Genomic DNA, 72,089 nt, shown 5'->3' on the forward strand with positions numbered 1-72,089 from the left:
AAGATGTCACAACACATCATGATTGCGTCTTGTTGAATTTCCAAGAAAAATAGTACTTTATGTGTTCCACACACAACTTTTTTGACTTTTCAAACTTTGAAGCTCGATAACTTCGGCAAATGAGGACCAAATTTGTTAAACAAAGTGTCCAATTAATCAGCTCGACGAGATTTTGAAGATGTCACAACACATCATGATTGCGTCTTGTTGAATTTCCAAGAAAAATAGTACTTTATGTGTTCCACACACAACTTTTTTGACTTTTCAAACTTTGAAGCTCGATAACTTTGGCAAATGAGTACCAAATTTGTTAAAGAAAGTGTCCAATTAATCAGCTCGACGAGATTTTGAAGATGTCACAACACATCATGATTGCATCTTGATGAATTTCCAAGAAAAATAGAACTTTATGTGTTCAACACACAACTTTTTTGACTTTTCAAACTTTGAAGCTCGATAACTTTGGCAAATGTGTATCAAATTTGTTAAAGAAAGTGTCCAATTAATCGACGAGATTTTGAAGATGTCACAACACATCATGATTGCATCTTGATGAATTTCCAAGAAAAATAGTACTTTATGTGTTCAACACACAACTTTTTTGACTTTTCAAACATTGAACCTCGATAACTTCGGCAAATGTGTATCAAATTTGTTAAAGAAAGTGTCCAATTAATCAGCTCGACGAGATTTTGAAGATGTCACAACACATCATGATTGCATCTTGATGAATTTCCAAGAAAAATAGTACTTTATGTGTTCAACACACAACTTTTTTGACTTTTCAAACTTTGAACCTCGATAACTTTGGCAAATGTGTATCAAATTTGTTAAAGAAAGTGTCCAATTAATCAGCTCGACGAGATTTTGAAGATGTCACAACACATCATGATTGCATCTTGATGAATTTCCAAGAAAAATAGTACTTTATGTGTTCCACACACAACTTTTTTGACTTTTCAAACTTTGAAGCTCGATAACTTTGGCAAATGAGTACCAAATTTGTTAAAGAAAGTGTCCAATTAATCAGCTCGACGAGATTTTGAAGATGTCACAACACATCATGATTGCATCTTGATGAATTTCCAAGAAAAATAGAACTTTATGTGTTCAACACACAACTTTTTTGACTTTTCAAACTTTGAAGCTCGATAACTTTGGCAAATGTGTATCAAATTTGTTAAAGAAAGTGTCCAATTAATCGACGAGATTTTGAAGATGTCACAACACATCATGATTGCATCTTGATGAATTTCCAAGAAAAATAGTACTTTATGTGTTCAACACACAACTTTTTTGACTTTTCAAACATTGAACCTCGATAACTTCGGCAAATGTGTATCAAATTTGTTAAAGAAAGTGTCCAATTAATCAGCTCGACGAGATTTTGAAGATGTCACAACACATCATGATTGCGTCTTGTTGAATTTCCAAGAAAAATAGTACTTTATGTGTTCCACACACAACTTTTTTGACTTTTCAAACTTTGAAGCTCGATAACTTCGGCAAATGACGACCAAATTTGTTAAAGAAAGTGTCCAATTAATCAGCTCGACGAGATTTTGAAGATGTCACACACATTATGATTGCATTTTGTTGAATTTCCAAGAAAAATAGTACTTTAGGTGCTCAAAGACACAACTTTTTTGACTTTTCAAATTTTGAAGCTCGATGAGTTCGGCAAATGAGGACCAAATTTGATAAACAAAGTGTCCAATTAATCAGCTCGACGAGATTTTGAAGATGTCACAACACATCATGATTGCATCTTGATGAATTTCCAAGAAAAATAGTACTTTATGTGTTCAACAAACAACTTTTTTGACTTTTCAGATTTGGAAGCTCTATAACTTCGGCAAATGTGTATCAAATTTGTTAAAGAAAGTGTCCAATTAATCAGCTCGACGAGATTTTGAAGATGTCACAACACATCATGATTGCGTCTTGTTGAATTTCCAAGAAAAATAGTACTTTATGTGTTCCACACACAACTTTTTTGACTTTTCAAACTTTGAACCTCGATAACTTCGGCAAATGTGTATCATATTTGTTAAAGAAAGTGTCCAATTAATCGACGAGATTTTGAAGATGTCACAACACATCATGATTGCATCTTGATGAATTTCCAAGAAAAATAGTACTTTATGTGTTCAACACACAACTTTTTTGACTTTTCAAACTTTGAACCTCGATAACTTTGGCAAATGTGTATCAAATTTGTTAAAGAAAGTGTCCAATTAATCAGCTCGACGAGATTTTGAAGATGTCACAACACATCATGATTGCGTCTTGTTGAATTTCCAAGAAAAATAGTACTTTATGTGTTCCACACACAACTTTTTTGACTTTTCAAACTTTGAAGCTCGATAACTTCGGCAAATGAGGACCAAATTTGTTAAAGAAAGTGTCCAATTAATCAGCTCGACGAGATTTTGAAGATGTCACAACACATCATGATTGCGTCTTGTTGAATTTCCAAGAAAAATAGTACTTTATGTGTTCCACACACAACTTTTTTGACTTTTCAAACTTTGAAGCTCGATAACTTCGGCAAATGAGGACCAAATTTGTTAAACAAAGTGTCCAATTAATCAGCTCGACGAGATCATTAAAATGTCACAACAAATCATCATTGCATCTTGTTGAATTTCCAAGAAAAATAGTACTTTATGTGTTCCACAAACAACTTTTTTGACTTTTCAAACTTTGAACCTCGATAACTTCGGCAAATGTGTATCAAATTTGATAAACAAAGTGTCCAATTAATCAGCTCGACGAGATTTTGAAGATGTCACAACACATCATGATTGCATCTTGTTGAATTTCCAAGAAAAATAGTACTTTATGTGTTCCACACACAACTTTTTTGACTTTTCAAACTTTGAAACTCGATTACTTCGGCATATGAGTATCAAATTTGTTAAAGAAAGTGTCCAATTAATCAGCTCGACGAGATTTTGAAGATGTCACAACACATCATGATTGCGTCTTGTTGAATTTCCAAGAAAAATAGTACTTTATGTGTTCAACACACAACTTTTTTGACTTTTCAAACTTTGAAGCTCGATAACTTCGGCAAATGAGGACCAAATTTGTTAAAGAAAGTGTCCAATTAATCAGCTCGACGAGATTTTGAAGATGTCACAACACATCAAGATTGGGTCTTGTTGAATTTCCAAGAAAAATAGTACTTTATGTGTTCCACACACAACATTTTTGACTTTTCAAACTTTGAAACTCGATTACTTCGGCATATGAGTATCAAATTTGTTAAAGAAAGTGTCCAATTAATCAGCTCGACGAGATTTTGAAGATGTCACAACACATCATGATTGCGTCTTGTTGAATTTCCAAGAAAAATAGTACTTTATGTGTTCAACACACAACTTTTTTGACTTTTCAAACTTTGAAGCTCGATAACTTCGGCAAATGAGGACCAAATTTGTTAAAGAAAGTGTCCAATTAATCAGCTCGACGAGATTTTGAAGATGTCACAACACATCATGATTGCGTCTTGTTGAATTTCCAAGAAAAATAGTACTTTATGTGTTCCACACACAACTTTTTTGACTTTTCAAACTTTGAAGCTCGATAACTTCGGCAAATGAGGACCAAATTTGTTAAAGAAAGTGTCCAATTAATCAGCTCGACGAGATTTTGAAGATGTCACAACACATCATGATTGCGTCTTGTTGAATTTCCAAGAAAAATAGTACTTTATGTGTTCCACACACAACTTTTTTGACTTTTCAAACTTTGAACCTTGATAACTTCGGCAAATGTGTATCATATTTGTTAAAGAAAATGTCCAATTAATCAGCTCGACGAGATTTTGAAGATGTCACAACACATCATGATTGCGTCTTGTTGAATTTCCAAGAAAAATAGTACTTTATGTGTTCAACACACAACTTTTTTGACTTTTCAAACATTGAACCTCGATAACTTCGGCCAATGTGTATCAAATTTGTTAAAGAAAGTGTTCAATTAATCGACGAGATTTTGAAGATGTCACAACACATCATGATTGCATCTTGATGAATTTCCAAGAAAAATAGTACTTTATGTGTTCAACACACAACTTTTTTGACTTTTCAAACTTTGAACCTCGATAACTTTGGCAAATGTGTATCAAATTTGTTAAAGAAAGTGTCCAATTAATCAGCTCGACGAGATTTTGAAGATGTCACAACACATCATGATTGCGTCTTGTTGAATTTCCAAGAAAAATAGTACTTTATGTGTTCCACACACAACTTTTTTGACTTTTCAAATTTTGAAGCTCGATAACTTCGGCAAATGAGGACCAAATTTGTTAAACAAAGTGTCCAATTAATCAGCTCGACGAGATTTTGAAGATGTCACAACACATCATGATTGCATCTTGATGAATTTCCAAGAAAAATAGTACTTTATGTGTTCAACACACAACTTTTTTGACTTTTCAAACTTTGAAGCTCGATAACTTTGGCAAATGTGTATCAAATTTGTTAAAGAAAGTGTCCAATTAATCGACGAGATTTTGAAGATGTCACAACACATCATGATTGCATCTTGATGAATTTCCAAGAAAAATAGTACTTTATGTGTTCAACACACAACTTTTTTGACTTTTCAAACTTTGAACCTCGATAACTTTGGCAAATGTGTATCAAATTTGTTAAAGAAAGTGTCCAATTAATCAGCTCGACGAGATTTTGAAGATGTCACAACACATCATGATTGCGTCTTGTTGAATTTCCAAGAAAAATAGTACTTTATGTGTTCCACACACAACTTTTTTGACTTTTCAAACTTTGAAGCTCGATAACTTCGGCAAATGAGGACCAAATTTGTTAAAGAAAGTGTCCAATTAATCAGCTCGACGAGATTTTGAAGATGTCACAACACATCATGATTGCGTCTTGTTGAATTTCCAAGAAAAATAGTACTTTATGTGTTCCACACACAACTTTTTTGACTTTTCAAACTTTGAAGCTCGATAACTTCGGCAAATGAGGACCAAATTTGTTAAACAAAGTGTCCAATTAATCAGCTCGACGAGATCATTAAAATGTCACAACAAATCATCATTGCATCTTGTTGAATTTCCAAGAAAAATAGTACTTTATGTGTTCCACAAACAACTTTTTTGACTTTTCAAACTTTGAACCTCGATAACTTCGGCAAATGTGTATCAAATTTGATAAACAAAGTGTCCAATTAATCAGCTCGACGAGATTTTGAAGATGTCACAACACATCATGATTGCATCTTGTTGAATTTCCAAGAAAAATAGTACTTTATGTGTTCCACACACAACTTTTTTGACTTTTCAAACTATGAACCTCGATAACTTCTGCAAATGTGTATCAAATTTGTTAAAGAAAGTGTCCAATTAATCGACGAGATTTTGAAGATGTCACAACACATCATGATTGCATCTTGATGAATTTCCAAGAAAAATAGTACTTTATGTGTTCAACACACAACTTTTTTGACTTTTCAAACATTGAACCTCGATAACTTCGGCAAATGTGTATCAAATTTGTTAAAGAAAGTGTCCAATTAATCAGCTCGACGAGATTTTGAAGATGTCACAACACATCATGATTGCATCTTGATGAATTTCCAAGAAAAATAGTACTTTATGTGTTCAACACACAAATTTTTTGACTTTTCAAACTTTGAAACTCGATTACTTCGGCAAATGAGTTTCAAATTTGTTAAAGAAAGTGTCCAATTAATCAGCTCGACGAGATTTTGAAGATGTCACAACACATCATGATTGCGTCTTGTTGAATTTCCAAGAAAAATAGTACTTTATATGTTCAACACACAACTTTTTTGACTTTTCAAACTTTGAAGCTCGATAACTTTGGCAAATGTGTATCAAATTTGTTAAAGAAAGTGTCCAATTAACCAACTCGACGAGATTTTGAAGATGTCACAACACATCATGATTGCATCTTGTTGAATTTCCAAGAAAAATAGTACTTTATGTGTTCCACACACAACTTTTTTGACTTTTCAAACTATGAACCTCGATAACTTCTGCAAATGTGTATCAAATTTGTTAAAGAAAGTGTCCAATTAATCGACGAGATTTTGAAGATGTCACAACACATCATGATTGCATCTTGATGAATTTCCAAGAAAAATAGTACTTTATGTGTTCAACACACAACTTTTTTGACTTTTCAAACATTGAACCTCGATAACTTCGGCAAATGTGTATCAAATTTGTTAAAGAAAGTGTCCAATTAATCAGCTCGACGAGATTTTGAAGATGTCACAACACATCATGATTGCATCTTGATGAATTTCCAAGAAAAATAGTACTTTATGTGTTCAACACACAAATTTTTTGACTTTTCAAACTTTGAAACTCGATTACTTCGGCAAATGAGTATCAAATTTGTTAAAGAAAGTGTCCAATTAATCAGCTCGACGAGATTTTGAAGATGTCACAACACATCATGATTGCGTCTTGTTGAATTTCCAAGAAAAATAGTACTTTATGTGTTCAACACACAACTTTTTTGACTTTTCAAACTTTGAAGCTCGATAACTTTGGCAAATGAGGACCAAATTTGTTAAACAAAGTGTCCAATTAATCAGCTCGACGAGATTTTGAAGATGTCACAACACATCATGATTGCATCTTGATGAATTTCCAAGAAAAATAGTACTTTATGTGTTCAACACACAACTTTTTTGACTTTTCAAACTTTGAAGCTCGATAACTTTGGCAAATGTGTATCAAATTTGTTAAAGAAAGTGTCCAATTAATCGACGAGATTTTGAAGATGTCACAACACATCATGATTGCATCTTGATGAATTTCCAAGAAAAATAGTACTTTATGTGTTCAACACACAACTTTTTTGACTTTTCAAACTTTGAACCTCGATAACTTTGGCAAATGTGTATCAAATTTGTTAAAGAAAGTGTCCAATTAATCAGCTCGACGAGATTTTGAAGATGTCACAACACATCATGATTGCGTCTTGTTGAATTTCCAAGAAAAATAGTACTTTATGTGTTCCACACACAACTTTTTTGACTTTTCAAACTTTGAAGCTCGATAACTTCGGCAAATGAGGACCAAATTTGTTAAACAAAGTGTCCAATTAATCAGCTCGACGAGATTTTGAAGATGTCACAACACATCATGATTGCGTCTTGTTGAATTTCCAAGAAAAATAGTACTTTATGTGTTCCACACACAACTTTTTTGACTTTTCAAACTTTGAAGCTCGATAACTTCGGCAAATGAGGACCAAATTTGTTAAACAAAGTGTCCAATTAATCAGCTCGACGAGATTTTGAAGATGTCACAACACATCATGATTGCGTCTTGTTGAATTTCCAAGAAAAATAGTACTTTATATGTTCAACACACAACTTTTTTGACTTTTCAAACTTTGAAGCTCGATAACTTTGGCAAATGTGTATCAAATTTGTTAAAGAAAGTGTCCAATTAACCAGCTCGACGAGATTTTGAAGATGTCACAACACATCATGATTGCATCTTGTTGAATTTCCAAGAAAAATAGTACTTTATGTGTTCCACACACAACTTTTTTGACTTTTCAAACTATGAACCTCGATAACTTCTGCAAATGTGTATCAAATTTGTTAAAGAAAGTGTCCAATTAATCGACGAGATTTTGAAGATGTCACAACACATCATGATTGCATCTTGATGAATTTCCAAGAAAAATAGTACTTTATGTGTTCAACACACAACTTTTTTGACTTTTCAAACATTGAACCTCGATAACTTCGGCAAATGTGTATCAAATTTGTTAAAGAAAGTGTCCAATTAATCAGCTCGACGAGATTTTGAAGATGTCACAACACATCATGATTGCATCTTGATGAATTTCCAAGAAAAATAGTACTTTATGTGTTCAACACACAAATTTTTTGACTTTTCAAACTTTGAAACTCGATTACTTCGGCAAATGAGTATCAAATTTGTTAAAGAAAGTGTCCAATTAATCAGCTCGACGAGATTTTGAAGATGTCACAACACATCATGATTGCGTCTTGTTGAATTTCCAAGAAAAATAGTACTTTATGTGTTCAACACACAACTTTTTTGACTTTTCAAACTTTGAAGCTCGATAACTTTGGCAAATGAGGACCAAATTTGTTAAACAAAGTGTCCAATTAATCAGCTCGACGAGATTTTGAAGATGTCACAACACATCATGATTGCATCTTGATGAATTTCCAAGAAAAATAGTACTTTATGTGTTCAACACACAACTTTTTTGACTTTTCGAACTTTGAAGCTCGATAACTTTGGCAAATGTGTATCAAATTTGTTAAAGAAAGTGTCCAATTAATCGACGAGATTTTGAAGATGTCACAACACATCATGATTGCATCTTGATGAATTTCCAAGAAAAATAGTACTTTATGTGTTCAACACACAACTTTTTTGACTTTTCAAACTTTGAACCTCGATAACTTTGGCAAATGTGTATCAAATTTGTTAAAGAAAGTGTCCAATTAATCAGCTCGACGAGATTTTGAAGATGTCACAACACATCATGATTGCGTCTTGTTGAATTTCCAAGAAAAATAGTACTTTATGTGTTCCACACACAACTTTTTTGACTTTTCAAACTTTGAAGCTCGATAACTTCGGCAAATGAGGACCAAATTTGTTAAACAAAGTGTCCAATTAATCAGCTCGACGAGATTTTGAAGATGTCACAACACATCATGATTGCGTCTTGTTGAATTTCCAAGAAAAATAGTACTTTATGTGTTCCACACACAACTTTTTTGACTTTTCAAACTTTGAAGCTCGATAACTTCGGCAAATGAGGACCAAATTTGTTAAACAAAGTGTCCAATTAATCAGCTCGACGAGATCATTAAAATGTCACAACAAATCATCATTGCATCTTGTTGAATTTCCAAGAAAAATAGTACTTTATGTGTTCCACAAACAACTTTTTTGACTTTTCAAACTTTGAACCTCGATAACTTCGGCAAATGTGTATCAAATTTGATAAACAAAGTGTCCAATTAATCAGCTCGACGAGATTTTGAAGATGTCACAACACATCATGATTGCATCTTGTTGAATTTCCAAGAAAAATAGTACTTTATGTGTTCCACACACAACTTTTTTGACTTTTCAAACTATGAACCTCGATAACTTCTGCAAATGTGTATCAAATTTGTTAAAGAAAGTGTCCAATTAATCGACGAGATTTTGAAGATGTCACAACACATCATGATTGCATCTTGATGAATTTCCAAGAAAAATAGTACTTTATGTGTTCAACACACAACTTTTTTGACTTTTCAAACATTGAACCTCGATAACTTCGGCAAATGTGTATCAAATTTGTTAAAGAAAGTGTCCAATTAATCAGCTCGACGAGATTTTGAAGATGTCACAACACATCATGATTGCGTCTTGTTGAATTTCCAAGAAAAATAGTACTTTATGTGTTCAACACACAACTTTTTTGACTTTTCAAACTTTGAAGCTCGATAACTTTGGCAAATGTGTATCAAATTTGTTAAAGAAAGTGTCCAATTAACCAGCTCGACGAGATTTTGAAGATGTCACAACACATCATGATTGCGTCTTGTTGAATTTCCAAGAAAAATAGTACTTTATGTGTTCCACACACAACTTTTTTGACTTTTCAAACTTTGAAGCTCGATAACTTCGGCAAATGAGGACCAAATTTGTTAAACAAAGTGTCCAATTAATCAGCTCGACGAGATCATTAAAATGTCACAACAAATCATCATTGCATCTTGTTGAATTTCCAAGAAAAATAGTACTTTATGTTTTCCACAAACAAATTTTTTGACTTTTCAAACTTTGAACCTCGATAACTTCGGCAAATGAGGACCAAATTTGTTAAAGAAAGTGTCCCATTAATCAGCTCGACGAGATTTTGAAGATGTCACAACACATCATGATTGCGTCTTGTTGAATTTCCAAGAAAAATAGTACTTTATGTGTTCCACAAACAACTTTTTTGACTTTTCAAACTTTGAAGCTCGATAACTTCGGCAAATGAGGACCAAATTTGTTAAAGAAAGTGTCCAATTAATCAGCTCGACGAGATTTTGAAGATGTCACAACACATCATGATTGGGTCTTGTTGAATTTCCAAGAAAAATAGTACTTTATGTGTTCCACACACAACTTTTTTGACTTTTCAAACTTTGAAACTCGATTACTTCGGCAAATGAGTATCAAATTTGTTAAAGAAAGTGTCCAATTAATCAGCTCGACGAGATTTTGAAGATGTCACAACACATCATGATTGCGTCTTGTTGAATTTCCAAGAAAAATAGTACTTTATGTGTTCAACACACAACTTTTTTGACTTTTCAAACTTTGAAGCTCGATAACTTCGGCAAATGAGGACCAAATTTGTTAAAGAAAGTGTCCAATTAATCAGCTCGACGAGATTTTGAAGATGTCGCAACACATCATGATTGCGTCTTGTTGAATTTCCAAGAAAAATAGTACTTTATGTGTTCCACACACAACTTTTTTGACTTTTCAAACTTTGAAGCTCGATAACTTCGGCAAATGAGGACCAAATTTGTTAAAGAAAGTGTCCAATTAATCAGCTCGACGAGATTTTGAAGATGTCACAACACATCATGATTGCGTCTTGTTGAATTTCCAAGAAAAATAGTACTTTATGTGTTCCACACACAACTTTTTTGACTTTTCAAACTTTGAAGCTCGATAACTTCGGCAAATGAGGACCAAATTTGTTAAAGAAAGTGTCCAATTAATCAGCTCGACGAGATTTTGAAGATGTCACAACACATCATGATTGCGTCTTGTTGAATTTCCAAGAAAAATAGTACTTTATGTGTTCCACACACAACTTTTTTGACTTTTCAAACTTTGAAGCTCGATAACTTCGGCAAATGAGGACCAAATTTGTTAAACAAAGTGTCCAATTAATCAGCTCGACGAGATTTTGAAGATGTCACAACACATCATGATTGCGTCTTGTTGAATTTCCAAGAAAAATAGTACTTTATGTGTTCCACACACAACTTTTTTGACTTTTCAAACTTTGAAGCTCGATAACTTTGGCAAATGAGTACCAAATTTGTTAAAGAAAGTGTCCAATTAATCAGCTCGACGAGATTTTGAAGATGTCACAACACATCATGATTGCATCTTGATGAATTTCCAAGAAAAATAGAACTTTATGTGTTCAACACACAACTTTTTTGACTTTTCAAACTTTGAAGCTCGATAACTTTGGCAAATGTGTATCAAATTTGTTAAAGAAAGTGTCCAATTAATCGACGAGATTTTGAAGATGTCACAACACATCATGATTGCATCTTGATGAATTTCCAAGAAAAATAGTACTTTATGTGTTCAACACACAACTTTTTTGACTTTTCAAACATTGAACCTCGATAACTTCGGCAAATGTGTATCAAATTTGTTAAAGAAAGTGTCCAATTAATCAGCTCGACGAGATTTTGAAGATGTCACAACACATCATGATTGCATCTTGATGAATTTCCAAGAAAAATAGTACTTTATGTGTTCAACACACAACTTTTTTGACTTTTCAAACTTTGAACCTCGATAACTTTGGCAAATGTGTATCAAATTTGTTAAAGAAAGTGTCCAATTAATCAGCTCGACGAGATTTTGAAGATGTCACAACACATCATGATTGCATCTTGATGAATTTCCAAGAAAAATAGTACTTTATGTGTTCCACACACAACTTTTTTGACTTTTCAAACTTTGAAGCTCGATAACTTTGGCAAATGAGTACCAAATTTGTTAAAGAAAGTGTCCAATTAATCAGATCGACGAGATTTTGAAGATGTCACAACACATCATGATTGCATCTTGATGAATTTCCAAGAAAAATAGAACTTTATGTGTTCAACACACAACTTTTTTGACTTTTCAAACTTTGAAGCTCGATAACTTTGGCAAATGTGTATCAAATTTGTTAAAGAAAGTGTCCAATTAATCGACGAGATTTTGAAGATGTCACAACACATCATGATTGCGTCTTGTTGAATTTCCAAGAAAAATAGTACTTTATGTGTTCCACACACAACTTTTTTGACTTTTCAAACTTTGAAGCTCGATAACTTCGGCAAATGAGGACCAAATTTGTTAAAGAAAGTGTCCAATTAATCAGCTCGACGAGATTTTGAAGATGTCACAACACATCATGATTGCGTCTTGTTGAATTTCCAAGAAAAATAGTACTTTATGTGTTCCACACACAACTTTTTTGACTTTTCAAACTTTGAAGCTCGATAACTTCGGCAAATGAGGACCAAATTTGTTAAACAAAGTGTCCAATTAATCAGCTCGACGAGATTTTGAAGATGTCACAACACATCATGATTGCGTCTTGTTGAATTTCCAAGAAAAATAGTACTTTATGTGTTCCACACACAACTTTTTTGACTTTTCAAACTTTGAAGCTCGATAACTTTGGCAAATGAGTACCAAATTTGTTAAAGAAAGTGTCCAATTAATCAGCTCGACGAGATTTTGAAGATGTCACAACACATCATGATTGCATCTTGATGAATTTCCAAGAAAAATAGAACTTTATGTGTTCAACACACAACTTTTTTGACTTTTCAAACTTTGAAGCTCGATAACTTTGGCAAATGTGTATCAAATTTGTTAAAGAAAGTGTCCAATTAATCGACGAGATTTTGAAGATGTCACAACACATCATGATTGCATCTTGATGAATTTCCAAGAAAAATAGTACTTTATGTGTTCAACACACAACTTTTTTGACTTTTCAAACATTGAACCTCGATAACTTCGGCAAATGTGTATCAAATTTGTTAAAGAAAGTGTCCAATTAATCAGCTCGACGAGATTTTGAAGATGTCACAACACATCATGATTGCGTCTTGTTGAATTTCCAAGAAAAATAGTACTTTATGTGTTCCACACACAACTTTTTTGACTTTTCAAACTTTGAAGCTCGATAACTTCGGCAAATGACGACCAAATTTGTTAAAGAAAGTGTCCAATTAATCAGCTCGACGAGATTTTGAAGATGTCACAACACATCATGATTGCGTCTTGTTGAATTTCCAAGAAAAATAGTACTTTATGTGTTCCACACACAACTTTTTTGACTTTTCAAACTTTGAAGCTCGATAACTTCGGCAAATGAGGACCAAATTTGTTAAACAAAGTGTCCAATTAATCAGCTCGACGAGATTTTGAAGATGTCACAACACATCATGATTGCGTCTTGTTGAATTTCCAAGAAAAATAGTACTTTATGTGTTCCACACACAACTTTTTTGACTTTTCAAACTTTGAAGCTCGATAACTTTGGCAAATGAGTACCAAATTTGTTAAAGAAAGTGTCCAATTAATCAGCTCGACGAGATTTTGAAGATGTCACAACACATCATGATTGCATCTTGATGAATTTCCAAGAAAAATAGAACTTTATGTGTTCAACACACAACTTTTTTGACTTTTCAAACTTTGAAGCTCGATAACTTTGGCAAATGTGTATCAAATTTGTTAAAGAAAGTGTCCAATTAATCGACGAGATTTTGAAGATGTCACAACACATCATGATTGCATCTTGATGAATTTCCAAGAAAAATAGTACTTTATGTGTTCCACACACAACTTTTTTGACTTTTCAAACTTTGAACCTCGATAACTTCGGCAAATGTGTATCAAATTTGTTAAAGAAAGTGTCCAAATAATCAGCTCGACGAGATTTTGAAGATGTCACAACACATCATGATTGCATCTTGTTGAATTTCCAAGAAAAATAGTACTTTATGTGTTCAACACACAACTTTTTTGACTTTTCAAACTTTGAAGCTCGATAACTTTGGCAAATGAGTACCAAATTTGTTAAAGAAAGTGTCCAATTAATCAGCTCGACGAGATTTTGAAGATGTCACAACACATCATGATTGCGTCTTGTTGAATTTCCAAGAAAAATAGTACTTTATGTGTTCAACACACAACTTTTTTGACTTTTCAAACTTTGAACCTCGATAACTTTGGCAAATGTGTATCAAATTTGTTAAAGAAAGTGTCCAATTAATCAGCTCGACGAGATTTTGAAGATGTCACAACACATCATGATTGCGTCTTGTTGAATTTCCAAGAAAAATAGTACTTTATGTGTTCCACACACAACTTTTTTGACTTTTCAAACTTTGAAGCTCGATAACTTCGGCAAATGAGGACCAAATTTGTTAAACAAAGTGTCCAATTAATCAGCTCGACGAGATTTTGAAGATGTCACAACAAATCATGATTGCGTCTTGTTGAATTTCCAAGAAAAATAGTACTTTATGTGTTCCACACACAACTTTTTTGACTTTTCAAACTTTGAAGCTCGATAACTTTGGCAAATGAGTACCAAATTTGTTAAAGAAAGTGTCCAATTAATCAGCTCGACGAGATTTTGAAGATGTCACAACACATCATGATTGCATCTTGATGAATTTCCAAGAAAAATAGAACTTTATGTGTTCAACACACAACTTTTTTGACTTTTCAAACTTTGAAGCTCGATAACTTTGGCAAATGTGTATCAAATTTGTTAAAGAAAGTGTCCAATTAATCGACGAGATTTTGAAGATGTCACAACACATCATGATTGCATCTTGATGAATTTCCAAGAAAAATAGTACTTTATGTGTTCAACACACAACTTTTTTGACTTTTCAAACATTGAACCTCGATAACTTCGGCAAATGTGTATCAAATTTGTTAAAGAAAGTGTCCAATTAATCAGCTCGACGAGATTTTGAAGATGTCACAACACATCATGATTGCATCTTGATGAATTTCCAAGAAAAATAGTACTTTATGTGTTCAACACACAACTTTTTTGACTTTTCAAACTTTGAACCTCGATAACTTTGGCAAATGTGTATCAAATTTGTTAAAGAAAGTGTCCAATTAATCAGCTCGACGAGATTTTGAAGATGTCACAACACATCATGATTGCATCTTGATGAATTTCCAAAAAAATAGTACTTTATGTGTTCCACACACAACTTTTTTGACTTTTCAAACTTTGAAGCTCGATAACTTTGGCAAATGAGTACCAAATTTGTTAAAGAAAGTGTCCAATTAATCAGCTCGACGAGATTTTGAAGATGTCACAACACATCATGATTGCATCTTGATGAATTTCCAAGAAAAATAGAACTTTATGTGTTCAACACACAACTTTTTTGACTTTTCAAACTTTGAAGCTCGATAACTTTGGCAAATGTGTATCAAATTTGTTAAAGAAAGTGTCCAATTAATCGACGAGATTTTGAAGATGTCACAACACATCATGATTGCATCTTGATGAATTTCCAAGAAAAATAGTACTTTATGTGTTCAACACACAACTTTTTTGACTTTTCAAACATTGAACCTCGATAACTTCGGCAAATGTGTATCAAATTTGTTAAAGAAAGTGTCCAATTAATCAGCTCGACGAGATTTTGAAGATGTCACAACACATCATGATTGCGTCTTGTTGAATTTCCAAGAAAAATAGTACTTTATGTGTTCCACACACAACTTTTTTGACTTTTCAAACTTTGAAGCTCGATAACTTCGGCAAATGACGACCAAATTTGTTAAAGAAAGTGTCCAATTAATCAGCTCGACGAGATTTTGAAGATGTCACAACACATCATGATTGCGTCTTGTTGAATTTCCAAGAAAAATAGTACTTTATGTGTTCCACACACAACTTTTTTGACTTTTCAAACTTTGAAGCTCGATAACTTCGGCAAATGAGGACCAAATTTGTTAAACAAAGTGTCCAATTAATCAGCTCGACGAGATTTTGAAGATGTCACAACACATCATGATTGGGTCTTGTTGAATTTCCAAGAAAAATAGTACTTTATGTGTTCCACACACAACTTTTTTGACTTTTCAAACTTTGAACCTCGATAACTTCGGCAAATGTGTATCAAATTTGTTAAAGAAAGTGTCCAAATAATCAGCTCGACGAGATTTTGAAGATGTCACAACACATCATGATTGCATCTTGTTGAATTTCCAAGAAAAATAGTACTTTATGTGTTCAACACACAACTTTTTTGACTTTTCAAACTTTGAAGCTCGATAACTTTGGCAAATGAGTACCAAATTTGTTAAAGAAAGTGTCCAATTAATCAGCTCGACGAGATTTTGAAGATGTCACAACACATCATGATTGCGTCTTGTTGAATTTCCAAGAAAAATAGTACTTTATGTGTTCAACACACAACTTTTTTGACTTTTCAAACTTTGAACCTCGATAACTTTGGCAAATGTGTATCAAATTTGTTAAAGAAAGTGTCCAATTAATCAGCTCGACGAGATTTTGAAGATGTCACAACACATCATGATTGCGTCTTGTTGAATTTCCAAGAAAAATAGTACTTTATGTGTTCCACACACAACTTTTTTGACTTTTCAAACTTTGAAGCTCGATAACTTCGGCAAATGAGGACCAAATTTGTTAAACAAAGTGTCCAATTAATCAGCTCGACGAGATTTTGAAGATGTCACAACACATCATGATTGCGTCTTGTTGAATTTCCAAGAAAAATAGTACTTTATGTGTTCCACACACAACTTTTTTGACTTTTCAAACTTTGAAGCTCGATAACTTCGGCAAATGAGGACCAAATTTGTTAAACAAAGTGTCCAATTAATCAGCTCGACGAGATCATTAAAATGTCACAACAAATCATCATTGCATCTTGTTGAATTTCCAAGAAAAATAGTACTTTATGTGTTCCACAAACAACTTTTTTGACTTTTCAAACTTTGAACCTCGATAACTTCGGCAAATGTGTATCAAATTTGATAAACAAAGTGTCCAATTAATCAGCTCGACGAGATTTTGAAGATGTCACAACACATCATGATTGCATCTTGATGAATTTCCAAGAAAAATAGTACTTTATGTGTTCAACACACAACTTTTTTGACTTTTCAAACATTGAACCTCGATAACTTCGGCAAATGTGTATCAAATTTGTTAAAGAAAGTGTCCAATTAATCAGCTCGACGAGATTTTGAAGATGTCACAACACATCATGATTGCATCTTGATGAATTTCCAAGAAAAATAGTACTTTATGTGTTCCACACACAACTTTTTTGACTTTTCAAACTTTGAAGCTCGATAACTTCGGCAAATGAGGACCAAATTTGTTAAACAAAGTGTCCAATTAATCAGCTCGACGAGATCATTAAAATGTCACAACAAATCATCATTGCATCTTGTTGAATTTCCAAGAAAAATAGTACTTTATGTGTTCCACAAACAACTTTTTGACTTTTCAAACTTTGAACCTCGATAACTTCGGCAAATGTGTATCAAATTTGTTAAAGAAAGTGTCCAATTAATCAGCTCGATGAGATTTTGAAGATGTCACAACACATCATGATTGCATCTTGATGAATTTCCAAGAAAAATAGTACTTTATGTGTTCAACAAACAACTTTTTTGACTTTTCAGATTTGGAAGTTCGATAAGTTCGGCAAATGAGGACCAAATTTGTTAAACAAAGTGCCCAATTAATCAGCTCGACGAGATTTTGAAGATGTCACACACATGATGATTGCATTTTGTTGAATTTCCAAGAAAAATAGTACTTTAGGTGCTCAAAGACACAACTTTTTTGACTTTTCAAATTTTGAAGCTCGATGAGTTCGGCAAATGAGGACCAAATTTGATAAACAATGTGTCCAATTAATCAGCTCGACGAGATTTTGAAGATGTCACAACACATCATGATTGCGTCTTGTTGAATTTCCAAGAAAAATAGTACTTTAAGTGCTCAAACACACAACTTTTGAGACTTTTAAAAATTTGAAGCTCTATAACTTCGGCAAATGAGTATCAAATTTGTTAAAGAAAGTGTCCAATTAATCAGCTCGACGAGATTTTGAAGATGTCACAACACATCATGATTGCGTCTTGTTGAATTTCCAAGAAAAATAGTACTTTATGTGTTCCACACACAACTTTTTTGACTTTTCAAACTTTGAAGCTCGATAACTTCGGCAAATGACGACCAAATTTGTTAAAGAAAGTGTCCAATTAATCAGCTCGACGAGATTTTGAAGATGTCACAACACATCATGATTGCGTCTTGTTGAATTTCCAAGAAAAATAGTACTTTAAGTGCTCAAACACACAACTTTTGAGACTTTTAAAAATTTGATGCTCTATAACTTCGGCAAATGAGTATCAAATTTGTTAAAGAAAGTGTCCAATTAATCAGCTCGACGAGATTTTGAAGATGTCACAACACATCATGATTGCGTCTTGTTGAATTTCCAAGAAAAATAGTACTTTATGTGTTCCACACACAACTTTTTTGACTTTTCAAACTTTGAAGCTCGATAACTTCGGCAAATGACGACCAAATTTGTTAAAGAAAGTGTCCAATTAATCAGCTCGACGAGATTTTGAAGATGTCACAACACATCATGATTGCGTCTTGTTGAATTTCCAAGAAAAATAGTACTTTATGTGTTCCACACACAACTTTTTTGACTTTTCAAACTTTGAAGCTCGATAACTTCGGCAAATGAGGACCAAATTTGTTAAACAAAGTGTCCAATTAATCAGCTCGACGAGATTTTGAAGATGTCACAACACATCATGATTGGGTCTTGTTGAATTTCCAAGAAAAATAGTACTTTATGTGTTCCACACACAACTTTTTTGACTTTTCAAACTTTGAAGCTCGATAACTTCGGCAAATGAGGACCAAATTTGTTAAACAAAGTGTCCAATTAATCAGCTCGACGAGATTTTGAAGATGTCACAACACATCATGATTGCATCTTGTTGAATTTCCAAGAAAAATAGTACTTTATGTGTTCCACACACAACTTTTTTGACTTTTCAAACTTTGAACCTCGATAACTTCGGCAAATGTGTATCAAATTTGTTAAAGAAAGTGTCCAATTAATCGACGAGATTTTGAAGATGTCACAACACATCATGATTGCATCTTGTTGAATTTCCAAGAAAAATAGTACTTTATGTGTTCAACACACAACTTTTTTGACTTTTCAAACATTGAACCTCGATAACTTCGGCAAATGTGTATCAAATTTGTTAAAGAAAGTGTCCAATTAATCAGCTCGACGAGATTTTGAAGATGTCACAACACATCATGATTGCGTCTTGTTGAATTTCCAAGAAAAATAGTACTTTATGTGTTCAACACACAAAGTTTTTGACTTTTCAAACTTTGAAGCTCGATAACTTCGGCAAATGAGGAACAAATTTGTTAAAGAAAGTGTCCAATTAATCAGCTCGACGAGATTTTGAAGATGTCACAACACATCATGATTGCGACTTGTTGAATTTCCAAGAAAAATAGTACTTTATGTGTTCAACACACAACTTTTTTGACTTTTCAAACTTTGAACCTCGATAACTTCGGCAAATGAGTATCAAATTTGTTAAGGAAAGTGTCCAATTAATCAGCTCGACGAGATTTTGAAGATGTTACAACACATCATGATTGCATCTTGATGAATTTCCAAGAAAAATAGTACTTTACGTGCTCAACAAAGAACTTTTTTGACTTTTCAAACTTTGAAACTCGATTACTTCGGCAAATGAGTATCAAATTTGTTAAAGAAAGTGTCCAATTAATCAGCTCGACGAGATTTTGAAGATGTCACAACACATCATGATTGCATCTTGATGAATTCCCAAGAAAAATAGTACTTTACGTGCTCAACAAAGAACTTTTTTGACTTTTCAAACTTTGAAACTCGATTACTTCGGCAAATGAGTATCAAATTTGTTAAAGAAAGTGTCCAATTAATCAGCTCGACGAGATTTTGAAGATGTCACAACACATCATGATTGCATCTTGTTGAATTTCCAAGAAAAATAGTACTTTACGTGCTCAACACACAACTATTTTGACTTTTCAAACTTTGAACCTCGATAACTTCGGCAAATGAGTATCAAATTTGTTAAGGAAAGTGTCCAATTAATCAGCTCGACGAGATTTTGAAGATGTTACAACACATCATGATTGCATCTTGATGAATTTCCAAGAAAAATAGTACTTTACGTGCTCAACAAAGAACTTTTTTGACTTTTCAAACTTTGAAACTCGATTACTTCGGCAAATGAGTATCAAATTTGTTAAAGAAAGTGTCCAATTAATCAGCTCGACGAGATTTTGAAGATGTCACAACACATCATGATTGCATCTTGTTGAATTTCCAAGAAAAATAGTACTTTACGTGCTCAACACACAACTATTTTGACTTTTCAAACTTTGAACCTCGATAACTTCGGCAAATGAGTATCAAATTTGTTAAGGAAAGTGTCCAATTAATCAGCTCGACGAGATTTTGAAGATGTCACAACACATCATGATTGCATCTTGTTGAATTTCCAAGAAAAATAGTACTTTATGTGTTCCACACACAACTTTTTTGACTTTTCAAACTTTGAACCTCGATAACTTCGGCAAATGAGTATCAAATTTGTTAAGGAAAGTGTCCAATTAATCAGCTCGACGAGATTTTGAAGATGTCACAACACATCATGATTGCATCTTGTTGAATTTCCAAGATAAATAGTACTTTATGTGTTCAACATACAACTTTTTTGACTTTTCAAACTGTGAAGCTCGATAACTTCGGTAAATGAGGACCAAATATGTTAAACAAAGTGTCCAATTAATCAGCTCGACGAGATTTTGAAGATGTCACAACACATCATGATTGCATCTTGTTGAATTTCCAAGATAAATAGTACTTTATGTGTTCAACATACAACTTTTTTGACTTTTCAAACTGTGAAGCTCGATAACTTCGGTAAATGAGGACCAAATATGTTAAACAAAGTGTCCAATTAATCAGCTCGACGAGATTTTGAAGATGTCACAACACATCATGATTGCATCTTGTTGAATTTCCAAGAAAAATAGTACTTTATGTGTTCCACACACAACTTTTTTGACTTTTCAAACTTTGAACCTCGATAACTTCGGCAAATGTGTATCAAATTTGTTAAAGAAAGTGTCCAATTAATCGACGAGATTTTGAAGATGTCACAACACATCATGATTGCATCTTGATGAATTTCCTAGAAAAATAGTACTTTATGTGTTCCACACACAACTTTTTTGACTTTTCAAACTTTGAACCTCGATAACTTCGGCAAATGAGTATCAAATTTGTTAAAGAAAGTGTCCAATTAATCAGCTCGACGAGATTTTGAAGATGTCACAACACATCATGATTGCATCTTGTTCAATTTCCAAGAAAAATAGTACTTTAGGTGCTCAAAGACACAACTTTTTTGACTTTTCAGATTTGGAAGCTCGATAAGTTCGGTAAATGAGGACCAAATATGTTAAACAAAGTGTCCAATTAATCAGCTCGACGAGATTTTGAAGATGTCACAACACATCATGATTGCATCTTGTTGAATTTCCAAGAAAAATAGTACTTTATGTGTTCCACACACAACTTTTTTGACTTTTCAAACTTTGAACCTCGATAACTTCGGCAAATGTGTATCAAATTTGTTAAAGAAAGTGTCCAATTAATCAGCTCGACGAGATTTTGAAGATGTCACAACACATCATGATTGCGTCTTGTTGAATTTCCAAGAAAAATAGTACTTTATGTGTTCAACACACAACTTTTTTGACTTTTCAAACATTGAACCTCGATAACTTCGGCAAATGTGTATCAAATTTGTTAAAGAAAGTGTCCAATTAATCAGCTCGACGAGATTTTGAAGATGTCACAACACATCATGATTGCGTCTTGTTGAATTTCCAAGAAAAATAGTACTTTATGTGTTCCACACACAACTTTTTTGACTTTTCAAACTGTGAAGCTCGATAACTTCGGTAAATGAGGACCAAATTTGTTAAACAAAGTGTCCAATTAATCAGCTCGACGAGATCATTAAAATGTCACAACAAATCATCATTGCATGTTGTTGAATTTCCAAGAAAAATAGTATTTTATTTGTTCAACATACAACTTTTTTGACTTTTCAAACTTTGAAGCTCGATAACTTTGGCAAATGTGTATCAAATTTGTTAAAGAAAGTGTCCAATTAATCAGCTCGACGAGATTTTGAAGATGTCACAACACATCATGATTGCATCTTGTTGAATTTCCAAGAAAAATAGTACTTTATGTGTTCCACACACAACTTTTTTGACTTTTCAAACTTTGAACCTCGATAACTTCGGCAAATGTGTATCAAATTTGTTAAAGAAAGTGTCCAATTAATCGACGAGATTTTGAAGATGTCACAACACATCATGATTGCATCTTGATGAATTTCCTAGAAAAATAGTACTTTATGTGTTCCACACACAACTTTTTTGACTTTTCAAACTTTGAACCTCGATAACTTCGGCAAATGAGTATCAAATTTGTTAAAGAAAGTGTCCAATTAATCAGCTCGACGAGATTTTGAAGATGTCACAACACATCATGATTGCATCTTGTTCAATTTCCAAGAAAAATAGTACTTTAGGTGCTCAAAGACACAACTTTTTTGACTTTTCAGATTTGGAAGCTCGATAAGTTCGGTAAATGAGGACCAAATATGTTAAACAAAGTGTCCAATTAATCAGCTCGACGAGATTTTGAAGATGTCACAACACATCATGATTGCATCTTGTTGAATTTCCAAGAAAAATAGTACTTTATGTGTTCCACACACAACTTTTTTGACTTTTCAAACTTTGAACCTCGATAACTTCGGCAAATGTGTATCAAATTTGTTAAAGAAAGTGTCCAATTAATCAGCTCGACGAGATTTTGAAGATGTCACAACACATCATGATTGCGTCTTGTTGAATTTCCAAGAAAAATAGTACTTTATGTGTTCAACACACAACTTTTTTGACTTTTCAAACATTGAACCTCGATAACTTCGGCAAATGTGTATCAAATTTGTTAAAGAAAGTGTCCAATTAATCAGCTCGACGAGATTTTGAAGATGTCACAACACATCATGATTGCGTCTTGTTGAATTTCCAAGAAAAATAGTACTTTATGTGTTCCACACACAACTTTTTTGACTTTTCAAACTGTGAAGCTCGATAACTTCGGTAAATGAGGACCAAATTTGTTAAACAAAGTGTCCAATTAATCAGCTCGACGAGATCATTAAAATGTCACAACAAATCATCATTGCATGTTGTTGAATTTCCAAGAAAAATAGTATTTTATTTGTTCAACATACAACTTTTTTGACTTTTCAAACTTTGAAGCTCGATAACTTTGGCAAATGTGTATCAAATTTGTTAAAGAAAGTGTCCAATTAATCAGCTCGACGAGATTTTGAAGATGTCACAACACATCATGATTGCATCTTGTTGAATTTCCAAGAAAAATAGTACTTTATGTGTTCAACACACAACTTTTTTGACTTTTCAAACATTGAACCTCGATAACTTCGGCAAATGTGTATCAAATTTGTTAAAGAAAGTGTCCAATTAATCAGCTCGACGAGATTTTGAAGATGTCACAACACATCATGATTGCATCTTGTTGAATTTCCAAGAAAAATAGTACTTTATGTGTTCCACACACAACTTTTTTGACTTTTCAAACTTTGAACCTCGATAACTTCGGCAAATGTGTATCAAATTTGTTAAAGAAAGTGTCCAATTAATCGACGAGATTTTGAAGATGTCACAACACATCATGATTGCATCTTGATGAATTTCCTAGAAAAATAGTACTTTATGTGTTCCACACACAACTTTTTTGACTTTTCAAACTTTGAACCTCGATAACTTCGGCAAATGAGTATCAAATTTGTTAAAGAAAGTGTCCAATTAATCAGCTCGACGAGATTTTGAAGATGTCACAACACATCATGATTGCATCTTGTTCAATTTCCAAGAAAAATAGTACTTTAGGTGCTCAAAGACACAACTTTTTTGACTTTTCAGATTTGGAAGCTCGATAAGTTCGGTAAATGAGGACCAAATATGTTAAACAAAGTGTCCAATTAATCAGCTCGACGAGATTTTGAAGATGTCACAACACATCATGATTGCATCTTGTTGAATTTCCAAGAAAAATAGTACTTTATGTGTTCCACACACAACTTTTTTGACTTTTCAAACTTTGAACCTCGATAACTTCGGCAAATGTGTATCAAATTTGTTAAAGAAAGTGTCCAATTAATCAGCTCGACGAGATTTTGAAGATGTCACAACACATCATGATTGCGTCTTGTTGAATTTCCAAGAAAAATAGTACTTTATGTGTTCAACACACAACTTTTTTGACTTTTCAAACATTGAACCTCGATAACTTCGGCAAATGTGTATCAAATTTGTTAAAGAAAGTGTCCAATTAATCAGCTCGACGAGATTTTGAAGATGTCACAACACATCATGATTGCGTCTTGTTGAATTTCCAAGAAAAATAGTACTTTATGTGTTCCACACACAACTTTTTTGACTTTTCAAACTGTGAAGCTCGATAACTTCGGTAAATGAGGACCAAATTTGTTAAACAAAGTGTCCAATTAATCAGCTCGACGAGATCATTAAAATGTCACAACAAATCATCATTGCATGTTGTTGAATTTCCAAGAAAAATAGTATTTTATTTGTTCAACATACAACTTTTTTGACTTTTCAAACTTTGAAGCTCGATAACTTTGGCAAATGTGTATCAAATTTGTTAAAGAAAGTGTCCAATTAATCAGCTCGACGAGATTTTGAAGATGTCACAACACATCATGATTGCATCTTGTTGAATTTCCAAGAAAAATAGTACTTTATGTGTTCAACACACAACTTTTTTGACTTTTCAAACATTGAACCTCGATAACTTCGGCAAATGTGTATCAAATTTGTTAAAGAAAGTGTCCAATTAATCGACGAGATTTTGAAGATGTCACAACACATCATGATTGCATCTTGTTGAATTTCCAAGAAAAATAGTACTTTATGTGTTCAACACACAACTTTTTTGACTTTTCAAACATTGAACCTCGATAACTTCGGCAAATGTGTATCAAATTTGTTAAAGAAAGTGTCCAATTAATCAGCTCGACGAGATTTTGAAGATGTCACAACACATCATGATTGCGTCTTGTTGAATTTCCAAGAAAAATAGTACTTTATGTGTTCCACACACAACTTTTTTGACTTTTCAAACTGTGAAGCTCGATAACTTCGGTAAATGAGGACCAAATTTGTTAAACAAAGTGTCCAATTAATCAGCTCGACGAGATCATTAAAATGTCACAACAAATCATCATTGCATGTTGTTGAATTTCCAAGAAAAATAGTATTTTATTTGTTCAACATACAACTTTTTTGACTTTTCAAACTTTGAAGCTCGATAACTTTGGCAAATGTGTATCAAATTTGTTAAAGAAAGTGTCCAATTAATCAGCTCGACGAGATTTTGAAGATGTCACAACACATCATGATTGCATCTTGTTGAATTTCCAAGAAAAATAGTACTTTATGTGTTCCACACACAACTTTTTTGACTTTTCAAACTTTGAAGCTCGATAACTTCGGCAAATGTGTATCAAATTTGTTAAAGAAAGTGTCCAATTAATCAGCTCGACGAGATTTTGAAGATGTCACAACACATCATGATTGCGTCTTGTTGAATTTCCAAGAAAAATAGTACTTTATGTGTTCAACACACAAATTTTTTGACTTTTCAAACTTTGAAGCTCGATAACTTCGGCAAATGAGGAACAAATTTGTTAAACAAAGTGTCCAATTAATCAGCTCGACGAGATCATTAAAATGTCACAACAAATCATCATTGCATGTTGTTGAATTTCCAAGAAAAATAGTATTTTATTTGTTCAACATACAACTTTTTTGACTTTTCAAACTTTGAAGCTCGATAACTTTGGCAAATGTGTATCAAATTTGTTAAAGAAAGTGTCCAATTAATCAGCTCGACGAGATTTTGAAGATGTCACAACACGTCATGATTGCATGATGTTGAATTTCCAAGTAAAATAGTACTTTAGGTGCTCAAAGACACAACTTTTTTGACTTTTCAAATTTTGAAGCTCGATAACTTCGGCAAATGTGTATCAAATTTGTTAAAGAAAGTGTCCAATTAATCAGCTCGACGAGATTTTGAAGATGTCACAACACATCATGATTGCGACTTGTTGAATTTCCAAGAAAAATAGTACTTTATGTGTTCAACACACAACTTTTTTGACTTTTCAAACTTTGAACCTCGATAACTTCGGCAAATGAGTATCAAATTTGTTAAGGAAAGTGTCCAATTAATCAGCTCGACGAGATTTTGAAGATGTTACAACACATCATGATTGCATCTTGATGAATTTCCAAGAAAAATAGTACTTTACGTGCTCAACAAAGAACTTTTTTGACTTTTCAAACTTTGAAACTCGATTACTTCGGCAAATGAGTATCAAATTTGTTAAAGAAAGTGTCCAATTAATCAGCTCGACGAGATTTTGAAGATGTCACAACACATCATGATTGCATCTTGATGAATTCCCAAGAAAAATAGTACTTTACGTGCTCAACAAAGAACTTTTTTGACTTTTCAAACTTTGAAACTGGATTACTTCGGCAAATGAGTATCAAATTTGTTAAAGAAAGTGTCCAATTAATCAGCTCGACGAGATTTTGAAGATGTCACAACACATCATGATTGCATCTTGTTGAATTTCCAAGAAAAATAGTACTTTATGTGTTCAACACACAACTATTTTGACTTTTCAAACTTTGAACCTCGATAACTTCGGCAAATGAGTATCAAATTTGTTAAGGAAAGTGTCCAATTAATCAGCTCGACGAGATTTTGAAGATGTTACAACACATCATGATTGCATCTTGATGAATTTCCAAGAAAAATAGTACTTTACGTGCTCAACAAAGAACTTTTTTGACTTTTCAAACTTTGAAACTCGATTACTTCGGCAAATGAGTATCAAATTTGTTAAAGAAAGTGTCCAATTAATCAGCTCGACGAGATTTTGAAGATGTCACAACACATCATGATTGCATCTTGTTGAATTTCCAAGAAAAATAGTACTTTATGTGTTCCACACACAACTTTTTTGACTTTTCAAACTTTGAACCTCGATAACTTCGGCAAATGAGTATCAAATTTGTTAAGGAAAGTGTCCAATTAATCAGCTCGACGAGATTTTGAAGATGTCACAACACATCATGATTGCATCTTGTTGAATTTCCAAGATAAATAGTACTTTATGTGTTCAACATACAACTTTTTTGACTTTTCAAACTGTGAAGCTCGATAACTTCGGTAAATGAGGACCAAATATGTTAAACAAAGTGTCCAATTAATCAGCTCGACGAGATTTTGAAGATGTCACAACACATCATGATTGCATCTTGATGAATTTCCTAGAAAAATAGTACTTTATGTGTTCCACACACAACTTTTTTGACTTTTCAAACTGTGAAGCTCGATAACTTCGGCAAATTAGTATCAAATTTGTTAAAGAAAGTGTCCAATTAATCAGCTCGACGAGATTTTGAAGATGTCACAACACATCATGATTGCATCTTGTTCAATTTCCAAGAAAAATAGTACTTTAGGTGCTCAAAGACACAACTTTTTTGACTTTTCAGATTTGGAAGCTCGATAAGTTCGGCAAATGAGGACCAAATTTGTTAAAGAAAGTGTCCAATTAATCAGCTCAACGAGATGTTGAAGATGTCACAACACATCATGATTGCATCTTGTTGCATTTCCAAGAAAAATGGTACTTTATGTGTTCCACACACAACTTTTTTGACTTTTCAAACTGTGAAGCTCGATAACTTCGGTAAATGAGGACCAAATTTGTTAAACAAAGTGTCCAATTAATCAGCTCGACGAGATCATTAAAATGTCACAACAAATCATCATTGCATGTTGTTGAATTTCCAAGAAAAATAGTATTTTATTTGTTCAACATACAACTTTTTTGACTTTTCAAACTTTGAAGCTCGATAACTTTGGCAAATGTGTATCAAATTTGTTAAAGAAAGTGTCCAATTAATCAGCTCGACGAGATTTTGAAGATGTCACAACACATCATGATTGCATCTTGTTGAATTTCCAAGAAAAATAGTACTTTATGTGTTCAACACACAACTTTTTTGACTTTTCAAACATTGAACCTCGATAACTTCGGCAAATGTGTATCAAATTTGTTAAAGAAAGTGTCCAATTAATCAGCTCGACGAGATTTTGAAGATGTCACAACACATCATGATTGCATCTTGTTGAATTTCCAAGAAAAATAGTACTTTATGTGTTCAACACACAACTTTTTTGACTTTTCAAACATTGAACCTCGATAACTTCGGCAAATGTGTATCAAATTTGTTAAAGAAAGTGTCCAATTAATCGACGAGATTTTGAAGATGTCACAACACATCATGATTGCATCTTGTTGAATTTCCAAGAAAAATAGTACTTTATGTGTTCAACACACAACTTTTTTGACTTTTCAAACATTGAACCTCGATAACTTCGGCAAATGTGTATCAAATTTGTTAAAGAAAGTGTCCAATTAATCAGCTCGACGAGATTTTGAAGATGTCACAACACATCATGATTGCGTCTTGTTGAATTTCCAAGAAAAATAGTACTTTATGTGTTCCACACACAACTTTTTTGACTTTTCAAACTGTGAAGCTCGATAACTTCGGTAAATGAGGACCAAATTTGTTAAACAAAGTGTCCAATTAATCAGCTCGACGAGATCATTAAAATGTCACAACAAATCATCATTGCATGTTGTTGAATTTCCAAGAAAAATAGTATTTTATTTGTTCAACATACAACTTTTTTGACTTTTCAAACTTTGAAGCTCGATAACTTTGGCAAATGTGTATCAAATTTGTTAAAGAAAGTGTCCAATTAATCAGCTCGACGAGATTTTGAAGATGTCACAACACATCATGATTGCATCTTGTTGAATTTCCAAGAAAAATAGTACTTTACGTGCTCAACAAACAACTTTTTTGACTTTTCAAACTTTGAACCTCGATAACTTCGGCAAATGTGTATCAAATTTGTTAAAGAAAGTGTCCAATTAATCAGCTCGACGAGATTTTGAAGATGTCACAACACATCATGATTGCGTCTTGTTGAATTTCCAAGAAAAATAGTACTTTATGTGTTCAACACACAACTTTTTTGACTTTTCAAACTTTGAACCTCGATAACTTCGTCAAATGTGTATCAAATTTGTTAAAGAAAGTGTCCAATTAATCAGCTCGACGAGATTTTGAAGATGTCACAACACATCATGATTGCGTCTTGTTGAATTTCCAAGAAAAATAGTACTTTATGTGTTCAACACACAACTTTTTTGACTTTTCAGATTTGGAAGCTCGATAAGTTCGGCAAATGAGGACCAAATTTGTTAAAGAAAGTGTCCAATTAATCAGCTCGACGAGATTTTGAAGATGTCACAACACATCATGATTGCATCTTGTTGAATTTCCAAGAAAAATAGTACTTTATGTGTTCAACACACAACTATTTTGACTTTTCAAACTTTGAACCTCGATAACTTCGGCAAATGAGTATCAAATTTGTTAAGGAAAGTGTCCAATTAATCAGCTCGACGAGATTTTGAAGATGTTACAACACATCATGATTGCATCTTGATGAATTTCCAAGAAAAATAGTACTTTATGTGTTCCACACACAACTTTTTTGACTTTTCAAACTTTGAACCTCGATAACTTCGGCAAATGAGTATCAAATTTGTTAAGGAAAGTGTCCAATTAATCAGCTCGACGAGATTTTGAAGATGTCACAACACATCATGATTGCATCTTGTTGAATTTCCAAGATAAATAGTACTTTATGTGTTCAACATACAACTTTTTTGACTTTTCAAACTTTGAACCTCAGTAGTAGAGCAATGCGGGTTCTGGACCAATAGCGTTAGCGTGAGTGGGTAATTAATACCCGTTAACGGTAACGTTATTGCGCCAGGGGCGGGTTCAATAGCGTTAGCATGAGTGGGGTAATTAATACCCGTTAACGGTAACGTTATTGCGCCAGGGGGCGGGTTCTGGTTATTGCGTCAGGGGCAAAGCGGGTTCTAGTTCAATAACGTTAGCGTAAGTGGGTAATTAATGCCCGTTAACGGGAACGTTATTGCTTCAGGTTTAAATGAAAAAAGTTGTGCCGAAGGAGGAGGATTGGAACCCGGTAGCGTTGGGTTGAGAGATTGGTTTGAATTCCGAGTCGGCTAGAACGGGCTGTTTGTTTATTCGGTTTAATGTGGTATATGTGTGTGTTACTAAAAGACCCCTATCTACTGTTGCTGCGCCGGCTGCTTGGGTAGTAAGCTGTGGGGCAGTAAGCTGTGGGAATTATCGAGTTGTTTGTGTGGGGTAAAAAAAAATCGAGTTCTGACATGTTGTGTTTGCGGTCACTATGATTATTATATAAGCAAATCATAGATGAGAATGGGTATTACGTAAACCGCTATAAAATGAAGATCCTAGCCGTGGACATTCAAGGTTTTTATTTATCGAACGAATTGTTTTACGTGAAAGAGGTAGCGATTCGAGATGGTGTAAGAACAAGTCACTACTTGTTTAAATCGCCGGTACCATACGAATCGCTTTCCCGAAGGAACAAAAAATGTGTGAACCGCGCAACTAAATACATTCACGGACTTCATTATAACTCAGGATTTATTCCATCAGGTGAACTCGAGAAAATATTGATTGACAAACTATGTGGCTGTGATTATGTGTATGTGAGGGGGTGCAGATTAACGAAGTTTCTAGAAAGGATGCTAAAGTCCTCCTCCCCATATGAACACCCTCAACCACAACTCATAGACTTAGAAACATACAATTGGGGATGGGATCCTCTTCAATGCCAACAATATCCCATGTGTTTAGATCACATTGCCACTACAAATTTAATGTGTGCCGTAACCATTTGCAACAATATACACGATTGGATAGTCAGAAATTTGCCACTACCACCTTATACTATCAATAACTAATATACATATCAAACAAATTATAGATTCGAATTATTTCAATTCAGTTAATACTACGTGCTGTACGTTGCAACATGAAGAATATATTGACCAAGTTTTTTGGTAGAAAATTGGATTTAGAAGATTGCACGATAGAGGAACTTGAATCGCTTCCACTCATTTTTTACCAGGAGATAGTTGAACCAATAGCATTGCTGAATATATGGGGAAAACTACCATATAACTATAGGAAGGATTTTATCGCAAGAACAAGACTACCATGTTTCGTTCACTACAACCATCCTGAATCTCAAACACATATTGATGGCCCGCCACCTCCCCAATCCAAATGTGCTATGTGTAAGAGAAATTTAAAGCGCTAAAATAAAAAAAATGATGTAACAAAATTGTTGAAATAAATAATTTTTATTAATTTATTTTTCGTACAACTTCAGTAAGTGGTAATTGCTCTATTATACAATCGTGAATAATTGCGCAGTATCCTTTTGTGTTGGCAGGTATACCTTCTCTAGTTTCAATTTCCACCTTAACATCAATGGCCGATGATTTTATGCTTTCATCACGTCTCGAACAATCAATAACAAATAAAGCGTGTGTTTTGAAATCGGGAAAGTCTAGAAGCGTCTCTTTTCTTTCAGCAGAGTTAAAAAAACTTGAGGCAAATTCTGTGTAATTATAATAAACATCTGCGTAGTCATTATTAGTAAAATTTAAATTCATACGCTCATATGGGTAGTACTCCCCATTCAAAAACAGTCTGATGTCACTTATATTTAAGTTATCAAACAAGGTTATGTCTTTCATAGCTAGATTATTTCTGTTTGTATGAAATGCTACTATAATGTATCGAGGGCATTCTACAGTAGTTGTAGTTTTTACACACCAAATTTCCTTCGTTGAGTTCGCATTAAGACTTGGTAATTCGTGAAGTTCCCATTTTCGGAATGGGATTAAAATAGGCCTGTCTTCCTTTAGGGATTTAAGTAGCTCCACTTTGATAATATCGTTAGGAATGATATGTTTAACTTTTAACTCAATATTTTCTATTGTCAATTTAAATGTTGTGTCCTTTTTATCATTTCCAGTGATTAAAACACAGTTATTATCATTTCTTGATCGAACTAATCTCAAATTATGTCTCCCACTTATGGCTACTTGATAATCTTGACAAATGCCTAAAAAGTGGCTTAAGGGAATCCTCATATAAAAACTTCCATTTGTGTTAGTAGTAACATGATCTGGATAACTCCAACTAGCCGCCCTTAAACGATTTGAGTCATTTTTGTTGTAGCATAAATAACCTCGAATCAAACTAACAATACCAGGGTTTTTAACATGTTCTACTTCAATGCCATTTAGTTCGTAAGTAATAGAGTCGAAGAAGAATCCTGCTGCATTATTCACAAATTTAACATCACCTGACCCTTCCTTTTCAAGTTTTCCTTTAATTGATAAAGCAGCGTTGCACAATAGAACCCATGCATCGTTGCGGTTTACAGATATTTCAATAATATCATTGTTTTCGAATGACTTGATAAACGGTAAATAGGTCCGGAATTCGAGGTGGTTAATAGAATCATCATTTATAGGGTTTTTGTAAATATCTAAAATTTGGGCTGATAACATATCCGAGTGACTTTAAAAATAAACTGTTTATTCTGGTTAGTCTACCACGTAAGTTCTTGTTGCGTGAGCGTGGGCTCTGCAGATATGATACTGACCGCTTAAAATGAATTATATCTTTTTTATACGACCCCACAACTAAGACCATTTCTTTAATTCAAGTCGAATAATTATTTCCTCACCACAAAAGTTAACGCTATTAGAGTCTTGATCTAGAATCTGAAGTGTGATGTTATTTATATCTGACCTAATCACTGGTAAATAAATCAAGTTTCGAGGAATCTCATCGATAGCAAAGCCTGGGTCGCTGTTTATTGGGAATTCATAGATGGTGTGTGAAGGTTGACTGTTGTAATACGCTCCCTGAGTTATATTACTATCAATATGAATGGTTCGAACTTTAACTATATTAACTGGCAAATCTGATGTGTGTATATGTCCGGCTTTTAGAAGTTTCCTAGAGAATCCTAGAGTTTTTCCTAGCGATTTTTCTGGTCTAAAATCGATGTCAAAATTTTTATGAAAAATTTCACACTTTAATGTATTATTATTCGGTTTTAAGAAGAAGAACGCCTCTCCATCACCTTCTCTAATTATCTGGTTCCTGTTTAACTGCGGTGTAAACTGGTCTTGTAGGTTACTATTTATATCAGTAATTTCATAGACACCCGGTGGTATACTAATCGTTTTAGACACTCCGTTAACTAAATAATAAAACTTATTATTATCTTCATCAATATTAGGCACTGTATTATAAGAGTGAAATCCTATCAATGCTAACCCGTATTGACAATTAGGATCTAACTGTAAAGGTGTAGGAAAATCTATAGATAATATTGATGATCGACTCTTCACAGTGAAAATTAGAGACATAATTGTGTGTCTAAAGCATTTATTGCTCCTTATATAGAAAATATATACAAAGATGACCACAATTATAAGAATTAAATTTTTGATAACGCCTTTTATTATACATTATTTTGACGTCACGTCCAAAATAATTAACTAGTTCCTTAGGTGGTTTTAAGTGGCCAAAGCTATCAAAATACGTCACTATATCACCCCGTTTTAGATATGCTACCCAGTGAGTTCCTTTATGGCTTGAAGAGTCTAAGTTAACTATACCACATTCATTAATATTAACCTTATATGGTAGACTATCTCGCATAAAAACACCTCTAAAGAATGGTATCTGAAGCAATTTGATGTATTTTAATATTTCAAAATTAGTTAACGCATGTCTGGGTAGCACTATTGGAAGTTTTTTGAGAACTGTTTTTTTAAATACAATCCAAATCCACGAGGAGTTTTTCGCAAGTAAAGTCCTGAGCCTTTTTTCCCAATTTCTTCTTCTGTAGCAGCCTTCTTGCTATCACCCATCATTTTATTTTTTGCATTTTTGAGTTCAATAACATTTCTCGCTACTGTAGAAGCTCCTCCAGCAAGTGCTCCTAAAGCTCCTAATGCTGAAAGGATTGGTAGGAAAGGTAAGATCCCTCCGCTTTTCTTAGTTTCAGGGCTAAAGGGGATAATGCGAGGTATCCGAAAGTTTTGTTTTCCGCCAGCTTTTTTTACAGCTGCACGAGCTGCACGAAGGGCGAGGATTGATGTTTTCCGTAGATTTTTATCATAGTTTTCACCACTCGAATTCTTTAGTAATCGTTTCAGAATCTTGGATGTTGGTCTTAATATGTGGGTACGGAAGGATTTCGACTTCATCGTATTATTTTTAATTCCCATACCCCTTTTTCTTTTGACCTGGAAGGATTTCATTTTATTCGTTTTAGTTCCCATACCCATTTTTCGTTTAGCTTTCATAGTATTTGTAACAAGCCAAGCTGCAGTTTTTTCACCAAAACTCGAATCTTTAGCCTTAACACGATCCCAAGCTTTATTTTCTAGTATTTCATCAGCTTTATGCCGGTTAACTAAAGAATTGCTTTTACTATATGCAATATCGTGTTCTTTACACGCACTATCCAGTGGGTTGATACCCTTATCACCTCGAGATATCCGTTTTTTTAAGTGTGTTCCTGGACCGCAGAACTGCATGGAAGGGAAATGCAATTCAAAGGGCAATTTATTAATCAATGAGTTAACAAATCCAGTTCCGGTCCGCTCTTCGAAAGTCAACATACCCACTACTACTACTATTTAGCAGGATTGTTTATTTATACTCTTTTCCTTGCTTTCGCTCATCAGTTGCATCATCTACAAAGATGAAGGTAGTACCACAAGATATGAGCTTATCAATTGAAAATTTAGATTTTAAAGACTTTGAAAATACTAATCATAGTAAATTATTGTCAAATTATTTTCGCGGTATAATTTGCGGTCGAAGTGGTTGTGGTAAAACAAACCTGTTCTTATCTCTGTTGTTTAATTTAAATGGTCTGCGATTTGAAAATGTTTATGTGTACTCAAAATCTCTGTTCCAACCTAAGTATATTTTATTACAGGAGGTTCTGAAAAAAGTGGATGGTATAGGATATTTTCCATTCACCGATAACGATGAGTTAATTGATTTTGAAAATGCCAAAAAGAATTCTGTATTTATATTTGATGATATTGCATGTGAAAAGCAGGATAAAATACGCACGTTCTTCTCAATGGGTCGACATAAGAACATTGATGTGGTTTATATTTGCCAAACCTACTCTAAGATACCTAAACAGTTGATTCGAGATAACTGTAACGTAGTAATTTTATTTAAACAAGATGATGTTAATCTCAAACATGCCTTTGATGAACACGTGTCACCAGACATGAGTTATGATGTATTTAAAAAAATGTGCTCCGAGTGCTGGAATGATAATAAATATGGAGTTTTAATAATTATGAAGGATTTTGATTTAAATGATGGTCGCTATCGCAAAGGGTTTGATCAATATATAAAACTGTTCTGAAGGTAAAATCGTATATTCATTCATTATGAAACTGCTAAGTAAAGCAGCCGCTGCCCGTAAGAAGAAAATAGTTGAATTAATAAAAAACGTTCGAAAAAAATATCAAGCCTTACAATTAGGTAGATCTGAGGATGATAAAACTTTGAATAAATTATTTAAGCCTGTAATAGATCCTATCGGTATACTCATTAAGCAACAAGAAAATAATCTGCACAATAACTGGCACCCATCATTACAATTCCTAAAAGAGAAAGGGTCTATAAAGCCGCAGCACAGACGCGATGAAACATTATCATCAGATAATCAAAAAGTCAGTTCATTGCGAGAACAACTACCTAAAGCAGAAGGTTCTATATTAAACGCCACACCAAAGGAGCAAGAAAGCGATTATGAGACTAGTGACTATGAGTATGAGTCTCCAGATATTTCAACTACTTCCAACGAATATGGGAGCATAACTCAAAAGTATATTACAGATTATTCAAAAGGTTTGCCGCAAATAGATATAACTTACGGACCAAAATATAACTCTGATACGAATAAATGGACCTTAGGCCGTTCTAAGCTCAGTTTTAATAATAATAATGACATAATATTAGATAATTCGCAATTTGAAGGAACTGAAGGTCTCTATAATTTAGTATTTTACAAAGAACCTTCTATGTATAGTACTCAAGATTTGGAAAACTATGGAAACATTCTTAATCAAAGTCACGTGTACAGAGTTGACTTCAATCCTTCTGGGAAAATAAAAGGAAATACTGGAAATAAATATGTCGGTATTGTACGTAAGTTACTCACGATGTCATCATCATCATCATCATCATCTTTATCAAATAGTGTGAAGAAGGGGAGAGGAGGTGAAGATATGATTACTTATAATTCGAAACCAATTGAGTATGTCTATTGGGATGATGTAAATGAATTAGTTGATCGACTGCGACTGCTATATGCGTCAAAACAGGCGGGAAACACTTCGCATGAAAATGAAATTTTATCAATTATTGAGGAACTTAAGGAATCTAAGGTTATTTAACAACTTCAGTTTACTATTTGGTTTAAGTTTTAAAATGAGTCTCGATAAGTTTGGACGCCATTCCGCTAAGAAGCATAAAATCACCACCGTAATAAAATCCACATTATCGCGCACCTCTAACGGTGATATTGATAATGGAAATTTGAGAATTTGTAATTTAAAACCACCTATAGATGAAAATGACGCAACTAATAAGGAATATGTAGATAGATTATTACAATCCACCTTAATGATGATGAGGGAAAATTTAGATAGCCATAACCATGAAGTTGCTAGTCTGAGTGATATAGTTAAGCGACATGAAACTACCATGGATAAAGTTAAATCTACTATGTCTTATAATTTAGAGAGCTCTAGAGTTATAATGAAGGCGATTGGAGATGAAGTTGCTAGTGTGCGTGATATACTTAAGCAGCATGAAACTACGATAGACCATCTTCAAAAACAGTACAAAATCTTGTGTTTTAAAGACGAGGTCTGCACCCCTAGCACTAATGTCTAAAGAAAAAATTCAGCTTATTACGGAGCTACATAAACCATCACGAAGAAAATTTCCCCGACGGCGTACAATTATAAAAGGATTAAACGACTCATGGCAAGCTGATCTTGCTCAAATGGATATGTATAGTAGAGAAAACAGGCAATATAAATTTTTCCTTATAGTTATCGATTGTTTTTCTAAATACATTTGGGCTAAACCATTAAAGTCTAAATCGGGTGCTGAAGTTGCTGACGCTTTTTCTAAGATATTAAAAGAATCAAAAATATCTCCAAAAAATCTTGCTACAGATCATGGAAAAGAATTTTACAATACTAATTTCCAACAATTAATGAAAAAGTGGACCATTAATCATTATAGCACGTTTAGCATCACCAAGGCTGCTATTGCAGAACGCTGTATTAGAACTATTAAAGAAAAATTGTATAAATTGTTCAGTTTGAATGGTAATTACAAATGGGTGGATATATTATCTGATGTTATAAAAAAGTACAACGAAACTAAACATTCCACAACAAACGTTAAACCTATAGCAATCAATAAGAATAATGAAAAGGAAATATTATCTAGAGCCTATAATCATATTAAAATTGTTGAAAAATCACGAAAATTTAAAGTTGGAGATTTAGTACGTATCAGCAAAAACAAGCATATTTTTGAAAAAGGTTATTTACCGAACTGGACCACTGAGTTATTTAGTATTGTGAAAGTTCAACTTACAAACCCAGTAACATACTTGCTAGAAGATCAAACTGGTAGACCTATAAAGGGCGCTTTCTATAAGTATGAACTGCAAAAAACTAAACAGCCCGATGTATTTTTAGTGGAGAAAATAATACGCAAGCGTGGCAATAAAGTCTATGTCAAATGGCTTGGGTTTGATAAATCTCATAACAGCTGGATTAGTGATGATAATAAATTGTAACTACGCTTGCGCTAGATCTGTTTATACCTTACTTTAAACATCAGTTTTAGAAAGTTAAGTAGTAGTAGTATTTTCAATTCATCTGAAGCAATATGTGTTCTCAAATAATGAATTGTGAACTTGATGAGCTACTAACTAAATATGAACATGAAGTATTTAAAAATAGTTTGCCAAAAGGATGTAATAGCAATAACGCTATATCAAACCACTATGTGTTGAACTCAACATTTACATGTCTTTCAAGTGGAATTGATATTTCAGCAGGTTTAAACATGTTTCAAGACTTTACACCTGCAATACAAATACAAGTAGGAAGTGATGTCCTTTATTTCAGTGAAATCGAGTGGAAAAACATTGTGGCCAACCTTTATTGGTTTTTGGATAACTATTTCCGAAAAGATGATATATCTTCAGTTGCGCAAGTGTCTTCAGGTAGCAGTATAATCTCCACCTACCAGTCTGTAGATAAATCCAAGCTTTTAGTCATAACAAATAACGAGATTCCTTTATTTTTAACTGAAAGCAATGTATGCGATTTATGTGTTATAGATGACTACTTTATAAATAACAAACTTAACTCATTTAGAATGTTAGATTTTCAAAAGTTTTATCTTAATTTTATAAGAGTATTTAGGGACTTTATAAGTGAGCATCATATTGCAAAGGATGTTATTGAATCTCTTTTAAGAAAATTTTGCTGTGTAAATATGAATATAGAAACTTATTGTTTAAGGGAATGCTTGTATTATGATAAAAATAAAATTCTACATGACTTGGGAATAAATTGTTAAAATTATACTGGCTTTTAAATGACTAATACGCTGTAGATCAATGATATATAATTAAAGGCACGATTCAGCGTTTTTTTTCTCATACAGCGAGTGGTTAAGCTGCAGAATGGTCAGTCGTATAGTTTGTTTTTTGTTTATTAGTGGAGGTTTTGCTCAAACGAAAATAAACGTAAACGTATTTGACTATCTGCTAAAATATGGTTATGTAAACAACACTTCAAATGAAAATTCGTTAATTAATATTAATCAATCAGAGGCGCTCATATCATTTCAGGAGTTTTACAACTTGCCAGTAGATGGAACTCCTAACAATGAAACATTAAAATTAATGGAGACACCACGATGTGGAGTAAAAGATGATAATATTGCTTTTTCAGCACTTGGAAAATGGTCTAAATCTACAATAAAGTGGTATGTAACTTATCCTCAGAGTCATTATATAAAAACTGTTGCAGAAAAAGCGTTCAAAGTGTGGAGTGATGTAGCTGACTTAAAATTTCCTTATGACTACAAAAATCCTGATTTAATTATTTCGTTTGGAAAACTTAACCACAGGAATAACCCCAGATGCTTGACTGGGGATTGCCCATATCAATTTGATGGGCGGGGTGGTGCTTTAGGTCATGCTTATACACCCTCAGCAAATCACAAACACAACAATACATGTCTTGAAATTCATTTAGATAGCTCAGAATCTTGGTATTTTGGTTTGGATGACAATGTGCCAGCTGATAGTTATAGTGCACTGTGGGTTTTAATACATGAAATAGGTCACGTGCTCGGTTTAGGACACTCAGCTGTTCCTAATGCTATCATGTTTCCATACTACAAGACACAAATGAATTTAGATAAAGACGACATTGTAATAATTCAACATTTGTACGGAAAGGCGATCGCACCAAAACATTTCGAAACAAGCACTTCTTCTTTGCCCCCATCAACAACAACAACAACAACAACAACAACAACAACAACAACAACAACAATTAAAAATGAATTGAAAAATAACCACGATGATGATGATGTTTGTAACTTTGAAGAACACCCTTTGACTTTCTTAATAATGCATAAAAATTTATATATTTTACACTTAGATCGAATATGGATTATGGATATGATAACGAAAAAGATGCAGGCAAATAGCATATCAATTTACTCTGTATTTCCATTTTTACCTAAATTTAACCGAATTACAGCTGTATATCAAAGAGTAAATGGAGATGTAATTTTAATTGTTGACAAGGTCATTTATGTTGTTAATAATAAAAATTACAATTTAATTAAGACGGTAAGTCTTTCTAGCCTTAAAATACCATTCAATGATCAAAAGCTGAGGGCTGCAGTCGCTACTTACACAGGGAAAATTATCTATTTTTTCGATGAAAACTATTATGCTATAATTAACGATAATGATTATAATTTTATTGTTGATTATTATGGTTATATATCGAAAGATTTTAATGGTATACCTTCATCGATAGAAAGCGTCTTTCGCTTTACTAATGGCTTGTTATATTTTTTTCAAAATAATAGGTATTTTGAGTATGATGAATTTACAAATTCTCTAAGAAAATCAGATAAATTCAATTTAAATATTTTCAATATACCATGTCCTTCAATATCATTGTATGAGCAGTTGAAATTATTACTTACTAAAATAATGAAAATAAATAAATAAATAAAACACACGTTATATGGTATATAATTAGCAGGTTTATTACAACCCTTACAAAGTATACTTAATTCATGAAACCTAGTTACATGATAACAATGCTTACAAAATACAAAATCTAGTGTTTCAGAGCATTGTAGAAAATTGCTAAAGTCCTCATCGTCTCTTCTCTGCTCTTCAAGCTGCTCTTCAAACGGTGGAGTTAGCATTGTTGATAGCTGCTCTTCAAACGGAAGAGTTGGCATTGTAATAAGTAACTCTACGATGTTGCTGCTGTCTTCACATGACTCCACACAAACTTGTGAATCGTTGGTTGTGTGCAACGTTGACATTGCATTAACGTCACTTTGGTTTTACTCATCCAATACGGCTTTGTTCGACACCTACCCACTTTCAAATAACGGCACTTAGAGCAAATTAATGACTCTGTGTAATACCAAACCATATTATCATCTATTTTCACATTTGATTAAATAAGAAACCTAAAAACAACCACATCCGCTTGTTATGAAAGATCTTCAATATTTTTGGAAAAACAACTTTAAATTATATTATTGTTATTAAGAGCAGACTACTGGACGGTTCTTAAAAGTATTAATTATGGATTTAACACTGTTAAAATCTAGTGGGGCGTTTTCTCAAAAGCCCGTAACGAAAACCTACAATCTAGAAGTTGACAAAATTTATAAAATTGTCGACTTGAGAATAGTGAAGACCAAATTTGGAGAGTCAGTCGTAGCTGAACTAGAGGAAACGGTAGTATTTTTACCACAACGGATGGTTCAAGCTGTTAAAAAAAATATCTCCAAGTTCAAGCCAGACGTGTATGGTTTGATATACAAAAGTCTAAAGGAGGTGCCAGGTCTTGGTTCAACCCCTATTATTGAAATTGTAGAACTCTAAAATGTAAGTATTATCTTTTTATTTTTTATTTATGACTATACTACTAATATTTCAATCAGATAAGTGATGAACCCCACGGAGAGTGACAGAACCCTTACAAGCGGTCTATCTAACGTTAGCGATAATATTGTGGATTTGTTCAACAAGGTGTATTTTCAGTTAGCAGCCCGCTCATCAGGCGTGGACGTGGATGAAAAACAAAAATGGTTTAGAAAAGTGCGAAAATCCATTCGCCAACAGGTACTTGCATTAAAACATAGTAAACAAAATGTAGGGTGTTATAGAAAAATGCTTACAAATTTAGGACACTTAAAACGCTTTCAATTTTTGTTTAAAAACTTGAATGTTTCCAGTCATGTAGGTGGGGGTGGGGTTAAACGTTCTGATAGGCTTAGATGGGAAAATGGTCCTCTCGTCTTTCAGGGTCGCATAAGATCAGGTTTAATAATTAATTTAACTCACAAGAAACTAGGAGATTTCTTTACTGATGCTGTGCACCTATTTAAAAGAAGAATTTCTAATATTTTGAAGCAGTATCATTTGATTAAAGTAAATGCAAATTTTTGTGGGGAATATATAATTAAACAAAAAGATTTGGAAAAAACTTCTTTTAAATATTTTAACACGCCAAACCACGTAATTGATAGTAGCGTGGATTTATTAGAATGGTTTCATGATAATATAACTAAGCAAATAATGAATAAGATGGAAGATTTTCAGGAAAGGGATAGTGGGTGGGCTCTCTGTAAAATTATTAGCCTAGAATTAAATATTAATAAATACGAGTGTGGTAGCGGTTCATCTTACATTAAACTACCCGCGGAAATAACTGCCAAAAAAGCATGCATCAACGTAAAAAATAATGATGAAGCTTGTTTTTTTTGGAGTATTGTATCAGCTCTTTATCCGGCGAGTGTTCACTCCGATAGAATTTCATCATATCCTCATTATGAGTCAATATTACATACGAATGGTTTGGATAAGGAAGCTATGCCTCTGTCAAAAATCTCTAAATTTGAAAAACTTAATAACATTTCAATTAATGTTTATATGCTTGAACTAGAGAAATCAGGTTTTGTTACAACTCCAGTTAGATTGACAAGTAAAAAATTAGAGAATCATGTCAATTTACTGTTAATTCAAAATAAGTATTCGTGCAAAAAATCTGATTTTGAAGTAGACGGTGACGATTTGGAGGTGGGAACTGATATTAAATATCATTTTTGTTGGATTAAAGATCTGTCGAGACTTCTCGTTAAGCAGCTAACAAACCACAAAGGTAAAATTTATATTTGTGACAGATGTTTAAATTATTTTCCAAACAATGATAAGTTAATTCAGCATGGTACTTTATGTGAAAAGAAAAATACTTGTAAAATATCTTTTCCTACTTACGATTATGTTCAGTTTCAAAATTATATTTTTAAACAAACTACTCCTTTCGTTGTTTATGCAGATTTCGAGTCGATACTAGAATCTGCTAATGTAAAAGGATGTTATCAGGAACATAAAGCTTTTAGTGTAGGATATTTCTTTAAATGTTCTTACGATGATTCTTTATCATTTTATAGAATGTATCAAGGAATTGATTGTTTAGATTGGTTTTCTAAAGAATTAAAAGAACTTGCTAAAATAGTTTATAGTAAAATGAAATATATTGTTCCAATTATTGCAACAGATAAATTTAACTCAGCTATGTCATGTCATATTTGTGAAAATGTTTTCAAAGAAGGTGACATTATAGTAAGAGACCATGATCATTTCACAGGAGTTATGAGAGGTTTGAGTCATGAAAACTGTAATTTGAGATATAAGAAGCAATTTGTTATACCTGTTTTCTTTCACTGCCTCACTGGCTATGATTCTCATTTTTTAATTAAAAAATTTGGTGTTACTGAAAAAATTTCATTGCTACCTCTTAACAAGGAAAAATATATTTCATTCACTATCTACAATTCTGAAACAAAACTGAAATTTCGATTTGTTGACTCATTGAGATTCTTAAATGCACCTCTTAGTGAACTAGTGGCGACATTAACAGCTGCAGACTTAAAAATCCTTAGAAATGAATTTAGTACGATTAGTGACAAAATGTTCAGTTTACTAACTAGGAAAGGAGTTTTCTGCTATGACTATCTAGATAACATAAATAAACTGAAAGAAGTAGAGCTTCCCTCTAAAGAAAATTTTTTTAGTCAGCTTAATCAAGAAATGATTAGTGATGATGACTATAACCATGCACAAACTGTGTGGAAAGCTTTTAAAATTAAAAATTTAGGAGAGTACTCTGATTTGTACCTCAAAACAGATGTACTTTTACTAGCTGACATTTTCGAAAATTTCAGAACTAAATGCCGCGAAATTTATGGTCTCGACCCCAGCTGGTATTTTACATTACCAGGATATACCTGGGATTGCATGCTTAAATTCACATCATGCAAACTTAGACTTCTTAAAGATATCGACCAAATCATGTTTATTGAAAATGGTCTAAGAGGAGGAATTTCTATGTGTTCAAATCGTTATTCTGAAGCTAACAATAAATTTATGAAAAACTATGACATCTCAAAACCATCTAAATATTTATTATACTTAGACGTTAATAATCTATATGGTTGGGCAATGTGTCAATACCTCCCATATGATAATTTTGAATGGATTGAAGATTTTACGAATTTTAATATTTGGGAAATCAGTGATACCTCAGAACTTGGATACATTTTAGAAGTTGATTTAGAGTATCCAAGTGATATTCATGATTTACATAAAGATTTACCTTTTTGTCCTGAGCACAAAGCACCTCCAGATTCAAAATTACCGAAACTTTTAACTACTCTTTCTTCTAAAATCAAATATGTAATTCATTACAGAAATTTGAAACAAGCCTTAGAGAATGGTTTAAAATTAGTAAAAATTCATCGAATTTTGAAATTTAATCAAGCCCCTTGGTTAAAACCATACATCGATTTAAACACAAAATTAAGATCGCAGGCTAATTCTAACTTTGCTAAAAATTTATTCAAACTTATGAATAACGCTGTATTTGGGAAAACTATGGAGAACATTCGAAAACATAGGATTGTGAAATTAGTTAATAATTGGGATCTACGTTATGGTGCAAAAAATCTTATATCTAACCCAAATTTCCACAGTGTTGTAAAATTCAGCGAACAACTGGTAGCTATTGAACTGAATAAAAGTAATTTGATTTTTAATAAACCTTTATATATTGGAATGTGCATACTAGACATTTCAAAACTTCTTATGTATGAGTTTCATTATAGTTATATGATATATAAAGTACCAACAATCCAAAACCTGAAATTAATGTACATTGACACTGATAGTTTTATTTATGAAATTACATGTGAGGATGCTTATTCTCAAATTATCAAAATGGATCTAATGAAATTTGATACTAGTGACTACCCTAAGGATAATATACATGGAATTCCACAAACAAATAAAAAAGTTTTAGGTTTAATGAAAGATGAAGTTGCTGGACAAATAATTACGCATTTTGTAGGTTTAAGGTCTAAAATGTATTCATTCAAACTAGAGAATGATAAATGCGTCAAGAAGTTAAAAGGAATTAACTTTCAAGTTGTAAAAAATAATATAACGTTTGAAGATTACGTAAATTGCTTAAAATATGGTGAAGAAAAATTTATAACTCAAAACAACATTCGTTCTATAAAACATAATTTGTTTACTTGTAAGGAAACGAAACTAGCTCTTAACAAATATGATGATAAGCGGTTCTTACTAAGTTCTAGTCATGACACTCTTCCATGGGGCCATTACAAAATACATAGTAAAAATAAAACAAATAAATAAAAAATGTGAATGTGTTTTAATTTATTTACCCTTCAACTTGTAGTAGTATATATATAAAAAGCGTGATAAAAGATTTCAAAGCTAAACAAGATACAACTGCTGCAATATACTTTATAAGAAAATTTTGTGTCTCATCTCCGTTACAATATACATCTTCTGTACTTGTACTATTTGAGTTGTCATTACACGCTGAAGTAGATGATGATGATGATGATGATGATGATGATGATGACTTCTCTACACTTTTCCAGGTAGTATCGCCATATGTTCGATTTTTATAGATTATTCTAATTTTATAATCAGTAGCATTTTTAGGTAAATCTACTGATAATGCTGGGAAGTTTGTATCGGCCAAATTCATTTTCATCCATTCCGTAGGCCAAACGTCGTTGGTTTTGTTAAAACAAATATGCACACTTTCCGCCTGATATGGGTGATTTATGTAAAAAACATTGTTGATTACAGCGGTCAACAAAATATAATTTGCTTGTAATAAACCCATTTTTCAATAGCCACTCCACCTGCTTCACTTTGAAAAAAAAAACGTAATACCCATTCTCATCTATGATTTGCTTATATAATAATCATAGTGACCGCAAACACAACATGTCAGAACTCGATTTTTTTTTACCCCACACAAACAACTCGATAATTCCCACAGCTTACTGCCCCACAGCTTACTACCCAAGCAGCCGGCGCAGCAACAGTAGATAGGGGTCTTTTAGTAACACACACATATACCACATTAAACCGAATAAACAAACAGCCCGTTCTAGCCGACTCGGAATTCAAACCAATCTCTCAACCCAACGCTACCGGGTTCCAATCCTCCTCCTTCGGCACAACTTTTTTCATTTAAACCTGAAGCAATAACGTTCCCGTTAACGGGCATTAATTACCCACTTACGCTAACGTTATTGAACTAGAACCCGCTTTGCCCCTGACGCAATAACCAGAACCCGCCCCCTGGCGCAATAACGTTACCGTTAACGGGTATTAATTACCCCACTCATGCTAACGCTATTGAACCCGCCCCTGGCGCAATAACGTTACCGTTAACGGGTATTAATTACCCACTCACGCTAACGCTATTGGTCCAGAACCCGCATTGCTCTACTACTAACCTCGATAACTTCGGCAAATGTGTATCAAATTTGTTAAAGAAAGTGTCCAATTAATCAGCTCGACGAGATTTTGAAGATGTCACAACACATCATGATTGCGTCTTGTTGAATTTCCAAGAAAAATAGTACTTTATGTGTTCAACACACAACTTTTTTGACTTTTCAAACTTTGAACCTCGATAACTTCGTCAAATGTGTATCAAATTTGTTAAAGAAAGTGTCCAATTAATCAGCTCGACGAGATTTTGAAGATGTCACAACACATCATGATTGCGTCTTGTTGAATTTCCAAGAAAAATAGTACTTTATGTGTTCAACACACAACTTTTTTGACTTTTCAAACTTTGAACCTCGATAACTTCGTCAAATGTGTATCAAATTTGTTAAAGAAAGTGTCCAATTAATCAGCTCGACGAGATTTTGAAGATGTCACAACACATCATGATTGCGTCTTGTTGAATTTCCAAGAAAAATAGTACTTTATGTGTTCAACACACAACTTTTTTGACTTTTCAAACTTTGAACCTCGATAACTTCGTCAAATGTGTATCAAATTTGTTAAAGAAAGTGTCCAATTAATCAGCTCGACGAGATTTTGAAGATGTCACAACACATCATGATTGCGTCTTGTTGAATTTCCAAGAAAAATAGTACTTTATGTGTTCAACACACAACTTTTTTGACTTTTCAAGCTTTGAACCTCGATAACTTCGTCAAATGTGTATCAAATTTGTTAAAGAAAGTGTCCAATTAATCAGCTCGACGAGATTTTGAAGATGTCACAACACATCATGATTGCGTCTTGTTGAATTTCCAAGAAAAATAGTACTTTATGTGTTCAACACACAACTTTTTTGACTTTTCAAACTTTGAACCTCGATAACTTCGTCAAATGTGTATCAAATTTGTTAAAGAAAGTGTCCAATTAATCAGCTCGACGAGATTTTGAAGATGTCACAACACATCATGATTGCGTCTTGTTGAATTTCCAAGAAAAATAGTACTTTATGTGTTCAACACACAACTTTTTTGACTTTTCAAACTTTGAACCTCGATAACTTCGTCAAATGTGTATCAAATTTGTTACAGAAAGTGTCCAATTAATCAGCTCGACGAGATTTTGAAGATGTCACAACACATCATGATTGCGTCTTGTTGAATTTCCAAGAAAAATAGTACTTTATGTGTTCAACACACAACTTTTTTGACTTTTCAAGCTTTGAACCTCGATAACTTCGTCAAATGTGTATCAAATTTGTTAAAGAAAGTGTCCAATTAATCAGCTCGACGAGATTTTGAAGATGTCACAACACATCATGATTGCGTCTTGTTGAATTTCCAAGAAAAATAGTACTTTATGTGTTCAACACACAACTTTTTTGACTTTTCAAACTTTGAACCTCGATAACTTCGTCAAATGTGTATCAAATTTGTTAAAGAAAGTGTCCAATTAATCAGCTCGACGAGATTTTGAAGATGTCACAACACATCATGATTGCGTCTTGTTGAATTTCCAAGAAAAATAGTACTTTATGTGTTCAACACACAACTTTTTTGACTTTTCAAGCTTTGAAGCTCGATAACTTTGGCAAATGAGTACCAAATTTGTTAAAGAAAGTGTCCAATTAATCAGCTCGACGAGATTTTGAAGAAGTCACAACACATCATGATTGCATTATGTTGAATTTCCAAGAAAAATAGTACTTTATGTGTTCCACACACAACTTTTTTGACTTTTCAAACTTTGAAGCTCGATAACTTTGGCAAATGGGTACCAAATTTGTTAAAGAAAGTGTCCAATTAATCAGCTCGACGAGATTTTGAAGATGTCACATACATGATGATTGCATCTTGTTGAATTTCCAAGAAAAATAGTACTTTATGTGTTCAACACACAACTTTTTTGACATTTCAAGCTTTGAAGCTCGATAACTTTGGCAAATGAGTACCAAATTTGTTAAAGAAAGTGTCCAATTAATCAGCTCGACGAGATTTTGAAGAAGTCACAACACATCATGATTGCATTATGTTGAATTTCCAAGAAAAATAGTACTTTATGTGTTCCACACACAACTTTTTTGACTTTTCAAACTTTGAACCTCGATAACTTCGGCAAATGAGTATCAAATTTGTTAAGGAAAGTGTCCAATTAATCAGCTCGACGAGATTTTGAAGATGTCACAACACGTCATGATTGCATGATGTTGAATTTCCAAGTAAAATAGTACTTTAGGTGCTCAAAGACACAACTTTTTTGACTTTTCAAATTTTGAAGCTCGATAACTTCGGCAAATGAGTATCAAATTTGTTAAAGAAAGTGTCCAATTAATCAGCTCGACGAGATTTTGAAGATGTCACAACACGTCATGATTGCATTATGTTGAATTTCCAAGAAAAATAGTACTTTATGTGTTCCACACACAACTTTTTTGACTTTTCAAACTGTGAAGCTCGATAACTTCGGCAAATGAGTATCAAATTTGTTAAAGAAAGTGTCCAATTAATCAGCTCGACGAGATTTTGAAGATGTCACAACACGTCATGATTGCATGATGTTGAATTTCCCAGAAAAATAGTACTTTATGTGTTCAACACACAACTTTTTTTAATTTTCAAACTTTGAAGCTCGATAACTTCGGCAAATGAGTATCAAATTTGTTAAAGAAAGTGTCCAATTAATCAGCTCGACGAGATTTTGAAGATGTCACAACACGTCATGATTGCATTATGTTGAATTTCCAAGAAAAATAGTACTTTATGTGTTCCACACACAACTTTTTTGACTTTTCAAACTTTGAAGCTCGATAACTTTGGCAAATGGGTACCAAATTTGTTAAAGAAAGTGTCCAATTAATCAGCTCGACGAGATTTTGAAGATGTCACATACATGATGATTGCATCTTGTTGAATTTCCAAGAAAAATAGTACTTTATGTGTTCAACACACAACTTTTTTGACATTTCAAGCTTTGAAGCTCGATAACTTTGGCAAATGAGTACCAAATTTGTTAAAGAAAGTGTCCAATTAATCAGCTCGACGAGATTTTGAAGAAGTCACAACACATCATGATTGCATTATGTTGAATTTCCAAGAAAAATAGTACTTTATGTGTTCCACACACAACTTTTTTGACTTTTCAAACTGTGAAGCTCGATAACTTCGGCAAATGAGTATCAAATTTGTTAAAGAAAGTGTCCAATTAATCAGCTCGACGAGATTTTGAAGATGTCACAACACGTCATGATTGCATGATGTTGAATTTCCCAGAAAAATAGTACTTTATGTGTTCAACACACAACTTTTTTGAATTTTCAAACTTTGAAGCTCGATAACTTCGGCAAATGAGTATCAAATTAGTTAAAGAAAGTGTCCAATTAATCAGCTCGACGAGATTTTGAAGATGTCACAACACGTCATGATTGCATGATGTTGAATTTCCAAGTAAAATAGTACTTTAGGTGCTCAAAGACACAACTTTTTTGACTTTTCAAATTTTGAAGCTCGATAACTTCGGCAAATGAGTATCAAATTTGTTAAAGAAAGTGTCCAATTAATCAGCTCGACGAGATTTTGAAGATGTCACAACACGTCATGATTGCATGATGTTGAATTTCCCAGAAAAATAGTACTTTATGTGTTCAACACACAACTTTTTTTAATTTTCAAACTTTGAAGCTCGATAACTTCGGCAAATGAGTATCAAATTTGTTAAAGAAAGTGTCCAATTAATCAGCTCGACGAGATTTTGAAGATGTCACAACACGTCATGATTGCATGATGTTGAATTTCCAAGAAAAATAGTACTATAAGTGCTCAAACACACAACTTTTGAGACTTTTGAAAATTTGAAGCTCTATAACTTCGGCAAATGAGTATCAAATTTGTTAAAGAAAGTGTCCAATTAATCAGCTCGACGAGATTTTGAAGATGTCACAACACGTCATGATTGCATGATGTTGAATTTCCAAGAAAAATAGTACTTTATGTGTTCAACACACAACTTTTTTGACTTTTCAAACTGTGAATCTCGATAACTTCGGCAAATGAGTATCAAATTAGTTAAAGAAAGTGTCCAATTAATCAGCTCGACGAGATTTTGAAGATGTCACAACACGTCATGATTGCATGATGTTGAATTTCCAAGTAAAATAGTTCTTTAGGTGCTCAAAGACACAACTTTTTTGACTTTTCAAATTTTGAAGCTCGATAACTTCGGCAAATGAGTATCAAATTTGTTAAAGAAAGTGTCCAATTAATCAGCTCGACGAGATTTTGAAGATGTCACAACACATCATGATTGCATTTTGTTGAATTTCCAAGAAAAATAGTACTTTATGTGTTCAACACACAACTTTTTTGACTTTTCAAACTGTGAATCTCGATAACTTCGGCAAATGAGTATCAAATTTGTTAAAGAAAGTGTCCAATTAATCAGCTCATCGAGATTTTGAAGATGTCACAACACTTCATGATTGCATCTTGTTGAATTTCCAAGAAAAATAGTACTTTAAGTGCTCAAACACAAAACTTTTTTGACTTTTCAAACTGTGAAGCTCGATAACTTCGGCAAATGAGTATCAAATTTGTTAAAGAAAGTGTCCAATTAATCAGCTCGACGAGATTTTGAAGATGTCACAACACATCATGATTGCATCTTGATGAATTTCCTAGAAAAATAGTACTTTATGTGTTCCACACACAACTTTTTTGACTTTTCAAACTGTGAAGCTCGATAACTTCGGCAAATGAGTATCAAATTAGTTAAAGAAAGTGTCCAATTAATCAGCTCGACGAGATTTTCAAGATGTCACAACACGTCATGATTGCATGATGTTGAATTTCCAAGTAAAATAGTACTTTAGGTGCTCAAAGACACAACTTTTTTGACTTTTCAAATTTTGAAGCTCGATAACTTCGGCAAATGAGTATCAAATTTGTTAAAGAAAGTGTCCAATTAATCAGCTCGACGAGATTTTGAAGATGTCACAACACGTCATGATTGCATGATGTTGAATTTCCCAGAAAAATAGTACTTTATGTGTTCAACACACAACTTTTTTGAATTTTCAAACTTTGATGCTCGATAACTTCGGCAAATAAGTATCAAATTAGTTAAAGAAAGTGTCCAATTAATCAGCTCGACGAGATTTTGAAGATGTCACAACACATCATGATTGCATTTTGTTGAATTTCCAAGAAAAATAGTACTTTAGGTGCTCAAAGACACAACTTTTTTGACTTTTCAAATTTTGAATCTCTATAACTTCGGCAAATGAGTATCAAATTTGTTAAAGAAAGTGTCCAATTAATCAGCTCGACGAGATTTTGAAGATGTCACAACACATCATGATTGCATCTTGTTGAATTTCCAAGAAAAATGGTACTTTATGTGTTCAACACAAAACTTTTTTGACTTTTCAAACTGTGTAGCTCGATAACTTCGGCAAATGAGTATCAAATTTTTTAAAGAAAGTGTCCAATTAATCAGCTCAATGAGGTTTTAAAGATGTCACAACACATCATGATTGCATTTTGTTGAATTTCCAAGAAAAATAGTACTTTAGGTGCTCAAAGACACAACTTTTTTGACTTTTCAAACTTTGAAGCTCGATAACTTCGGCAAAAGAGTATCAAATTTGTTAAACAAAGTGTCCAATTAATCAGCTCGACGAGATTTTGAAGATGTCACAACACATCATGATTGCATTTTGTTGATTTTCCAAGAAAAATAATACTTTGTGTACTCGAACACACAACTTTTTTGATTTTTCACACTTTGAAGCTCGATAACTTCGGAAAATGTGTATCAAATTTGTTAAAGAAAGTGTCCAATTAATCAGCTCGACGAGATTTTGAAGATGTCACAACACGTCATGATTGCATGATGTTGAATTTCCAACAAAAAAAGTACTTTATGTGTTCCACATACAACTTTTTTGACTTTTCAAACTGTGAAGCTCGATAAGTTCGGCAAATGAGGACCAAATTTGTTAAACAAAGTGTCCAATTAATCAGCTCGACGAGATTTTGAAGATGTCACACACATCATGATTGCATTTTGTTGAATTTCCAAGAAAAATGGTACTTTATGTGTTCAACACAAAACTTTTTTGACTTTTCAAACTGTGTAGCTCGATAACTTCGGCAAATGAGTATCAAATTTTTTAAAGAAAGTGTCCAATTAATCAGCTCAATGAGGTTTTAAAGATGTCACAACACATCATGATTGCATTTTGTTGAATTTCCAAGAAAAATAGTACTTTATGTGTTCAACACACAACTTTTTTGACTTTTCAAACTGTGAAGCTCGATAACTTCGGCAAATGAGTATCAAATTTGTTAAAGAAAGTGTCCAATTAATCAGCTCATCGAGATTTTGAAGATGTCACAACACATCATGATTGCATCTTGATGAATTTCCTAGAAAAATAGTACTTTATGTGTTCCACACACAACTTTTTTGACTTTTCAAACTGTGAAGCTCGATAACTTCGGCAAATGAGTATCAAATTTGTTAAAGAAAGTGTCCAATTAATCAGCTCGACGAGATTTTGAAGATGTCACAACACATCATGATTGCATCTTGTTCAATTTCCAAGAAAAATAGTACTTTAGGTGCTCAAAGACACAACTTTTTTGACTTTTCAGATTTGGAAGCTCGATAAGTTCGGCAAATGAGGACCAAATTTGTTAAAGAAAGTGTCCAATTAATCAGCTCGACGAGATTTTGAAGATGGCACAACACATCATGAGTGCATCTTGTTGAATTTCCAAGAAAAATAGTACTTACGTGCTCAACAAACAACTTTTTTGACTTTTCAAACTTTGAACCTCGATAACTTCGGCAAATGTGTATCAAATTTGTTAAAGAAAGTGTCCAATTAATCAGCTCGACGAGATTTTGAAGATGTCACAACACATCATCATTGCATCTTGTTGAATTTCCAAGAAAAATAGTATTTTATTTGTTCAACATACAACCTTTTTGACTTTTCAAACTTTGAAGCTCGATAAGTTCGGCAAATGAGTACCAAATTTGTTAAAGAAAGTGTCCAATTAATCAGCTCGACGAGATTTTGAAGATGTCACAACACGTCATGATTGCATTATGTTGAATTTCCAAGAAAAATAGTACTTTATGTGTTCCACACACAACTTTTTTGACTTTTCAAACTGTGAAGCTCGATAACTTCGGCAAATGAGTATCAAATTTGTTAAAGAAAGTGTCCAATTAATCAGCTCGACGAGATTTTGAAGATGTCACAACACGTCATGATTGCATGATGTTGAATTTCCCAGAAAAATAGTACTTTATGTGTTCAACACACAACTTTTTTTAATTTTCAAACTTTGAAGCTCGATAACTTCGGCAAATGAGTATCAAATTTGTTAAAGAAAGTGTCCAATTAATCAGCTCGACGAGATTTTGAAGATGTCACAACACGTCATGATTGCATTATGTTGAATTTCCAAGAAAAATAGTACTTTATGTGTTCCACACACAACTTTTTTGACTTTTCAAACTTTGAAGCTCGATAACTTTGGCAAATGGGTACCAAATTTGTTAAAGAAAGTGTCCAATTAATCAGCTCGACGAGATTTTGAAGATGTCACATACATGATGATTGCATCTTGTTGAATTTCCAAGAAAAATAGTACTTTATGTGTTCAACACACAACTTTTTTGACATTTCAAGCTTTGAAGCTCGATAACTTTGGCAAATGAGTACCAAATTTGTTAAAGAAAGTGTCCAATTAATCAGCTCGACGAGATTTTGAAGAAGTCACAACACATCATGATTGCATTATGTTGAATTTCCAAGAAAAATAGTACTTTATGTGTTCCACACACAACTTTTTTGACTTTTCAAACTGTGAAGCTCGATAACTTCGGCAAATGAGTATCAAATTTGTTAAAGAAAGTGTCCAATTAATCAGCTCGACGAGATTTTGAAGATGTCACAACACGTCATGATTGCATGATGTTGAATTTCCCAGAAAAATAGTACTTTATGTGTTCAACACACAACTTTTTTGAATTTTCAAACTTTGAAGCTCGATAACTTCGGCAAATGAGTATCAAATTAGTTAAAGAAAGTGTCCAATTAATCAGCTCGACGAGATTTTGAAGATGTCACAACACGTCATGATTGCATGATGTTGAATTTCCAAGTAAAATAGTACTTTAGGTGCTCAAAGACACAACTTTTTTGACTTTTCAAATTTTGAAGCTCGATAACTTCGGCAAATGAGTATCAAATTTGTTAAAGAAAGTGTCCAATTAATCAGCTCGACGAGATTTTGAAGATGTCACAACACGTCATGATTGCATTATGTTGAATTTCCAAGAAAAATAGTACTTTATGTGTTCCACACACAACTTTTTTGACTTTTCAAACTGTGAAGCTCGATAACTTCGGCAAATGAGTATCAAATTTGTTAAAGAAAGTGTCCAATTAATCAGCTCGACGAGATTTTGAAGATGTCACAACACGTCATGATTGCATGATGTTGAATTTCCCAGAAAAATAGTACTTTATGTGTTCAACACACAACTTTTTTTAATTTTCAAACTTTGAAGCTCGATAACTTCGGCAAATGAGTATCAAATTTGTTAAAGAAAGTGTCCAATTAATCAGCTCGACGAGATTTTGAAGATGTCACAACACGTCATGATTGCATGATGTTGAATTTCCAAGAAAAATAGTACTATAAGTGCTCAAACACATAACTTTTGAGACTTTTGAAAATTTGAAGCTCTATAACTTCGGCAAATGAGTATCAAATTTGTTAAAGAAAGTGTCCAATTAATCAGCTCGACGAGATTTTGAAGATGTCACAACACGTCATGATTGCATGATGTTGAATTTCCAAGAAAAATAGTACTTTATGTGTTCAACACACAACTTTTTTGACTTTTCAAACTGTGAATCTCGATAACTTCGGCAAATGAGTATCAAATTAGTTAAAGAAAGTGTCCAATTAATCAGCTCGACGAGATTTTGAAGATGTCACAACACGTCATGATTGCATGATGTTGAATTTCCAAGTAAAATAGTTCTTTAGGTGCTCAAAGACACAACTTTTTTGACTTTTCAAATTTTGAAGCTCGATAACTTCGGCAAATGAGTATCAAATTTGTTAAAGAAAGTGTCCAATTAATCAGCTCGACGAGATTTTGAAGATGTCACAACACATCATGATTGCGTCTTGTTGAATTTCCAAGAAAAATAGTACTTTATGTGTTCAACACACAACTTTTTTGACTTTTCAAACTTTGAAGCTCGATAACTTCGGCAAATGAGGACCAAATTTGTTAAAGAAAGTGTCCAATTAATCAGCTCGACGAGATTTTGAAGATGTCAGAACACATCATGATTGCGTCTTGTTGAATTTCCAAGAAAAATAGTACTTTATGTGTTCAACACACCTCTTTTTTGACTTTTCAAACTTTGAAGGTCGATAACTTTGGCAAATGAATACCAAATTTGTTAAAGAAAGTGTCCAATTAATCAGCTCGACGAGATTTTGAAGATGTCACAACACATCATGATTGCATCTTGTTGAATTTCCAAGAAAAGTAATACTTTATGTGATCAACACACAACTTTTTTGACTTTTCAAACTTTGAAGGTCGATAACTTTGGCAAATGAGTACCAAATTTGTTAAAGAAAGTGTCCAATTAATCAGCTCGACGAGATTTTGAAGATGTCACAACACATCATGATTGCGTCTTGTTGAATTTCCAAGAAAAATAGTACTTTATGTGTTCAACACACAACTTTTTTGACTTTTCAAACTTTGAAGCTCGATAACTTCGGCAAAGGAGGACCAAATTTGTTAAACAAAGTGTCCAATTAATCAGCTTGACGAGATCATTAAGATGTCACAACAAATCATCATTGCATCTTGTTGAATTTCCAAGAAAAATAGTATTTTATTTGTTCAACATACAACTTTTTTGACTTTTCAAAATTTGAAGCTCGATAACTTCGGCAAATGAGGACCAAATTTGTTAAAGAAAGTGTCCAATTAATCAGCTCGACCAGATTTTGAAGATGTCACAACACATCATGATTGCATCTTGTTGAATTTCCAAGAAAAATAGCACTTTATGTGTTCAACACACCTCTTTTTTGACTTTTCAAACTTTGAAGCTCGATAACTTTGGCAAACGAGTACCAAATTTGTTAAAGAAAGTGTCCAATTAATCAGCTCGACGAGATTTTGAAGATGTCACACACATCATGATTGCATTTTCTTGAATTTCCAAGAAAAATAGTACTTTATGTGTTCAAAAAACAACTTTTTTGACTTTTCAAACTTTGAAGCTCGATAACTTTGGTAAATGAGTACCAAATATGTTAAAGACAGTGTCCAATTAATCAGCTCGACGAGATTTTGAAGATGTCACAACACATCATGATTGCATCTTGTTGAATTTCCAAGAAAAATAGTACTTTATGTGTTCAACACACCTCTTTTTTGACTTTTCAAACTTTGAAGCTCGATAACTTTGGCAAACGAGTACCAAATTTGTTAAAGAAAGTGTCCAATTAATCAGCTCGACGAGATTTTGAAGATGTCACACACATCATGATTGCATTTTCTTGAATTTCCAAGAAAAATAGTACTTTATGTGTTCAAAACACAACTTTTTTGACTTTTCAAACTTTGAAGCTCGATAACTTTGGTAAATGAGTACCAAATATGTTAAAGACAGTGTCCAATTAATCAGCTCGACGAGATTTTGAAGATGTCACAACACATCATGATTGCATCTTGTTGAATTTCCAAGAAAAATAGTATTTTATTTGTTCAACATACAACTTTTTTGACTTTTCAAACTTTGAAGCTCGATAACTTTGGCAAATGAGTACCAAATTTGTTAAAGAAAGTGTCCAATTAATCAGCTCGACGAGATTTTGAAGATGCCACAACACATCATGATTGCATCTTGTTGAATTTCCAAGAAAAGTAATACTTTATGTGATCAACACACAACTTTTTTGACTTTTCAAACTTTGAAGGTCGATAACTTTGGCAAATGAGTACCAAATTTGTTAAAGAAAGTGTCCAATTAATCAGCTCGACGAGATTTTGAAGATGTCACAACACATCATGATTGCGTCTTGTTGAATTTCCACGAAAAATAGTACTTTATGTGTTTAACACACATCTTTTTTGACTTTTCAAACTTTGAAGGTCGATAACTTTGGCAAATGAGTACCAAATTTGTTGAAGAAAGTGTCCAATTAATCAGCTCGACGAGATTTTGAAGATGTCACAACACATCATGATTGCATCTTGTTGAATTTCCAAGAAAAGTAATACTTTATGTGATCAACACACAACTTTTTTGACTTTTCAAACTTTGAAGGTCGATAACTTTGGCAAATGAATACCAAATTTGTTAAAGAAAGTGTCCAATTAATCAGCTCGACGAGATTTTGAAGATGTCACAACACATCATGATTGCATCTTGTTGAATTTCCAAGAAAAATAGTACTTTAGGTGCTCAAAGACACAACTTTTTTGACTTTTCAAACTTTGAAGCTCGATAACTTTGGCAAATGAGTACCAAATTTGTTAAAGAAAGTGTCCAATTAATCAGCTCGACGAGATTTTGAAGATGTCACAACACATCATGATTGCATCTTGTTGAATTTCCAAGAAAAATAGTACTTTAGGTGCTCAAAGACACAACTTTTTTGACTTTTCAAACTGTGAAGCTCGATAACTTCGGCAAATGAGGACCAAATTTGTTAATGAAAGTGTCCAATTAATCAGCTCGACGAGATTTTGAAGATGACACAACACATCATTATTGCATCTTGTTGAATTTCCACGAAAAATAGTACTTTAGGTGCTCAAAGACACAACTTTTTTGACTTTTCAAACTTTGAAGCTCGATAAGTTCGGCAAATGAGGACCAAATTTGTTAAAGAAAGTGTCCAATTAATCAGCTCGACGAGATTTTGAAGATGTCACAACACATCATGATTGCATTTTGTTGAATTTCCAAGAAAAATAGTACTTTAGGTGCTCAAAGACACAATTTTTTTGTTTTTTCAAATTTTGAAGCTCGATAAGTTCGGCAAATGAGGAGCAAATTTGTTAAACAAAGTGTCCAATTAATCAGCTCGACGAAATTTTGAAGATGTCACAACACATCATGATTGCATCTTGTTGAATTTCCAAGAAAAATAGTACTTTAGGTGCTCAAAGACACAACTTTTTTGACTTTTCAAATTTTGAAGCTCGATAAGTTCGGCAAATGAGGAGCAAATTTGTTAAACAAAGTGTCCAAATAATCAGCTCGACGAGATTTTGAAGATGACACAACACATCATGATTGCATGAAGTTCAATTTCCAAGAAAAATAGTACTTTATGTGTTCAACACTCAACTTTTTTGACTTTTCAAACTTTGAAGCTCGATAACTTCGGCAAATGAGGACCAAATTTGTTAAACAAAGTGTCCAATTAATCAGCTCGACGAAATTTTGAAGATGTCACAACACATCATGATTGCATCTTGTTGAATTTCCAAGAAAAATAGTACTTTAGGTACTCAAAGACACAACTTTTTTGACTTTTCAAACTTTGAAGCTCGATAAGTTCGGCAAATGAGGACCAAATTTGTTAAACAAAGTGTCCAATTAATCAGCTCGACGAGATTTTGAAGATGTCACAACACATCATGATTGCGTCTTGTTGAATTTCCAAGAAAAATAGTACTTTAGGTGCTCAAAGACACAACTTTTTTGACTTTTCAAACTTTGAAGCTCGATAAGTTCGGCAAATGAGGACCAAATTTGTTAAAGAAAGTGTCCAATTAATCAGCTCGACGAGATTTTGAAGATGTCACAACACATCATGATTGCATTTTGTTGAATTTCCAAGAAAAATAGTACTTTAGGTGCTCAAAGACACAACTTTTTTGACTTTTCAAATTTTGAAGCTCGATAAGTTCGGCAAATGAGGAGCAAATTTGTTAAACAAAGTGTCCAATTAATCAGCTCGACGAGATTTTGAAGATGACACAACACATCATGATTGCATGAAGTTCAATTTCCAAGAAAAATAGTACTTTATGTGTTCAACACTCAACTTTTTTGACTTTTCAAACTTTGAAGCTCGATAACTTCGGCAAATGAGGACCAAATTTGTTAAAGAAAGTGTCCAATTAATCAGCTCGACGAGATTTTGAAGATGTCAAAACACATCATGATTGCGTCTTGTTGAATTTCCAAGAAAAATAGTACTTTATGTGTTCAACACACAACTTTTTTGACTTTTCAAACTTTGAAGCTCGATAACTTTGGCAAATGAGTACAAAATTTGTTAAAGAAAGTGTCCAATTAATCAGCTCGACGAGATTTTGAAGATGTCACAACACATCATGATTGCATCTTGTTGAATTTCCAAGAAAAATAGTACTTTATGTGTTCAACACACAACTTTTTTGACTTTTCAAATTTTGAAGCTCGATAAGTTCGGCAAATGAGGAGCAAATTTGTTAAACAAAGTGTCCAAATAATCAGCTCGACGAGATTTTGAAGATGTCACAACACATCATGATTGCATCTTGTTGAATTTCCAAGAAAAATAGTACTTTATGTGTTCAACACACAACTTTTTTGACTTTTCAAACTTTGAAGCTCGATAAGTTCGGCAAATGAGGACCAAATTTGTTAGAGAAAGTGTCCAATTAATCAGCTCGACAAGATTTAGAAGATGTCACACCACATCATGATTGCATCTTGTTGAATTTCCAAGAAAAATAGTACTTTAGGTGCTCAAAGACACAACTTTTTTGACTTTTCAAACTGTGAAGCTCGATAAATTCGGCAAATGAGGACCAAATTTGTTAAACAAAGTGTCCAATTAATCAGCTCGACGAGATTTTGAAGATGACACAACACATCATGATTGCATCTTGTTGAATTTCCACGAAAAATAGTACTTTAGGTGCTCAAAGACACAACTTTTTTGACTTTTCAAACTTTGAAGCTCGATAAGTTCGGCAAATGAGGACCAAATTTGTTAAAGAAAGTGTCCAATTAATCAGCTCGACGAGATTTTGAAGATGTCACAACACATCATGATTGCATTTTGTTGAATTTCCAAGAAAAATAGTACTTTAGGTGCTCAAAGACACAACTTTTTTGACTTTTCAAATTTTGAAGCTCGATAACTTCTTCAAATGAGGACCAAATTTGTTAAACAAAGTGTCCAATTAATCAGCTCGACGAAATTTTGAAGATGTCACAACACATCATGATTGCATCTTGTTGAATTTCCAAGAAAAATAGTACTTTAGGTGCTCAAAGACACAACTTTTTTGACTTTTCAAACTTTGAAGCTCGATAAGTTCGGCAAATGAGGACCAAATTTGTTAAACAAAGTGTCCAATTAATCAGCTCGACGAGATTTTGAAGATGTCACAACACATCATGATTGCGTCTTGTTGAATTTCCAAGAAAAATAGTACTTTATGTGTTCAACACACAACTTTTTTGACTTTTCAAATTTTGAAGCTCGATAAGTTCGGCAAATGAGGACCAAATTTGTTAAACAAAGTGTCCAATTAATCAGCTCGACGAAATTTTGAAGATGTCACAACACATCATGATTGCATCTTGTTGAATTTCCAAGAAAAATAGTACTTTAGGTGCTCAAAGACACAACTTTTTTGACTTTTCAAACTTTGAAGCTCGATAAGTTCGGCAAATGAGGACCAAATTTGTTAAACAAAGTGTCCAATTAATCAGCTCGACGAGATTTTGAAGATGTCACAACACATCATGATTGCGTCTTGTTGAATTTCCACGAAAAATAGTACTTTAGGTGCTCAAAGACACAACTTTTTTGACTTTTCAAACTTTGAAGCTCGATAAGTTCGGCAAATGAGGACCAAATTTGTTAAAGAAAGTGTCCAATTAATCAGCTCGACGAGATTTTGAAGATGTCACAACACATCATGATTGCATTTTGTTGAATTTCCAAGAAAAATAGTACTTTAGGTGCTCAAAGACACAACTTTTTTGACTTTTCAAATTTTGAAGCTCGATAAGTTCGGCAAATGAGGAGCAAATTTGTTAAACAAAGTGTCCAAATAATCAGCTCGACGAGATTTTGAAGATGACACAACACATCATGATTGCATGAAGTTCAATTTCCAAGAAAAATAGTACTTTATGTGTTCAACACTCAACTTTTTTGACTTTTCAAACTTTGAAGCTCGATAACTTCTTCAAATGAGGACCAAATTTGTTAAACAAAGTGTCCAATTAATCAGCTCGACGAAATTTTGAAGATGTCACAACACATCATGATTGCATCTTGTTGAATTTCCAAGAAAAATAGTACTTTAGGTGCTCAAAGACACAACTTTTTTGACTTTTCAAACTTTGAAGCTCGATAAGTTCGGCAAAGGAGGACCAAATTTGTTAAACAAAGTGTCCAATTAATCAGCTCGACGAGATTTTGAAGATGTCACAACACATCATGATTGCGTCTTGTTGAATTTCCAAGAAAAATAGTACTTTATGTGTTCAACACACAACTTTTTTGACTTTTCAAATTTTGAAGCTCGATAAGTTCGGCAAATGAGGACCAAATTTGTTAAACAAAGTGTCCAATTAATCAGCTCGACGAAATTTTGAAGATGTCACAACACATCATGATTGCATCTTGTTGAATTTCCAAGAAAAATAGTACTTTAGGTGCTCAAAGACACAACTTTTTTGACTTTTCAAACTTTGAAGCTCGATAAGTTCGGCAAATGAGGACCAAATTTGTTAAACAAAGTGTCCAATTAATCAGCTCGACGAGATTTTGAAGATGTCACAACACATCATGATTGCGTCTTGTTGAATTTCCAAGAAAAATAGTACTTTAGGTGCTCAAAGACACAACTTTTTTGACTTTTCAAACTTTGAAGCTCGATAAGTTCGGCAAATGTGGACCAAATTTGTTAGAGAAAGTGTCCAATTAATCAGCTCGACAAGATTTAGAAGATGTCACACCACATCATGATTGGATCTTGTTGAATTTCCAAGAAAAATAGTACTTTAGGTGCTCAAAGACACAACTTTTTTGACTTTTCATATTTGAAGCTCGATAACTTCGGCAAATGAGTATCAAATTTGTTAAAGAAAGTGTAAAATTAATCAGCTCAACGAGATTTTGAAGATGTCACAACACATCATGATTGCATCTTGTTGAATTTCCAAGAAAAATGGTACTTTACGTGCTCAACAAACAACTTTCTTGACTTTTCAAATTTTGAAGCTCGATAAGTTCGGCAAATGAGGTCTAAATTTGTTAAACAAAGTGTCCAATTAATCAGCTCGACGAGATTTTGAAGATGACACAACACATCATGATTGCATGAAGTTCAATTTCCAAGAAAAATAGTACTTTATGTGTTCAACACACAACTTTTTTGACTTTTCAAATTTTGAAGCTCGATAAGTTCGGCAAATGAGGACCAAATTTGTTAAACAAAGTGTCCAAATAATCAGCTCGACGAGATTTTGAAGATGTCACAACAAATCATCATTGCATCTTGTTGAATTTCCAAGAAAAATAGTACTTTATGTGTTCAACACACAACTTTTTTGACTTTTCAAACTGTGAAGCTCGATAACTTCGGCAAATGAGGACCAAATTTGTTAAACAAAGTGTCCAATTAATCAGCTCGACAAGATTTAGAAGATGTCACACCACACCATGATTGGATCTTGTTGAATTTCCAAGAAAAATAGTACTTTAGGTGCTCAAAGACACAACTTTTTTGACTTTTCAAACTTTGAAGCTCGATAAGTTCGGCAAATGAGGACCAAATTTGTTAGAGAAAGTGTCCAATTAATCAGCTCGACAAGATTTAGAAGATGTCACACCACATCATGATTGGATCTTGTTGAATTTCCAAGAAAAATAGTACTTTAGGTGCTCAAAGACACAACTTTTTTGACTTTTCATATTTGAAGCTCGATAACTTCGGCAAATGAGGACCAAATTTGTTAGAGAAAGTGTCCAATTAATCAGCTCGACAAGATTTAGAAGATGTCACACCACATCATGATTGGATCTTGTTGAATTTCCAAGAAAAATGGTACTTTACGTGCTCAACAAACAACTTTTTTGACTTTTCAAATTTTGAAGCTCGATAAGTTCGGCAAATGAGGTCTAAATTTGTTAAACAAAGTGTCCAATTAATCAGCTCGACGAGATTTTGAAGATGACACAACACATCATGATTGCATGAAGTTCAATTTCCAAGAAAAATAGTACTTTATGTGTTCAACACTCAACTTTTTTGACTTTTCAAACTTTGAAGCTCGATAACTTCGGCAAAAGAGTATCAAATTTGTTAAAGAAAGTGTCCAATTAATCAGCTCGACGAGATTTTGAAGATGTCACAACACATCATGATTGCGTTTTGTTGAATTTCCAAGAAAAATATTACTTTATGTGTTCAACACACAACTTTTTTGACTTTTCAAATTTTGAAGCTCGATAAGTTCGGCAAATGAGGACCAAATTTGTTAAACAAAGTGTCCAATTAATCAGCTCGACGAGATTTTGAAGATGTCACAACAAATCATCATTGCATCTTGTTGAATTTCCAAGAAAAATAGTACTTTATGTGTTCCACTCACAACTTTTTTGACTTTTCAAACTGTGAAGCTCGATAACTTCGGCAAATGAGGACCAAATTTGTTAAAGAAAGTGTCCAATTAATGAGCTCGACGAGATTTTGAAGATGTCACAACACATCATGATTGCATTTTGTTGAATTTCCAAGAAAAATAGTACTTTATGTGTTCAACACACAACTTTTTTGACTTTTCAAATTTTGAAGCTCGATAAGTTCGGCAAATGAGGACCAAATTTGTTAAACAAAGTGTCCAATTAATCAGCTCGACGAGATTTTGAAGATGTCACAACACATCATGATTGCATGAAGTTCAATTTCCAAGAAAAATACTACTTTAGGTGCTCAAAGACACAACTTTTTTGACTTTTCAAATTTTGAAGCTCGATAAGTTCGGCAAATGAGGACCAAATTTGTTAAACAAAGTGTCCAATTAATCAGCTCGACGAGATTTTGAAGATGTCACAACAAATCATCATTGCATCTTGTTGAATTTCCAAGAAAAATAGTACTTTATGTGTTCAACTCACAACTTTTTTGACTTTTCAAACTGTGAAGCTCGATAACTTTGGCAAATGAGTACCAAATTTGTTAAAGAAAATGTCCAATTAATCAGCTCGACGAGATTTTGAAGATGTCACAACACATCATGATTGCATTTTGTTGAATTTCCAAGAAAAATAGTACTTTATGTGTTCAACACACAACTTTTTTGACTTTTCAAATTTTGAAGCTCGATAAGTTCGGCAAATGAGGACCAAATTTGTTAAACAAAGTGTCCAATTAATCAGCTCGACGAGATTTTGAAGATGTCACAACACATCATGATTGCATGAAGTTCAATTTTCAAGAAAAATACTACTTTAGGTGCTCAAAGACACAACTTTTTTGACTTTTCAAATTTTGAAGCTCGATAAGTTCGGCAAATGAGGACCAAATTTGTTAAACAAAGTGTCCAATTAATCAGCTCGACGAGATTTTGAAGATGTCACAACAAATCATCATTGCATCTTGTTGAATTTCCAAGAAAAATAGTACTTTATGTGTTCAACTCACAACTTTTTTGACTTTTCAAACTGTGAAGCTCGATAACTTTGGCAAATGAGTACCAAATTTGTTAAAGAAAATGTCCAATTAATCAGCTCGACGAGATTTTGAAGATGTCACAACACATCATGATTGCATTTTGTTGAATTTCCAAGAAAAATAGTACTTTATGTGTTCCACACACAACTTTTTTGACTTTTCAAACTTTGAAGCTCGATAACTTCGGCAAATGAGGACCAAATTTGTTAAAGAAAGTGTCCAATTAATCAGCTCGACGAGATTATGAAGATGTCACAACACATCATGATTGCGTCTTGTTGAATTTCCAAGAAAAATAGTACTTTATGTGTTCCACAAACAACTTTTTTGACTTTTCAAACTTTGAACCTCGATAACTTCGGCAAATGTGTATCAAATTTGTTAAAGAAAGTGTCCAATTAATCAGCTCGACGAGATTTTGAAGATGTCACAACACATCATGATTGCATCTTGATGAATTTCTAAGAAAAATAGTACTTTATGTGTTCAACACACAACTTTTTTGACTTTTCAAACTTTGAAGCTCGATAACTTCGGCAAATGAGGACCAAATTTGTTAAAGAAAGTGTCCAATTAATCAGCTCGACGAGATTTTGAAGATGTCACAACACATCATGATTGCGTCTTGTTGCATTTCCAAGAAAAATAGTACTTTATGTGTTCAACAAACAACTTTTTTGACTTTTCAAACTGTGAAGCTCGATAACTTCGGCAAATGAGGACCAAATTTGTTAAACAAAGTGTCCGATTAATCAGTTCGACGAGATTTTGAAGATGTCACAACACATCATGATTGCATCTTGTTGAATTTCCAAGAAAAATAGTACTTTATGTGTTCAACACACAACTTTTTTGACTTTTCAAATTTTGAAGCTCGATAAGTTCGGCAAATGAGCACCAAATTTATTAAACAAAGTGTCCAATTAATCAGCTCGACGAGATTTTGAAGATGTCACAACAAATCATCATTGCATCTTGTTGAATTTCCAAGAAAAATAGTACTTTATGTGTTCAACACACAACTTTTTTGACTTTTCAAACTTTGAAGCTCGATAACTTCGGCAAAAGAGTATCAAATTTGTTAAAGAAAGTGTCCAATTAATCAGCTCAACGAGATTTTGAAGATGTCACAACACATCATGATTGCATCTTGTTGAATTTCCAAGAAAAATGGTACTTTACGTGCTCAACAAACAACTTTTTTGACTTTTCAAATTTTGAAGCTCGATAAGTTCGGCAAATGAGGTCTAAATTTGTTAAACAAAGTGTCCAATTAATCAGCTCGACGAGATTTTGAAGATGACACAACACATCATGATTGCATGAAGTTCAATTTCCAAGAAAAATAGTACTTTATGTGTTCAACACTCAACTTTTTTGACTTTTCAAACTTTGAAGCTCGATAACTTCGGCAAAAGAGTATCAAATTTGTTAAAGAAAGTGTCCAATTAATCAGCTCGACGAGATTTTGAAGATGTCACAACACATCATGATTGCGTTTTGTTGAATTTCCAAGAAAAATATTACTTTATGTGTTCAACACACAACTTTTTTGACTTTTCAAATTTTGAAGCTCGATAAGTTCGGCAAATGAGGACCAAATTTGTTAAACAAAGTGTCCAATTAATCAGCTCGACGAGATTTTGAAGATGTCACAACAAATCATCATTGCATTTTGTTGAATTTCCAAGAAAAATAGTACTTTATGTGTTCAACTCACAACTTTTTTGACTTTTCAAACTGTGAAGCTCGATAACTTCGGCAAATGAGGACCAAATTTGTTAAAGAAAGTGTCCAATTAATGAGCTCGACGAGATTTTGAAGATGTCACAACACATCATGATTGCATTTTGTTGAATTTCCAAGAAAAATAGTACTTTATGTGTTCAACACACAACTTTTTTGACTTTTCAAATTTTGAAGCTCGATAAGTTCGGCAAATGAGGACCAAATTTGTTAAACAAAGTGTCCAATTAATCAGCTCGACGAGATTTTGAAGATGTCACAACACATCATGATTGCATGAAGTTCAATTTCCAAGAAAAATACTACTTTAGGTCCTCAAAGACACAACTTTTTTGTCTTTTCAAACTTTGAAGCTCGATAAGTTCGGCAAATGAGGACCAAATTTGTTAAAGAAAGTGTCCAATTAATCAGCTCGACGAGATTTTGAAGATGTCAAAACACATCATGATTGCGTCTTGTTGAATTTCCAAGAAAAATAGTACTTTATGTGTTCAACAAACAACTTTTTTGACTTTTCAAACTTTGAAGCTCGATAACTTTGGCAAATGAGTACCAAATTTGTTAAAGAAAATGTCCAATTAATCAGCTCGACGAGATTTTGAAGATGTCACAACACATCATGATTGCATCTTGTTGAATTTCCAAGAAAAATAGTACTTTAAGTGCTCAAACACACAACTTTTTTGACTTTTCAAACTGTGAAGCTCGATAACTTCGGCAAATGAGGACCAAATTTGTTAAACAAAATATCCAATTAATCAGCTCGACGAGATCATTAAGATGTCACAACAAATCATCATTGCATCTTGTTGAATTTCCAAGAAAAATAGTACTTTACCTGCTCAAAAAACAACTTTTTTGACTTTTCAAATTTTGAAGCTCGATAAGTTCGGCAAATGAGGACCAAATTTGTTAAACAAAGTGTCCAATTAATCAGCTCAACGAGATTTTGAAGATGTCACAACACATCATGATTGCATCTTGTTGAATTTCCAAGAAAAATGGTACTTTACATGCTCAACAAACAACTTTTTTGACTTTTCAAATTTTGAAGCTCGATAAGTTCGGCAAATGAGGTCTAAATTTGTTAAACAAAGTGTCCAATTAATCAGCTCGACGAGATTTTGAAGATGACACAACACATCATGATTGCATGAAGTTCAATTTCCAAGAAAAATAGTACTTTATGTGTTCAACACTCAACTTTTTTGACTTTTCAAACTTTGAAGCTCGATAACTTCGGCAAAAGAGTATCAAATTTGTTAAAGAAAGTGTCCAATTAATCAGCTCGACGAGATTTTGAAGATGTCACAACACATCATGATTGCGTTTTGTTGAATTTCCAAGAAAAATATTACTTTATGTGTTCAACACACAACTTTTTTGACTTTTCAAATTTTGAAGCTCGATAAGTTCGGCAAATGAGGACCAAATTTGTTAAACAAAGTGTCCAATTAATCAGCTCGACGAGATTTTGAAGATGTCACAACAAATCATCATTGCATCTTGTTGAATTTCCAAGAAAAATAGTACTTTATGTGTTCAAATCACAACTTTTTTGACTTTTCAAATTTTGAAGCTCGATAAGTTCGGCAAATGAGGACCAAATTTGTTAAACAAAGTGTCCAATTAATCAGCTCGACGAGATTTTGAAGATGTCACAACACATCATGATTGCATGAAGTTCAATTTCCAAGAAAAATACTACTTTAGGTGCTCAAAGACACAACTTTTTTGACTTTTCAAATTTTGAAGCTCGATAAGTTCGGCAAATGAGGACCAAATTTGTTAAACAAAGTGTCCAATTAATCAGCTCGACGAGATTTTGAAGATGACACAACACATCATGATTGCATGAAGTTCAATTTCCAAGAAAAATAGTACTTTATGTGTTCAACACTCAACTTTTTTGACTTTTTAAACTTTGAAGCTCGATAACTTTGGCAAATGAGTACCAAATTTGTTAAACAAAGTGTCCAATTAATCAGCTCGACGAGATTTTGAAGATGTCACAACAAATCATCATTGCATCTTGTTGAATTTCCAAGAAAAATAGTACTTTATGTGTTCAACTCACAACTTTTTTGACTTTTCAAACTGTGAAGCTCGATAACTTCGGCAAATGAGGACCAAATTTGTTAAACAAAGTGTCCAATTAATGAGCTCGACGAGATTTTGAAGATGTCAAAACACATCATGATTGCGTCTTGTTGAATTTCCAAGAAAAATAGTACTTTATGTGTTCAACACACAACTTTTTTGACTTTTCAAACTTTGAAGCTCGATAACTTTGGCAAATGAGTACCAAATTTGTTAAAGAAAATGTCCAATTAATCAGCTCGACGAGATTTTGAAGATGTCACAACACATCATGATTGCATCTTGTTGAATTTCCAAGAAAAATAGTACTTTAAGTGCTCAAACACACAACTTTTTTGACTTTTAAAACTGTGAAGCTCGATAACTTCGGCAAATGAGGACCAAATTTGTTAAACAAAATATCCAATTAATCAGCTCGACGAGATCATTAAGATGTCACAACAAATCATCATTGCATCTTGTTGAATTTCCAAGAAAAATAGTACTTTACCTGCTCAAAAAACAACTTTTTTGACTTTTCAAATTTTGAAGCTTGATAAGTTCGGCAAATGAGGACCAAATTTGTTAAACAAAGTGTCCAATTAATCAGCTCGACGAGATTTTGAAGATGACACAACACATCATGATTGCATGAAGTTCAATTTCCAAGAAAAATAGTACTTTATGTGTTCAACACTCAACTTTTTTGACTTTTTAAACTTTGAAGCTCGATAACTTCGGCAAAAGAGTATCAAATTTGTTAAAGAAAGTGTCCAATTAATCAGCTCGACGAGATTTTGAAGATGTCACAACACATCATGATTGCATTTTGTTGAATTTCCAAGAAAAATGGTACTTTACGTGCTCAACAAACAACTTTTTTGACTTTTCAAATTTTGAAGCTCGATAAGTTCGGCAAATGAGGACCAAATTTGTTAAACAAAGTGTCCAATTAATCAGCTCGACGAGATTTAGAAGATGTCACAACACATCATGATTGCATCTTGTTGAATTTCCAAGAAAAATAGTACTTTACGTGCTCAACAAACAACTTTTTTGACTTTTCAAATTTTGAAGCTCGATAAGTTCGGCAAATGAGGACCAAATTTGTTAAACAAAATGTCCAATTAATCAGCTCGACGAGATTTTGAAGATGTCACAACACATCATGATTGCATCTTGTTGAATTTCCAAGAAAAATAGTACTTTATGTGTTCAACAAACAACTTTTTTGACTTTTCAAACTGTGAAGCTCGATAACTTCGGCAAATGAGGACCAAATTTGTTAAACAAAGTGTCCGATTAATCAGTTCGACGAGATTTTGAAGATGTCACAACACATCATGATTGCATCTTGTTGAATTTCCAAGAAAAATAGTACTTTATGTGTTCAACACACAACTTTTTTGACTTTTCAAATTTTGAAGCTCGATAAGTTCGGCAAATGAGCACCAAATTTATTAAACAAAGTGTCCAATTAATCAGCTCGACGAGATTTTGAAGATGTCACAACAAATCATCATTGCATCTTGTTGAATTTCCAAGAAAAATAGTACTTTATGTGTTCAACACACAACTTTTTTGACTTTTCAAACTTTGAAGCTCGATAACTTCGGCAAAAGAGTATCAAATTTGTTAAAGAAAGTGTCCAATTAATCAGCTCAACGAGATTTTGAAGATGTCACAACACATCATGATTGCATCTTGTTGAATTTCCAAGAAAAATGGTACTTTACGTGCTCAACAAACAACTTTTTTGACTTTTCAAATTTTGAAGCTCGATAAGTTCGGCAAATGAGGTCTAAATTTGTTAAACAAAGTGTCCAATTAATCAGCTCGACGAGATTTTGAAGATGACACAACACATCATGATTGCATGAAGTTCAATTTCCAAGAAAAATAGTACTTTATGTGTTCAACACTCAACTTTTTTGACTTTTCAAACTTTGAAGCTCGATAACTTCGGCAAAAGAGTATCAAATTTGTTAAAGAAAGTGTCCAATTAATCAGCTCGACGAGATTTTGAAGATGTCACAACACATCATGATTGCGTTTTGTTGAATTTCCAAGAAAAATATTACTTTATGTGTTCAACACACAACTTTTTTGACTTTTCAAATTTTGAAGCTCGATAAGTTCGGCAAATGAGGACCAAATTTGTTAAACAAAGTGTCCAATTAATCAGCTCGACGAGATTTTGAAGATGTCACAACAAATCATCATTGCATTTTGTTGAATTTCCAAGAAAAATAGTACTTTATGTGTTCAACTCACAACTTTTTTGACTTTTCAAACTGTGAAGCTCGATAACTTCGGCAAATGAGGACCAAATTTGTTAAAGAAAGTGTCCAATTAATGAGCTCGACGAGATTTTGAAGATGTCACAACACATCATGATTGCATTTTGTTGAATTTCCAAGAAAAATAGTACTTTATGTGTTCAACACACAACTTTTTTGACTTTTCAAATTTTGAAGCTCGATAAGTTCGGCAAATGAGGACCAAATTTGTTAAACAAAGTGTCCAATTAATCAGCTCGACGAGATTTTGAAGATGTCACAACACATCATGATTGCATGAAGTTCAATTTCCAAGAAAAATACTACTTTAGGTGCTCAAAGACACAACTTTTTTGTCTTTTCAAACTTTGAAGCTCGATAAGTTCGGCAAATGAGGACCAAATTTGTTAAAGAAAGTGTCCAATTAATCAGCTCGACGAGATTTTGAAGATGTCAAAACACATCATGATTGCGTCTTGTTGAATTTCCAAGAAAAATAGTACTTTATGTGTTCAACAAACAACTTTTTTGACTTTTCAAACTTTGAAGCTCGATAACTTTGGCAAATGAGTACCAAATTTGTTAAAGAAAATGTCCAATTAATCAGCTCGACGAGATTTTGAAGATGTCACAACACATCATGATTGCATCTTGTTGAATTTCCAAGAAAAATAGTACTTTAAGTGCTCAAACACACAACTTTTTTGACTTTTCAAACTGTGAAGCTCGATAACTTCGGCAAATGAGGACCAAATTTGTTAAACAAAATATCCAATTAATCAGCTCGACGAGATCATTAAGATGTCACAACAAATCATCATTGCATCTTGTTGAATTTCCAAGAAAAATAGTACTTTACCTGCTCAAAAAACAACTTTTTTG

General features: G+C 33.1%; 4 protein-coding genes across 4 annotated transcripts; 3 read left to right on the forward strand and 1 right to left on the reverse strand.

Annotated features, from left to right (window-relative positions):
- Positions 1-31,441: 31,441 nt before the first annotated feature.
- On the reverse strand, positions 31,442-32,659 carry LOC136349779 (uncharacterized). The gene has a single exon (XM_066301505.1). It carries the CDS (start codon positions 32,657-32,659, stop codon positions 31,442-31,444), a length of 1,218 nt encoding a protein of 405 aa, XP_066157602.1.
- Positions 32,660-36,632: 3,973 nt separating this feature from the next.
- On the forward strand, positions 36,633-38,022 carry LOC136349780 (uncharacterized). The gene is made up of 2 exons (XM_066301506.1): positions 36,633-36,992; positions 37,069-38,022. The coding sequence occupies exons 1-2, from the start codon at positions 36,633-36,635 to the stop codon at positions 38,020-38,022; spliced, it is 1,314 nt and encodes a 437-aa protein (XP_066157603.1).
- Positions 38,023-38,919: 897 nt separating this feature from the next.
- On the forward strand, positions 38,920-40,491 carry LOC136349781 (collagenase 3-like). Its single transcript, XM_066301508.1, has one exon. It carries the CDS (start codon positions 38,920-38,922, stop codon positions 40,489-40,491), a length of 1,572 nt encoding a protein of 523 aa, XP_066157605.1.
- Positions 40,492-41,454: 963 nt separating this feature from the next.
- On the forward strand, positions 41,455-45,603 carry LOC136349782 (uncharacterized). Its single transcript, XM_066301509.1, has 3 exons — positions 41,455-45,202; positions 45,298-45,476; positions 45,541-45,603. The coding sequence occupies exons 1-3, from the start codon at positions 41,455-41,457 to the stop codon at positions 45,601-45,603; spliced, it is 3,990 nt and encodes a 1,329-aa protein (XP_066157606.1).
- Positions 45,604-72,089: the final 26,486 nt, after the last annotated feature.

Source organism: Euwallacea fornicatus, unplaced genomic scaffold (genome assembly GCF_040115645.1).
Source record: "Euwallacea fornicatus isolate EFF26 unplaced genomic scaffold, ASM4011564v1 scaffold_66, whole genome shotgun sequence".
In the NCBI taxonomy this organism is placed as follows: domain Eukaryota; kingdom Metazoa; phylum Arthropoda; class Insecta; order Coleoptera; family Curculionidae; genus Euwallacea; species Euwallacea fornicatus.

Bases quoted from the DNA above. Each gene is read 5' to 3' on its own strand.
- LOC136349779 (XM_066301505.1), bottom strand. From the start codon at position 32,659: ATGTTATCAGCCCAAATTTTAGATATTTACAAAAACCCTATAAATGAT.
- LOC136349780 (XM_066301506.1), top strand. From the start codon at position 36,633: ATGAGTCTCGATAAGTTTGGACGCCATTCCGCTAAGAAGCATAAAATC. The intron at 36,993-37,068 runs GTGCGTGATATA...TGTGTTTTAAAG, and splicing joins TTGGAGATGAAGTTGCTAGT to ACGAGGTCTGCACCCCTAGC.
- LOC136349781 (XM_066301508.1), top strand. From the start codon at position 38,920: ATGGTCAGTCGTATAGTTTGTTTTTTGTTTATTAGTGGAGGTTTTGCT.
- LOC136349782 (XM_066301509.1), top strand. From the start codon at position 41,455: ATGAACCCCACGGAGAGTGACAGAACCCTTACAAGCGGTCTATCTAAC. The intron at 45,203-45,297 runs GTAAAAATAAAA...GCGTGATAAAAG, and splicing joins GGGCCATTACAAAATACATA to ATTTCAAAGCTAAACAAGAT. The intron at 45,477-45,540 runs GTAGTATCGCCA...TAGCATTTTTAG, and splicing joins ACTTCTCTACACTTTTCCAG to GTAAATCTACTGATAATGCT.